Source organism: Megalops cyprinoides, chromosome 1 (assembly GCF_013368585.1).
Source record: "Megalops cyprinoides isolate fMegCyp1 chromosome 1, fMegCyp1.pri, whole genome shotgun sequence".
NCBI lineage: Eukaryota > Metazoa > Chordata > Actinopteri > Elopiformes > Megalopidae > Megalops > Megalops cyprinoides.
Window position 1 is genome coordinate 39362825 of NC_050583.1, and position 50532 is coordinate 39413356.

General features: G+C 43.2%; 1 protein-coding gene across 4 annotated transcripts; it reads left to right on the plus strand.

The window, feature by feature from the left end:
• The first annotated feature begins 13281 nt into the window (after positions 1 to 13281).
• Positions 13282 to 43438, plus strand: adam11 (ADAM metallopeptidase domain 11). Of its 4 annotated transcripts, XM_036536271.1 has the most exons (27): positions 13282 to 13679; positions 14135 to 14325; positions 18395 to 18471; positions 19503 to 19569; positions 24456 to 24538; positions 24710 to 24773; positions 27524 to 27584; positions 28079 to 28212; positions 28555 to 28629; positions 28957 to 29028; positions 29420 to 29586; positions 29788 to 29872; positions 30228 to 30318; positions 32205 to 32256; positions 32512 to 32611; positions 32866 to 32937; positions 33227 to 33319; positions 33830 to 33910; positions 34031 to 34081; positions 34289 to 34352; positions 34660 to 34765; positions 34895 to 35014; positions 35282 to 35450; positions 35848 to 35962; positions 37287 to 37377; positions 40467 to 40484; positions 42434 to 42525. In XM_036536271.1, the coding sequence occupies exons 1-27, from the start codon at positions 13622 to 13624 to the stop codon at positions 42447 to 42449; spliced, it is 2373 nt and encodes a 790-aa protein (XP_036392164.1). In that variant the 5' UTR covers positions 13282 to 13621; the 3' UTR covers positions 42450 to 42525. The 4 variants fall into 4 exon arrangements, with proteins under 4 accessions (XP_036392164.1, XP_036392138.1, XP_036392155.1 ...); XM_036536245.1 differs by lacking the exon at positions 37287 to 37377 and having other exon boundaries at positions 42434 to 43438; XM_036536262.1 differs by lacking the exon at positions 42434 to 42525 and having other exon boundaries at positions 40467 to 40709.
• Positions 43439 to 50532: the final 7094 nt, after the last annotated feature.

The following is a 50532-nucleotide window of genomic DNA, read 5'->3' on the forward strand; positions in this document are numbered from 1 at the left end:
TTGCATTGCATTGCAGAAGGTGGAAAGTTTCCTAAACAAGGATGTGAGCTTTGTGGTATCTGGCAGCCAGGCGGCATGGCATGAGGGGCAGGCAGGGGAGGTACAGCGAAGAGCAGGTAGAGCAAAGGTTGCCACTACCAGCTCCCCAATCTCTGCCCACCACAGAGGCTCCCAGGGGGGCGGCAGACAGCATACAGCCACCCCCAGACCAGGCGTAAGAATCTTTTTCATCCTAACAACTAGGGATGTAACAGTACCAAAAACTCAAGGTGTCATAATACCACTATTAAAAGTCCACGATACAATATTTGTCGCGATATTAAAAAATGAAGAAAAATGATGACTTGAAAAAATGTCCTTTATTAAATAAGTCAACTTTTTTAATTTGTATTAAATTTGTTTTTCCTTTTAACTTAGAGTGCATCTGCTTTTCTTCTTTAATAAAATAAAATAAAAGTAGCCAGCCATGACCTAAGCATGTGCAAAAATTGGCATGAATTGTCTTTTTCAATGAATGAACTATGTATGTACAATTCAGTGGCGGCTCCTGCCAAATCTCTCGGGGGGGCAACTATTGCAATGATGACTAAGGTGACCCGTTCAATGGGTAAATTAACAGCTAGCTAACTAGACATTGTCACATTGTATTGTGCAAATTAGTCAGCTAGCTAACTTGACATTGTCACATTGCAAACAAAGCGTTACCTACTTCGCAGCTGGCTAGCCACGTTTTCCACTCATACCAGTTCCGTGAAAGTCCCCGGTTATACGATTTTCCCCCCTTTGTAGATACTTGCTTGATGTTTAAATTTGGTTTGGGTGGTCCTAATTTGTTAGTTGCCAATTTACTCTGATTACTACGACGACTGAACGGTATTTGTCTTAATGGCATGATGATTGAGTTGCTCTATGTTGCGGTAACATTAGCCATGTTGACCTTGGATGTGACAAGATCGCTGGCTGCCCCAGCGATTCCTACACCAGGTTATATATGAAGAAAGCACATTAGTGCAAGCCCACCCAGAACCCATACAAATTGCATTGTAGTTCTGTATTGTAGTGCCTGTAGTTCGAAAAAATTTCCTCAACGTGAGAGTCTATCAGAGCAATCTGGGTGAAACCAGACTGAAATCACCTTAAAGGGGCGGTACTCCACTGAACACAACTTAACACTGATTGGACTATGATATTCAGAGTCGGGACAAACTGTCTAGAACACTCACAGCTAGTGTAACACTGTGGTAGAATGTGATAGAAAAATTCTTTCCCTTTCCCCCTTTGGTGGTGCATCACCCGACTGCCCTAAGGAACAAACCGCCCCTGGTACAAGTTCAAAACAAAAACAATACAATTTAATACAAGGAGAGATAGTAGAACGCAGCTATATTAGTGAAATAACCATGTAATATCCTGGTTGATTTCATCACGGTCCCACAACGGTATTGAGACATTTTTTATCGCGAAAATTGATATATCGTTACATCCCTACTAACTACTCAATCACAGTCTCTTTTTGTTATAGTTTTGTGCCATCTTTGTAAATTTGAATACACACTAAAATTAAAGTCATGTTCTGGTAATGAAGAGCATGTCTAGTATATAGTTTTGAGTTATTTATGTGACTGCTTTACCTCGATTGTAAAAAGGCACACATCCATATGAGCAATACCGTCTTCTGTTTGTATAGGTGTGTGGTAGCCGTGGAAAGGCCCTCCTGGAAAAAGCTATTCGCAACAATGTGAGTACACTTTTTCTGAGGTGGTCTGAAAGAATTATTTCATGTTTTTGGAGTACCTGGAGAATGTCCATATCTAAACTGCCAAAACAGAGCAAATAAAAGAATGAACCATGTCTCTAGCAAATAATTATTAGCATGTATGCTCATTCAGCTGTATTCTCTAACTGCCTTACTAATTCTCTAACCTCTTTGTACAGTACAGTACGCTACTGATGCCATACAGTTCGATAGGTGAAGTGGTGACTTGCCAGGGTTTGTGTCTAAACGTGCATTTATGTGTGTTGATGTGTATGTGTTGCATACAGGAGAGATGTCATGAGAGCAGTGTACTGGCCAATGCCCGCTCGTGGGGTGTGAAGATCGTGCATGTGGATGGTATCCTTTTTCAAAGCAAAGTGCTCTGGCAGATCAGAACAGTCAGATCACAGAGAGATGCTGTTAAGGGTTGGTACACTTCAATTCTGGGTAAAACAGGTATTTGTAGCCATTTCAGGTACATTAGCAGCATCATACTGATTTTTTTTATGTTTCTAGTTGATGGAGTTATGGGACATGCCCAAGGGTGTGACATCTTTCAGATAGTAATGTCAAATAATTCAGCATTATTTGTGCACAGTAATCTCCTGGTCATCTGTAGTACTATGGGGATTGTAATTGCATGGCCAATGAGAAACCACAAATAATATTGTTAAGCTGTGTTTGTCATGTACTTCTATTCAAATAAACAGTGGAACACAGTGAATTTATGCTTCTGTATAACTCGTCAGCTACCTGTAGCATATACAGATGTGTTGCTTTTGACCCACTACAGTGAAAAAAGAGCTCTGGCTAAATGCATGCTGTGCTATGGGTGTCATGTTATTTGAGAATAGTATCATTATTTGTCCAATATTTAATGCAATGATAGTGTTTATTTTTAAACAAGTTAAACCCATTTATTTTGAATCATCTAAGAGTTCATGTGCAGCGCTACAGTGTAGTGTTGCGCAGAAAGCGTATAGTTATGTTAAACTGTTTTTTAGCCAGTTTTTAGCTAGATTTTAGCCATGTGTGTCCTTTGGCTCAAATGCCTAGTTTCCTATGTTTCCTGATAGATTTTTCCCATCAACCCCTCCTCTCTTTGAAGTTGAATGTCATGATCTAGAATGTCAAACTCACTCTGCATCACTGTCATGAAGGAAATAAGTTTGCCTCTGTACACTAAAGCCACTTTCAGCTGAAAGTTATTTTACAGTAACAGTCCAGCTCCATGCCAATTTCTCCAATATCACAAATGTTTCGTTTTAAAACAAGTAAGACCATGCATTGCCCCACATCTGAGTGTACTATTCAACATTGTTGAATCAGTATCGGAGCAGGCGGTGCTCTCTACTTTGTGTGCTTAGTGCTGCAGTGCAACTGAAATGACAGCAGAGGGCAGCATACCACAGTCATTACCCCTGATAGCTATGAGAAAGCGCTTTAGCTTGTTGCAAGCAAAACCTAATGGTGGTACCTTTACCTTTTCTTTAACCTTCAACCTTCATATTCACAGATGGGTATTTTATTGGTTTTACTTTGTGGAGGGGATATTTGATTGCTCCGAATAAAACAAAATATCAGAGTGTTTAAACACAGTATCTCACGAATGACTTCAATATGCTCATGCACTTGCCTCAACACATTTGGCAACCTTTTGAACTAATCCATTGTCCTGGCAACTTATCCTCTGTCTTGCATGTGCCTTATGGTTCCCCTTAAATGGAAACACAATGTGCCTGTGATAGAGCTGGAAGGTTCAGGATTTACAGTCATGTGAGATCTCATGTCTTTGGTAGCGTCTGGGGGCATACCTAAACCTGCATGTTTATCACACCGGAGAAGAGGCACGCACACAATAAACTCACGCAGTTGTATTGCCTGTAAAATATCAGATGTCCTCAATGGATCACCTTCTTTAAAGTGGAAGCTTCAGTGAAGTCTGCAGTAAGCTACTCAGTGGAAAAAGCTGAGCTCAGCCATTGTAGGGCACAGGCTGATGTGAATGATGCCAAGGAGCCTTCTGTTTCTCTGTATTGGTCCTCGGCTGCTGACCTGTAGGATCGGATCTCCAATTTGCGCCTTAACACAAAACGCAGATTTCCTGTTGTGCATAGACAGACTGACGGTAGAGAGTGCCAAAGCCAAGGGCAGGAAGGTGGAGGTAATGTGAGCCCTGTCTACTCCAAGCTGATATCTGCTGCCTGTCCTGTGGAAAGATGGGAGCCCTGTATGCAATATGTGTTGTGCTGCAAGAGATATTCACTCTCTGGTATCTAAAGCAGAAGTATATGCTGCTCTGTATTTGTGTTTAAGTATGTTTATCATGGAATCTGAGTCTACAACAGAGGGTGCTTAGAGCAGTAAGTGGAATAAACATATCCTGGTAACAGTAACTTTATTTCTTTGTGTTACAGAAAAAGGCTGCAGAGTCCTCAGTGCTCCATGTTGTCAAAGGTCAGAATTACAGCCACTCATTAACATTTTAATTAAGTTTCTAATGAGAGCTGACCCTGTACTGTAAAAGCCTTGAAACCTTTGGCTGTGTTCATACTTCCAGTTTTGAATTGTTTTGTTCATATTCATAGACACATTCTAATGGATTCTGATAAGGCAATATACCATTTACATTCCCATCTCCCACTGGGTGTGATTCCCCAGAGAGGAGTCATGCTGCAGGTTTTGCTCTGTTTTCTCACTTTGAATTACCCTTCTTGGTTCGCAGCAGCAGCTCTGAAGTCACCCTACTTGAAGATTGAGGACTGCAGCAGGTGAGCCAGTCTCTTTCTCATCCTCTCTCCTTTCTGGAGGAACTCCTGTCCCTCAGCAGTGCACTGCATCTCTCTGCACCTCCTCGTGAACCAAAACTGGTGCTGAATCTGCATGCCACCCTCATGCTTCAGTTAACAGGAAGACGAATCGAGGATCTAGCGGGCAACCGCACCATCCTCCCCAGCACCCCAGAGGTCCTGAATTTCCTTCCTACAGCTCGTCCACCAAAAAAAAAAATCTCTCTCAACTCCCCCTGACCCCCGTGGTGTAAAGGGATCCTCCCTGCCTCTCTGCTTGTGTAATGAGACTCGTGCATTCTGCGGAGGGGTTGGCTAACGTGGGCCGTTAAAGTTTAATCAGAACCAGGGAGAAGCTGAGTCTGTGGGCGTGCTCCCCACGTACTGCAGCTGGGGTTTCAGCTCCGCCCACCGCAGCGGCCAGACGAAGGGGCCGAGGTCATGAGGTGCTTTTCGGTTTGGGGCAGAGCGGAAAGTCATGAGGGGGGAGGGTTTGGTATGACACCCTATCTCTCAGGTGGGCCACCACTCGGTCAGTAGAGAACGATGGGTCATGGGGGTGAGGTGTTTAACAGATGTCATTCGCACTTCTAGACTCTCACTGTCCACAGCAGCAGCGGTTGAGAAGGCCTCTCCTCTACACCCCACACTGCTGTGGCAGGGTTGTGTTTCAGCTAACTTTGTTAATTGAACTTAACCAGACTCCATCTGGTAATGTGACAAGGGCAATCAGCAGGCCTGTATACCGCAAGTCTAATGGAAAAGCAGGAGATATCCGTCTCAGCTGCGGCATAGGAACGTGAAGGGGTATTAACTTGTAGAAAGCACTTCTCAACAACTCCCCCACTACTGAACCCCCACTTGGAGGTTGGCAGCTGAGATATATCACGTCCGCATTTTCTGAAATGGACTCCCAGATACTTGACCCGTAGTGTAGCCTGACCTGGGATTCAGTGAGTGTGTGTATGTGACAGAGCCCTGTCCTTTTTGTCTGCTAGTTTGTGTGTACGTGTATTTTTACATTCTTTACCATTTCTTGATTTACCTATGCAAGTTTGTACAATCCAAGTATGATATATTTCTATGAATATTCTATGAATGTATGTGCCACTTAACTCATCTTGAGGCCACAAAAGACACAAAATGGCAGCAGTTTAGCATAAGCATTTTTTTTTTTTTTTACAAAACTGAAGGCAGACTGCTGTTTACTGACAGGGGATGTCCAGCAATTAATCCAGTTGAACAAAAGGTTCTGTTACTTGCCTTAAGTGTATGTTGGATTGCAGGAGTCTGTAGTCCAAAGAATACATCAGAATGCCCAAATATGTAACAAAAGTTTCAACTGGTCCCAATTCATAGTTACTTGTAAGCCTGCTGTCTTTAATCTTCTACCTTTGACCAATTTTGGAAGCTATTGACCAGTTTTACATGTTCCACATAAGTGTTATAAAAACCTTGGTGCTGCATGAGTTCATTGCTTAGAGCCTTGTCCATTGTACTTTCTTGGTATGCCAGCCAGATGACTGATGCATGTTTGCTGGCAAATGGTGGTCATTTTAAAGAATTTGTATTTTACAATGGCGCTGGTGCTTTGTAAAATTGGATCAGAAGGGAGATACATTTGTTATAGTAACAATGGTTCGAATCATGGAATATTTGTTTTCCTTAAACTGTATCATTATTCCAAAGCTACAGAGAACATATCATGCAACATATTTGTCTAGCGTGTCATTTGTACAATTGCTGTTGTGATGCATACGGTGTTGCTTGATGTGAATAGGAAGTACAGGCCCCTCCACCTGCAGTCCATGAGCCTCCCCACACTGGACTACAATGGCAGGTTCAGCCCCTTTGAGCTGCCTGCCCCTCCACCCCCTAAAAGGGAAAAGGACCAGGGGAACGGCATAGCCAAGTAAGTGACTACGCCCACTTTCTGATGCTACTTTTTCAATGGAGCATTACCAAGTACCACTTTATGCTATATTTACCACTATATGCATGTGTGCGCAGGGCAGGCTGAAAGGGGTCACTTCATATAGTTCTGTGCTGCCATGGTATTATAGTCAATGTCAGGTGTCAGTCTCACTTGTATGTAAAAAGTTTCATTTGACGAATGAGGATGAGTGATTTTCTTCACTATTTATCCTCAGTTTCTTCCACACCATGCTAAGCAGTTCAGAGTGCCTCTGTTCTTAGTGTGTCTCTGTGCACTCTCTCCTAGGGTGAGGAGGCAGGAACCCAGCACCAGCCAGGAGAAACCCACACCCCTCCCACTGATTCCCTCCCCCTGCCGGCGCCGCAAGAAGACCGTGGGCTACTGCGAGTGCTGCCAGCTAGCTTTCAAGGACCAGGATGAGGTGAGGAGCAGTGGTGCTAGAGCATGCAGCACCACGGTGCACTCAGACCACTGGCTATATGGGTCACGCTCTGTGAGAGCTGGCATATGCCCTGTAGGTATGTGTGTGTACCTTTTGGAGGAGAGATGAGACATTCGTTGTGTGTGTGTGTGTGTGTGTGTATTGCATTGTTTTGTGTGTTCTGTCTGGATTGTGTTTCCTGCTACTTACCCTGGTCGCCCATGCCCTTCCCCACAGCACCTGAAGTCGGATCAGCACCGTGGGTTTGTGCAGGTGTCTTCTCACTACAGTGTGCTGGACCAGCTGGTGGCTCTGATGGAGCCAGGCTTTGTGGAAAGTCCAATCAAGGACCCGGCAACAATGAGGTGTGCACCTCCAACATGGATCTGCCATTCTCCATCTCCTACAGTGACTGCCTGAGGGGGCACTTTCATTATTTACCAAGGACATGCCTTTATCCGGGGTGGCCTACTGAGCATAATAATAGTAGTGTTAGTGGTTATGACTGCTGTGCGCATCCTTCCAATGATCTGTATTCACTTGTTCTTCTGTCAGTCATTAACCCACACCTTGGTCCCTCATAATTCTCTGTTGTTCTGATCTGCAGTGACTGTTGAAGGCTTGTCTTATGCATGATTTTGTTGTCCTGCCAGGCCGTTGACTCCCCTGGCACTCCCCCTGGACCCCTCTCTGGAGCTGGATCCCCAGGTGCACGGTGATACCGACAAGGCCATCCAGGCGCTACTGACCCAAGGCAGCCCACCCCAGGTCCTGTCCCTTCTGGCTCAGGGCACCTCCATGGAGCAGGAGGTGGAAGAGCCTGGCATGAAACCTCTGGATACCAAAGTGCTCCCCGCCTCACTGGAGCTGGCAGAGGTGGACCCAGTTCCTGTGGCTGCCTTGACTGTCCCGACAGCAGCACCTGGCCCTTTGCCCCCTGGCCAGCAGCACTCTTGCCCAGAGGGGAAGATTGTGTCTGAGCCTGATGGAGGAGGCATAGTGTGGCCTCAAGAGCAGCTCCCAGTGGAAAGCAGCTGGCCCACACCTGTCTCCCCGCAGGGTCATGAGCTGGCGGAGGAGGGCAGATCAAAGTCGAGCACTTTCAAGCTCACTTACCCATCAGTTGCCCGAAACCCCAGGAAGCGCAGCAGGTCCTTCAGCTTCAGCCCAAGGTCCTGTAAGAGGCAGCGGACCGCCACCTGGCATCACATGTCAGACCCCATCTTGGGGTGCCCTTCCATCTCAGAAAATCACAAACTCCGTGATCTCACACCCACTAACTCTAAGCATGAAGCTCTGCCCAGCATCGTCCCATTGCTGAGGGAAGCTGTTTGTCTGAGCCAGCCTGATGTTTCCAGACCGGTAGAACTGAGAAGGGAAGTTGAGCTGGAGGCGGACAATGGGCTGCAAACTGCCACTCAAACGCAATGGAACCCTCCTCTCTGTCACCTCAGTCTCCCTGTGGACAGTCGCTCTGCACTGACTAGCTGTGATGACTCCACTGGTGTGATATCATCAATTTTACATGAGCACAGGGTGACAGACCCATCCCCAAGGGGGTTGCCTGGTGTAGAGTCTCTCTCCATAGAAACCCTGCACCCTCCTGAAGCAGGCTTGCCCCAGCCACCTTTCACGTATCTGCAGGATGCCACAGCATTCCGCAGTCATACCAGAGACAATGGTGTGTGTCCACAGTCCTTTCACATACCCCAAGACTTTAGCATTCCCCCTCCCATGCTGTGCCCCAAAGGTGACCCCTGTGTTCCCCAGGCCAGCCAAGACTCCAATACCACCCTCTCTCAGTCCTACTCCTCCGTCTGCATTGAAGCCTCCCTGCTCCCTGACCCCTCTGCCTACTCCCCTTCCTCCTCTGAGTCTGACTGGGACTGTGGGCTGTTGTCCCGGATTGTCCCCGCAGTTCCCCCTCCAGCCAGGGGAGAGCAGTGTTTGGTAGACCTGGAGCTGCTGCAGCGGCCTTGTGCAGGGATGCAGGACAGCAGCTACGAGTCACGCCTCTGTTCTGTGCTGCACCCCCCAACGCCTCCTCCATCTCTCTGTGGTGAGGACACAGACCCTCCTCTGTCCACCAGGAATCTGGATTCTTGTCTTGAGGCCTGTGTTAGTCTGGGACTTAAAGTGCATTACTGATGGAGGTTAAATGTATGAGAACTACACCCAGGGACAGAAAAATGTTCTCAATATCATGTGAATTTTTTTATTGTTAGTTTTTTTTTTTTTTGGGGGGGGGTATATTTTTAATTCATAATTTATTACAGTTATTACAGGCCAGTCCTGTCTCTGCAGTGGTGCTTTGCCAGTTTGCTTATCCAGTCGTCTCTGACTACTCTGGAGCAACTTAATTATTCATTATTATTTAGTTATTGTGAATATCTTTTTAAAAATCTGCTGTTTTATGGCCTTTCTGGAACTGTGTTTTACCCTCAGTTTAAGTGTTTGAAAGTATTTCAAACCAGTGTCCCAAAAAAGTATTTTGATCATCCCGGGGAACAGATTCTGCCTTCAGCTTCCGTTCTCCTTTTGTTTTATTGATTCTGTGTTTTATGTCCCACATTGGCTGTCTTTCAATGGGAAGGACCTGGAGCATGCATTCTGGATCGACACTGGTCCATTAGAGTAAAGTGCTGCTCAAGCATTTATACACTTAGGGATAAATGGTCAAAACAGGAATGTGTTTGCAAAGCATATGACCCTCTGAATTATGCATGAGTCAGCATTTTTCATTTCATATTGCTGGAAGTCAAAGACGTAAGCTATACTTGCAAGGACAGTAAAGCTGTGTGCTCCTCAGAGGTGCACGTCTGACCTTGCTAACAGGTACCAGACTCTTATTCAGTGTTTTGTTTTTTATCTATTTTTTTTTTTTGCCCGTCCACTTAACAGGGCTTTGTTTACTGGACTGGAATTGACTGAAAAATACACACTTTTCTCAGATACAGTTTCATTTTGGACTCCTCAGTGCTACAGAAGATTTACATGTTGACAGTTCAATCAGATGAAGCGACCAGTCATGTAACTGAGGAGTCTTGAGTGGAAATTAACACAGCACCTCTTGGGTTTGTAACCTTAGATTTAGTTTTCTGGGAAATTTGTTTTTTCCTATGGTATTAGATTTCTCTTAATGTTGCAGCCGTAAGATATTCATTCCATGCCAGCACTTAACCTGTTCATACTACTTATGATATCTTATTAGTCAGTGGCATTAGTATCTCCAGTACTTGTGATTTGCTGAAAGGTGGGAAACTGGATGGGACATGGCTTTCCAGAACCAGGGCTAGCATAATAACAAATTTGGCACAGCAGGGCGATGTGAACTCTGAACCCCTGTGACAGGTTTGTGATGCTGTCCAGGTGCCAGTCTCAGTGACCCTCCGTGTAGTCAGAAACCTGTGGTGCTTCATCACTGAAGCTGTTTACGTCAGCACTGATTCTGTATGTCACTGTCTTTCTACTGTTCTAAACCATTGAAGCCCTGCCTTTGGGGTCCTACATGTGAATGGGCTTAGTGCAGCTGTGAAGGCAGTTTTACACTGGAGATGTATCTTGTAGCTCAACTTTTTTTTAAGGTTTTGAACCATGTATGTCCATAGTGTTGAATTGTAGCAGTATTTTTAAAGACACACTGAAAGCACTTTTGTGCGTACTGTGTCTCTTTTAATCCTAGTTATTTTAGTTATTTTAACAAATAAACATTGTATGTGTTTATACTGTACTTTACATGGTACTTAAGAAGCTGTGATTTTATGTTTGTCTGACTTTCATCATTTTCAATTGTGCTACCTTCATCCTACCATTTCCTCTCAACAATATGTAAGACAGGATTTATTCATCAGAAGCATGAAGTATTTATTTCTTCCTTCTCCAAATTCTTTTACACCATATTCTCCAACCAGAAGTAGACAATTTATGGGTCTTGTTGTCTTGCCATCCCAGACAATGGATTAATCAACCAACTGCTTGGTGCAATTAATTTTTTGTGCTTGGTATTTATAAAACTGTGATAATTAACAGAGTGGTGCTGTGTGGCTTAGCCTGTGGGGAAACAGGCTGTAAATGTGGGGTATTTCCACTGTCATACCTCCCCACTCACTGAATTTGACAATGTTCCCCTCTCCTCTGTCCCCACTGTCTAACTCAGGTCTTAGTCCTCAATCGTGGACCCTTCTGTGCTGTCAGAATAGGATTCCACTTGGTAAGGCAGGATTCCTGGTCACACTGATGTGCCATTGACTACTGAGGACAGTCATGTCAGAGTGTTCACCTTGAGATTGCAAATTTAGTTTGCCAACAATCATGTACACACGTGGCTGAGATGTTGGAATGATGTCTGTGGTTCAGACACAGGATGTACTGTACTTGCTGCAAATCTCCAGACGATTCATAATAGTTTTATTTATGATTCCTGACTCCCTCTTCATCATTCTTGCACAAATTTTAAACAGTCATGCAAACTGAGCAGAGTCATTATTTTTGTCGTCAGGCGGGTAGCATTTTATTTATTTCAGTTTTGACATGTAAACGCACAGCAAAGAATACCAAAGAAAAACATAAATGACAACAATATCATCTCAGAAATGGTCAAATCAAAGTATAGTATATAAGTTCATCAGTATTGTGCAGAGTACATACTGTATTGCAAAGCAAATTGCTGTGGCAAGATGCTGTGCACCTGTAGTACAAGAAGGCAGGTTAGTTGTGGGTTTTTGTGTCAGTTGGGTGACATACAGTAGATGCATGCACTCCAAGAGCTCACCAGGTAATCTGAGTAATGACTGAAGAAACCAAAGACTTATGATTAAAGACTTAAGCAGGGAAGCAGGGAAAATGGGTCTATGCAATGTGAGTTCTGTTCTGACAGACTACTGTAACCTCATTTAAAGGGAAGTTGTGGACCAGTGTGCCTCTGGAGCATCAATAAATCTGACATGTAGCTGACATGCAATATTTGACATGTAGTGTAAGCTACTTTCTCCATTATCCTAACTGATCTAAATGGCTTCTCAAACAACAGCTCCCAGTTGCAATGTTTCAGTGGCAGTTACATGATTTTTTGTTGGCAAAAATATTTGTCCATTCCACTTGTTTTGAATAGGGAGATTTAATTCCCTCTACCACAAATGTTTGTCACATTCGTCAGGTAAAAAGAAATGCATGTAGTATATGTGGTCCTCGTACCATCTAGCATTTGTCGTGAACATTGAAAATAGACCAAAATGTGTCCCTTTTTAATTTTATTGTCCATCTCATTGTTGATGTTTTTTGATTTTCGAATGAAACCGTGCAGGTCAAAAGGCACTCAGTGCTTGGCACTACTTGTGATTACTTGTCACATAAGTTTGAGTGGAACATATCCTTTAGTCTTCAGTAGTAATGTTAGTTTATAATAAAATCAGGGTCCAATAGCACAATATGATGTACATTGCATTGTAAGAGTTCATGTTCGTAAGCATTTAGAAGGTTGCTTAATTCCGATTTGAATAACCTTGTATATGCACAGAATGTTTGGAACTAAGCCATTCTGAATTGTTCCATGTCAGTCTTTTACTCATATTCATCAGTAGAGAGAGTGATAAGTGATATCCAATGCGGTACGTATGTCGTAGCCTCTCGCGCAAAACAGAACAAGAGGTCTAACAGAATCAGACGTTTCAGTGTATTTAGTGTTACGCCTCTATGGAACGTAGGGCTGATAAACTACTGATCTAACCTATGTATGAGTATTATTGCACCAATTTCGGCATGTCCAAATTCTGACACAAAATTAGCTCGGCGCAAATAGTGTTATTTGTCTCTATGTCCGTGTAAGTGTGTATCCGACGGTTTCTTTCATGACTTTCATACGCTTATCCTAAAATGTATTTAAAACAGACAAGCGACGTGGTAGAGAATTTGTCAAGTATGTATTTTCCTGCCAAGGATATACAGTGAGATATACATCCTGTAAGTGCTGCACCTCAAATGGTTAATCTCACATCACCGGTACAGAATCGTACACCGACATTCAGTAAGTAAAGGGAACGAGAGTCGAAGGGGGTTTCCCTGATGGAATAACGAATTTCTTGGGCTTTAGACACTGTCGAAAAGCCCGTCGATTTAGGTCAATCGGAAAGGTTTGATGAATGACTTACTTAAAAACAATTTCCCTAAAAATGTTGATTGTAGCCAGTTTGCGGTCTAGTTTTAGGAAAGAAACAGGAAAATGACCGGTGGCATTCCTCCGAGATGATCCTGCGGCAGGTGTTTTTACGGAGAGGACGCAACAGGGAGAGGAAAGAGGAGGGCGCACGCGGTCCCACGTGTTCTAGTCAACGCAGATTCGATGCTCTTCTCATTTTCAATGCACTGTAGCCAGCACCGCAGAGGCAGTGAGGACGGACCGCATAAACACGCACTGCCCTACACCCTGACTGCAAAACATGTCTGTGCACATAGTGTGTCCCCCTTTGCACACCTTTTAAATTTTTGCTTCCATTTTTCTATTTGTTGACGCTTTTCCTGTTTTCTGAATCACAATGATGCGCTACAAATTTGACTTCAATTTTTTATGACCAAAAGAGCGCTGGGGAAATGAGAGGGGACCATTAAATGTGTAATTGCTGCTCCGTTTTTCATCGTCATCTGCTGTTCATCCGTGTTTTTTCTCTCATTTTACACCATTATTCCTCGCACTTCATGCAAATCCGGGGGACTATGTGAACATCATGCTGGCGCTGCGATGCCTGGTGTTTGCTGCAGTGAGTGCACGGTTTGCCGTGACAGGTAAGGGAGAGAGGGAGGGAAGAGGGTAAAACCGCATTGCTTTTCATCTACAAGTTTCCCCCCTCCGCTGACAAATTCTGGCTTTTGCAACAATAATCACTTTTCCTACTTCAACGGTGAACTACCGGCAGGTCGCTACTGGGTTTTTGCCTCTGCCTCAAGTCATTTGGATCGTGTTTTGCCCCTCTCCCGTCAGCAGAACCGATGCGGTAGATTTGCTGCATCAACAGAATTTCCCCGCAACGTCTGGCGAGCTGAATTTCTGGCGCTTGTGTGCAGTAAATCGCGCTTTGAGAGGCAGAACACATTAAAATACCGAATCATCGCCAAAATGCACGTCGATGTTGTTGTGCGTGTGTTGTGTTACTGCCAGAGTTGCGACATTTTAGCCGTCACGTTAACAACAGCAGATTGATTAATCGCATTTTCCCCTGCCCTGTCTCCCGTGTTTGCAGGCTGGAGCGGCTCCGTGATACGGGATGGGAGCGTGTGGGAATGGGCAGCGCTGGAGACCCGGGAGGAACGCAGTGGAGCTGTAGAGGAAGTCACCAAGCCCAAACGTCTCCTGCAGCAGATCGACTCGGAGGGAGAGATTGTTCATGGCCATCTGGACACCCGGGTGAAGAATCACACCGAGGGAGCACAAGTAAGTGTGACTGTGACTGTATGTGAGAAAAAGATGCGTGACCATTTTGTGGATTAATATTCTAATGGACAGAATGTCATCATGAGAGATAAACATCAAAGAGCAGACAGATACTGTACATTAGCTTGATATTTTAACTGCTTTAAATCATTCCAAAATGTTGCCATGTTGGAGCTGCCTGGGTACACTGTTGAAACTTGTGGCTAATACGACAGTAAGGATTGTCCAGCATTGTCAGTGGCTTACTTTTCTGGGGTGCAGTTCTTTGAGACCTCTCTTGCTGTAGTGCCCATTCTGTAATAGAAAGGTGTCCCCATAGGCATCAATTACGCTGAGGACGCTGGGGATATGTCCCCACCACTTTTTGTTGTGGCCCATTTCGTCCCCGTTTCGAACCCGTCATTGTCCCCAGCACTTTTCAAAACAAACTGACGCCCATGGGTGTCCCTGTAGAGGCAGCTTATTCGCCTCATTGCCTTCCCCACCCCCTGTCTCCCCTGACACCTTTGTGAAATCTGTCAGCTCCTGTACCCAGGCCTTTCACCCACCCCCTTGATCCTCTGCTCACCACAACATGCTGCTTCCTTCCTGTTGAGCCACACAGGGCCAGTGTCCAGTATGCCATTCATCCCTCTATAGGCCCTGGCTAGGGGGGGTGGGGGGGCTAGGACAGACAGTAATTAGGTGAGTGGTAAACAGCTCAGTTGGGGGGCTTCACCTCCAGACAGTTCAGTCCTTCAGGACCAAACAGAGCGGACATTTGATACAATATGTTCCTTTGCACATTGCAGTAATGGTTCTTTTGCTGAGTGCTGACAAGTGGGTTGTTGCAGGACCTGCTGGATCCTGTACATGATTGTGATCTGGAAATGATTGACAGTGTGTATTGAAAAGTATGAAGAACCACCTTGTAGCCCTTGAGCACTGGGGTATATTGGCAACATTTCTATTGTGATAATGCAGTCTACTGTTGCACACCGAAATGTAGAGTGCTTATTATAAGTGGAGTGCCCTGTAGAGTAGTGCAGTTGGTGGAAAGCTGTGGGTGTTTGTCATCATTGGTATTCCATGCAGACCTCAGAATGAACACCATTGTCCAGGTGTACTGTGCTAAGTGGAGAAAATACAGCCGAAAAATGGTTCGTTTGCTTAGCAAGTATGTGTGGGTGCAGTCCTGAAAAAGAGAGTAAAGGAGGCAGAGCTGAAACAAAAGAGTGGGCGTCTCCTCAGCTCCTCGTCAGAAAATGGAACGAAACATTAACAAGACACCTCCAATTCTCCTGCTGCAGAAGTCTGCTCCTGGCTCCTTCATTATTCAAGTGCATGTTAAAGAATTTCCCTATCAATAATTAAAGGCAGCATGTGTGGAGAGTGCCGGGATGCCCACGATTCTGGGTGGAGAGTGGTTGTTTCCCAGAGAGGGTCCTCGTGGCTTCTTGTGAAGAAGAGGCAGGGGCTTCAAAAACAAATCTGTAGTGTCCTTTCTGAAGTAGATGGTCCTCCGATCAGAATGGCTGGGAAGAAATTAGACTGTCGTGTGACTTGTCTGCACTCTCATGCTTTAATTACGTAGCTGGATCTGCTGCTGGAGGTCATTTAAATAATTAAGGTTTTAAGTGGAGCAAAGATGTGCGTAGGACTGGTGGTAGCCCAGGAGTCTGAGCCTTCACCCCATGCTCCGAAGCCTGTCTGTTGCCATTTCAGGCCTGACCTTTCTGATGACCGCTGGTATGTACCTTTCAGATGGTGGTTTGCGGTCGTAATTGTGTCTGCTTCAGTGCTAGCGTCTGCCCAGCCGGCAGAGAGTCGACAGCAGCACCCTGACTTGGAGATAACAGGTGCTGCAAAGGCCCCATTGTTGTACTGACAGCCGGGACTCATCCAGCCCTTTGTCACACTATTTCAGTATTGCCGATTAATGGCCTGTCCCCAGGTGCCCACTTGATACCCAGTGGCGGGCCACCACAGGCCCAGCCTGACACACAAGTCTTTCCTGCCGCAGTGGCTGACATCCCCCGATCACGTTTCACACCTCCGCCTCTCCCATTACCAGCCCTATAAATACTGTCTGTCAATCAGCGGCCCTTTTTCATCAACTCCCCCAATCTCATAACCTTGAACTGCCCTCACCACGTGCGTTTGTAACACAGGCCATCTTCTCAAACTCCGGCTCTGACCTGAACCAGTGCTGAGTTTCATGCCGCAAAATATTGATTAGAGGCTCCTGCCTCCAACCACGTGTATATCCACAGTCCTGTTCCTGTAACCTGTTTGTGTGACAGTGATATTTAGAAGTGAGGTCTGGGAGAGATGCTTTGGTCGCAGATGCACACAAAGGTTGAGTTGGTTGAGTTGCCCTTAGGCACACTTGGCTCCTTCACTCTACTGATTGACTTAATTGTAACAATTACACCACACTTTCCCCTTTTGATGTGTCAGTGATTTTAAAGTGGCTTGAATGTTACCCATGTGCTGTTTGTTTGACAGTTACTAGAAGCAGTAAACCTTCACCTCTGTATTTGGAAGGAAACTATTCTGAGCCAAAGCGATTCAGACTCCATCAAGCAGTGAAGTCTTATTGAATCATTCAACTGCCTCCATTGCTTTGCAGTTTATTATTAATTGAATTACACATATAATCTTTTTGTTGTCATGGTCATTGGAATCCAATGGGTCACAAATAATAAATTAGGAATCACACCTTGGCATTTTGATTCATTCCCTCCCCAAGTCTAGCTAACTAAAGGCAGCTTTGGTGTATAGAATACTGTTTTGATGACACTCACACGATCAGTCTGTTCAATGACATCAGTTTTGATACATTTGCTTTTGTAACCAATTTACAGCATTACTGAAAACAATGAACTTATGGCAACTCCAACAAGAAATGATTATCTTGGTACTCAGAAGACTTGGGCCACTCACATGCTCACACAAGCTGTTATTTCTTTCTCCGAGGGTGCCTTAAGTATGCCTTATGGAGCCATGTACACAGTGAGCTCCAATGTTCATTTGCAGTTGAAACTGTTACGGAAAATCACGATACACAAGTTTACGTAATCCATGCTGGCATGGAAGAGAGCACATTGATCTCTTCTAAACTGTGGCAAAGCCATTCAGTTAAAATTCCATTTTCCACAAGTTTCACTTGTATAGAGTTTGTTCTTGAGCTGAGTTGTGTGAATGTATGTGGTAGTCTTTGCTCTTTGGATATATTTTTTTTTCCCACAGAATATCTGGGGATATTAGGAATATTAGGAAAGAATATTAGGAAACCAGTTATGTTAAGCACATTGTATAAAACAGGACAACTGACTTCATGAAGTTCCATAGAAATTTCTGGTAACAAAGGCAAACAAAGCATGCTGGTTTGAAGTGAGCTGTATTGAGTCATTCCGTAGAGTGATTTCCCAGTGGAGAGCACTGGACTGCCACCATAATTTAAAGCTCTGATTCTGTGCTCTGTGGTGTATCTGGAGTGAAATATTGCATACTTATTGAAAGATTTTGTACAAGTCGCTGACTATTTTACCTGTAAAAAATTTGTTCCAACTCAAATGTACTGCTATGCTCCTCTCATCACGGCGGCCTCCAGGAAGTAAGTTTGCCACCCATGCATTACTGTAGATGGATGGTGGTAGCCATTTTTCTCTACCCTTTGCACTTTTAACATCCTTCTCTATCAGGCTTGTCATGCCGCCTTCCTGCAGGACCACAGCACACACCAAATCAATACAGCCTTAATTTGTCAAATTATTGAAGTAGTCTGACAATCTCATTTCCATGTAGAGCCATAAATATTTTGCCAACAACAGATCTCTTACCGTAAGGGTACGTGTGAAAGGGTCCACAGCAATGTTCTGCATCAGAAATGTTAATCCTACACTGAGCCATTAACGAGATCAATAGAGGGGTGTGTCCTCAGGTTCACTTTGTTGTGATTGAAATTTCAGAATTAAAGAAGGTTGGTGGGTGGGGCTGTTTTGGAGGGAAGGAATGGTAAATGTCTATTTGCAGTGTATTCCTTTGGCTGATCAGTCTTCTCTTTGTCTCTCCTTCTTGTCCCCAGCCAGTCCATTTGGCCCAGAGCAGTTTCCTAGTGGAGGCCTTTGGCAGCTCCTTCATCCTGGACCTGGAGTTAAACCAGTGAGTATATCACTGGGGTTGAGACCTGTTGTCCCCTCTCAGGGCCTCTGCAGCCTTTGGGAATGCTGACCTCATCCTTTGTTCACTGCTATTATGCCAAATCACTCAGAGATGATGGAGCTCATGTATGAAGATGGGTCATTAAGGGAACATTTACAGTAAAGCGCCCAAAGTACACATGTGCACAACACACCCACACACACACACACACACCTCTGCCCCTCACCATCCACATGCCACCCGCCACCCAGCCATACTCACAATACCAGACTGCTCTGCTTTAATTGAGAGTGAGACAGTTGTATGGTGGATTACTGCATTATGTATGAGTTAAAACACAGAGCCCCTCCTCATGGTAAAAACAGTCCCTTAAGACACAGAGTAAAAGAGGGCAGGGAGAAATTATATCATTTAGCCTACACAGTTAATGATGAAGAAGATGATGAAAATGCAGCTGGTTATTTTGAGGATGTAATGTGGATAGTTGGGATTATGTTTTTGTCATTTGTGTTGGGTCATATCTGTGCTCTGTGGCAAAAGCCCACAAAAGTATACCTTCTATGTAGTGTATTTTATGTAATTGTTTTTGTTCCGTTATCTTCTGTTTTATTTTACTTGCATTGCACCTCCAAATTCCAATGTATGTGTTTGATATATACAAACGGTGTCAAAAGCTGAACTGAAATATGTACTCATTGACAAGCTGTACCAATCATCCTAAACAGTCCCAGACAGACAATGTGGTCAGGGCGGCATATTCTTGTAAGGATTTATCAGTAAATGGTATTTCTCACTTTAGAGTGTGACAGTGAGGTGAAACAAAGGGCATGTATAAGTGCTGCATCTGTTGCTCTGTCTGCTATGGCAGGACAAAGTGATGACAATCTTGAAACAGTGGTGGCTGGCATATCCTATCCAGAGACTTTCGAGAGCTTGGATGGCTAATGTCAGTCTGACATAACGGTCTTATTTCCTGTTCCTGTACTTCCCTTGGATGAAATCTGAAGTTGTGCTTTTGTGTTTCTGTGCAGCAATCTCCTTTCCTCAGACTATGTGGAGCGGCACTTTGACAAGGACGGGAAACCCTCACAGACTGTGGTAGGACAGCAGTTTGGATGCACACAGTTGGTTCAGTGTAGGATTCAGTACTGACATCTGCCTCAGGCTGTCAACTTTCTGTTTGAAAATATTAACCGGTACCATCCTTCCCTGCAGTCTTTGTTGCAGAGGTGAATGGGAGCTGTGTTTGATGTGCTTCAGGGCATTTTGTGAGTTTATGTTGGTGTGTAGGTGTGTGTTTATAAGTAGGGCAGGTAGTGTGGGGTGGTGTGGAGAACTTGAGGGGACATGTAACCCAGTGGGTCATGAGTACGTATCTGCTGTTTTACCCCTGAGCAAGGTTCTTTAACAGTGTTTTTCCAGTGGAAACTCAGCTTTATAAATGGGTGCCAGACCATGTGTAAAAACTCAAATACTGGATCAGGGTTTCTTGAAATGCACGTGTTTCTATCACCAAGAGTATTTAATTATACCTAGTTTATTTTTGCCTGCTTTTTTAATGATCATAAAATGGATACTTGGTCATGTAAGAGTAAATTAGTATTCTTGTTTTGTAGCGAGCATTAGGAAGTGCAAAGATCAAGGGTGGAAGTTCAGTGATTTTGTTTATAGTTGCTTTTGTAGCTCAAGCCGCTGAAGGGTGGACAGTTCAGCTGCTTGCCATGTGTTGATCAGTGTGTGGCTCTGTTTGAAGCGAGCCTGTTGGTCCGGGGCGTTGTGTGTCTGCTGTGAGGCTGGACGGAGTTGGCTCAGCTCCGCTGGCTCTCGAGAGCAACCAAATGGCCAGGTTGGTTTTGGCAGCGAGCTCTCAGCTCTCATGCCTCGCTCGAAGGTTGGCCCAGGGTTGCAGACATCCACGGGTGAGGGCCAGGCCAGACGTGTCAGTCACGGGGCCTGCTAAACGCCTGGGGGCAACAGTGAGTGTCAAGCCCAGGGCCGCCGCAGCGTTTCCGGACGGCAGGGGTGGCATCTCTGCCTCAGCGCTCTGCAGGGTTCTGCTGCAGTCCAACACTGTGAGTGCATGCTGCCCCCCCCCCCCCTTCTCCGCCCACACTCTCCAACTCTCATACCCATCCAGCCAATCAGGTAGTAGTTCCCATGGCAACCGGCAGCCAGCAGTCCTAGCCCATTTTGGCCCAGTCCTGTCACTCAGCCGTTGGTGGAGGAGAGGAAAAGAAAAGAGAAAAAAGAATAAAGTGGCATAATATCAAAGGCAGGAGTGGAATGCTAAAAGGGAGTAATTGCCCATTTCGGTTCAGTTCTCTGTTGCGGCAGCTGTGGGGATTCTCCAGCTGAGATAAAATGTAGCCAATCCCCACTTCCCAACACCGTCGTGATTCATTTTCTTTTATTGACCTATCCATATATTTTCTCCTGTCTCCTTTTATTGGTCTCCGTCTATCAATCACTTTATGCCACACCCACAGCCTGCCATTCTGCTGGCATCTCAATGAAGCTGCACAATGAAGGAGAATAAGGGCGTAAAGGATCATTTGATCACCCTTCAGAGGCAGAAGAGAGGTCAGGGAAAATGGTGTGTTAAATATGGCTACAGAGGGAGCGAGACACACAGACTGAGAGGTAACGGGCAGGGTGTCCTGTTGCTTTGGACAGGAGCAGCCAGGTTGCAGAAGTTAAACGAAAGTGGCGGGATGCGATTACGGCCGTTCGTCAGGTGCAGCCCCAAGGTGTCTTGTTTGAGCTGCAGGGCACTCAGCATCACTTACCGTTCGTCCGTCCGTGTTCGCTGGCCCATTCCAGGCCAGGTTTTTCACTGGGCCCACCTCTGTCTCGTTTACGCAGACATCCTGGGAGTCAAATGCGTGTCTTTATTTATTTAAACAAATCCCAAACAGTAGCTGTCAGAGTGGAGCAGAGAACGCAAATGGGTCACATGCAGAAACTGAGGGATGTGATGGGGACACAGTTGCATTCATGCTGTCCTGATTACAGTCATTGTAGATAACTGTATTGATCAAATATTTTGATACATATTTCTTGTTGTTTCTTGCCCTGAGCGTTCCTCCAGTAAATAGCCAACTATATGAGTATAAAGTGAATGCAGTATAAAAATGCAATGTGAGATGTAGCAAATTGTGTGCAGCTTTGGATAAAGGCAAGTGGATGTTGGCAGGGAATAACATATTTATTTCAAAAACCTGTTTCTTCATCATCATAACTCAAGTATCTTATTTTTTAGTGCCGTTTCTTAGCTCTTCCATCGAAAGGCCAAATGGTCCTATTTGTAGATGGGCCCTAGCAGACTGAAGGGAAGGCGTGTGTGTTTGTAGATGCTCCCTGGGTCCTTGATGCTATTTGGAGAGCTGAACTGGCTTGGAATGCAGACATTATGTAATATCTGCAGTCTCCTGGGAGCCCACACACACCACGACACACACCCATAATCACGCAATTATTTACACACACTCAAGCACACATATCTCCCTACACACACACTCTCACATGTAGTTCACGCTTCATCCAAGGTGAAGAGGTCTACATTGCCATCATCTAATCTGCTGGTTAGCTGTGTCGGTGCCATCTACTGTAACGCTTTATCTGATCCTGACCTCTCATCCCCTGGGAGTGTAAAGTAAACCAGCTTACAAAGCCTCAGGCGCACTGCAAGGTGACAGATCAAATCAGCAGTGCTGACTCTGTGCAAGTCCACAAGTCATTTTGCCTTCAGAAGCGCTTTGTCCTCATGTCCTTCAATAGCCTATGGCAACTGAAAGAGATTGTGCTGTATTTCACTGCATTTTTGTCTGAGATATGTATCTGTGTGTGTGCGCATTATGTGTGAGTCCATGTATGTGATTCTGCGTGTGTGTGTGTGTGTGTGTGTGTGTGTGTGTGTGTGTGTGTGTGTGTGCGCGTGCGCGTGCGCGTGCGCGTGCGCGTGCGCGTGCGCGTGCGCGTGCGTGTGTTTGTGTGCATGTTTTGGAAGGGGCTGTTAAGTGCCCATTACACAAAGCGCAATCCCAGTAACACTGCGGAAAGGACACCTGATACTCATCTACTAACAGCCTGGTGTGATGCAATATGATTTCTTCCACTTACCCTTGTAATCTCTGCCTTTATTTATTTATTTCAGCACAGATAAGTGCTCTGCGTTTCCCCCTGTAAAAGCCTGTGAGCAGCCTAAGTGGCTCCGCCACATAAAGAAAAGGAATAAAGGTGTATTTACTGCCAGCTCATGCAGAAACAGCCCCAGTGCTTTATGGAAGTATGGGAGCTCCAATCCTGTCTATACCATTGATAAACTGTAAAAAAAAAAATAATTTTATGCAAATATTTAGTTGTCTTTGGACAAATAAAGTATGAATGTAGGAAACATTAATATTACTTACACTGTACAAAGGGAGTATGCTGTAGAATGCTTGTATGTTTTTTTTTATCAGAATCAGAATCAGACTTTATTGGCCAAGTATGCTTTTACACATACAAGGAATTTGACTTTGGTTCCAATGTCTCTGGTAGTGCTTTTATACAATGTCAAGGTGACAACAACATGTTTAAAAACACAATTCATACCTTGTAATTATCAATAAAATTACCATGAAATTCTATGAATGCAATCAGACCAACTTATAAAACCTGCGTTAAGACTAGTTATAAAAGGAGGTTACACACAGGAAAATCCATTGATAGTATTCACCACCATGGCTGAAGTTAGAGAGCTGTGTGAAAATTTAAAAATCGCTGTGAAGGTTCATGAGCAAAACTTGTGTTTTGGTAACATTTTAAAATGCCTTTATTATGGTCTGGCAGGTGTGGATCAGATAATGCAGACTATGTCTGGGCAGGTACTTGTAGCTCCATCTCCAGTGTACATAGCTCGGTCCTTCCATTGTGTTGTACAGTTAATGGCGAAACAGTGGATTGAATGCATCATTTTAAGACTTCCTATGAAGTCTTCTTCCTACGAATCCTACGAACAGCTTCAGGTCTGCTCGGCCATGTATATACATACATAGTACACTCCTTGAAAAAGGCAGGCTGGCTCAGGTGTGTGCTGTAAAATTGGGTTGTTTAATACATGTACTGCCTGTCAATGTCAACATTACGAATATTGATGAATGGAGGTCAGCGCATTTCATCATTTGTAATACCAAAACCTTTGATTCAGATCAGAGGTGCCATTCAACTTGCAGATTGGATTGGGTCAGAATGGACCAGAACCACTGAGACATCAGGGTCCACTGGGGCTGAGAGAAGGCAGTAATTCGACGCTCGCGTCTGCTGTTTCTTGGATTTGTTTGGTTTGGTTTGTCTGTCTTGGGTAACATACCTGACTTATCAGGTACATATTCATTACTGCCCATGTGACACTTACACCTAGCTTAGGCCTCATGACTCACACAACCCTCTGCTGAGGAGAAACTTGAGTCAGTGCTTAGATGGTCTCTTACACACCAGTGAATAAGTAGGGTTGCTTATTGCATTGCTGTGTTGCAGGTTACCGTATTTACTCGATCTGGATCGTAACAGCCCTAGTGTCTGCAGGCTGTCCCTCCATTTAGGCCCTTAACAATCCCATTCTACTAATCATGGTCTTGGTGGAATTAATTTGGCTTCCCTCCCTAGTACTGAGCATGCTAGTGATTTATAGAGAGCTGTAAAGCCTGCTGGATTCTCACCCTACAGAACCAGATTTCAGTCACACTGTCATAGTTGATACGAATGATAACTGGTGCCTAGGGTACGTAACAGGCAGAACATTTTCTCTGGATGTCAGGTTGTGATTATATAATTTATAGACCAGTGGGTTTTCTGAATTTGCTGTGGAAAATGTACACTGTTTCTCTGTGTGTGTGTGTGTGTGTGTGTGTGTGTCTGTGTCTGTGTGTGTGTGTGGATGACGTACAGTATTGTATGCTCAGCAGAAGAGGGACTGGTAAGGCCCCAGCTCTTTGTTTCTGCAGGGAGGGGAGCACTGCTATTACCACGGGCAGGTGCGGGATGTGCCGGGCTCCTGGGTGGCTCTCTCCACCTGTCACGGCCTACGGTAAGTGTTTCCTGCCTTACTTGCCCCACCGCAGTTACTCTGCATATCCAGAGTGGTGCTCTTGACAGCTACGGCATATGACAAAACACCGCTTTGAGCTCTGCTGTCAAATTTAACCAAAGGTTTGTTTGTTCTCTCTTTGTCTGTTCCCCCACCCCTCTCGGCCCACAGTGGCATGTTCTCTGATGGGAACTTCTCCTATGGGATCGAGCCAGTTGTTGAAGGCAGCGATCAGGTAAGTAGTGGTGTAATGGCGAGGGGGTGGGGGGGGTGTTGTCGGTGCTGTCACTGTACACCTGTACCTGAGACAGATATTGTGACACAGCTGCGCTTCACGTTGGCAGTGACCAGGTGAGAGAGGAGGTATTACACTTCTGCCCTGATGAGGGGTGAAGGTATCACTGTACCACCCTATGTCTGCAATCAGGGAACAGGGAGTAGTAGTGGTATACTCCTGCACAGGTGAGCTCTGATGTTAGTATTGGACACCTGTGTGGGTAAAAGTGGCAGACTACTGGCGGTGTTTCGCATCTGGGCAATGCTGACGGCTGTTCCGTGATGGGGGCTGTGTGTTGGTGTCTGTAGTGTTGTGGAGCATTGGCAGGGTGGGTGTCATAGTCTTTGGGCCGGTGGCCAGTGACCTGTGATTCTGCTGAATTAATCATCAGCAGGACACCTTGGATACACGCACTCACATTAACAAACAAATAAATAAGTGTCCAGCCGTGGTTGCATGCTGATACTGTGAGGAGTGCTACTGCTCACATAGAAAGCTAACTTGCACTGAATAGAGCCCTCTGGTCTTATGCCCTTCCTCCATAGAAAATGGATGATGTTTTGATTCTTCAGTGTCCCCTTTGGTGTGACCCCCAGGGTGACCTGCAGGTGCTCCTTTCAATTAGCCACGGTTTCAGCTAGCAGGTCTGGCTTCATGGCCTCTGTGTCTCAGTTCCGCAACTTTTCTGCACAATTTCTACAGTGTGAGTTTGGGGCTTAGGAGCAGCTCAGTAGTCTACAGTTGGAGGATTGATGGTCGCAGGAAGTCATCTCTGGGGAAAAATGTTCATTGTATAAAAGCTCCTATTAGTATCTAAAGGGGATTGATCCGGTCCCCTTCCCCCATCCCCCATCCCCCACCCCCCATAATTTTTCCAGCTATTTGGGCATCCTCTTCTCTGTAGTGTTGCTTTCTTCTCTGAAGCACATCTGATAGAAAGTTTAACCCCCCCTCCCACTCTCTCTCTCTGGTGTTGCACTGCAGTGTGACACTCTATCTCCCTGTTGCAGTATGGAAAATAATGAGTTGATACACAATCCAATGGAATCCTGATGATGAAGTGTCTCGGGCAGGTTTCAGTTCGGCACGGGGTCAGTGGCTGGGGGGTCGTTGAATGTTTCCACAGGGCGCTGTACTAACTAAGCTTTTATAAATGGGTTCAAAACCCTGTCAATGCAGAAGATTGGGGACTGTTACCACAGGACAAACACAGTTTTTGGCACTCTCTGCACTTGAAGTGCTCAATGGAGCCCTGAGCTAGGCACGATCCCAGAGGTAGTGTATGAGACTCGGGTACTGTATGCTTTACAATGAAAGGTTTTTCCCTGCATTGTTAAACCTAAAGAGGTCCAAAGGAGGCAGCTGCTCATAAATATTCATTAACAGTAAGACTGCTACTTGTTTGCTTCTGATTGTAATCTGTGTGGTTATGAACAAAATGGTTGTAATAACTAATGATTCAGTGCTTAAATTCATTCCAAGCCCACTGGCTCATGAATATTCATAAAAACGGACACCACTTTAACTCTTTAAGCAATGCCTGGAAGTCTTCAGTGGTGACAAGAAGGAATGCAAAGTCTGAATTTGACTGGTGATTCTCGTGTCTGATGATAGCTTGAACAATGCGTCCTTTAACATAGAAATGGATTGAATGAATTGGTTGTCATTTATATAAAAGTATTCAGCCACGGTGGTGTCATGACTAGGTTTACTCGCATAGCATGGACACTCAAAGTCACAGCTGTTTAAAACCTATCTGCAAAGATTCTATGCAATATATAGTCAACACGCTCTGGCATTATCCATGATCACGTGGAATCTTTTGTTGTTTTTGTTTTACTTTCCAACTTACCTCATTAAATTAGGTAAGAAAATATATCGCACAAAACTTTGGACACTGCTTGTCGCATAAGAACTTCTTTGTAAAAGAGATACTTAGTTGGAGGTGTTTGTCAAAACAAAACTGTAAGAGTTTGTTGTTTGCTCTAAAGTTAACCAGTTTACTCAGATGGGCATCATGGCCCAAATTGAACAACACTACATATAGTTGTATTTTTTTGAAAGTAGAACCATTTTATTTGTTCTATGACTGTGTCCCCAGTCATGCATCCATTCTAGAGAGCAGCTGGGACCTAGATGGTGGGGTGGAAGAGTGAATGGGTTTCCATTAAGGCACAGGGTAATATAACCGAAGCTCCATTACACTGGCACGAGAGGTGGATCGATGAAACCTCTTTCCATCTCACTCCTCTCTCAAAGGCCCAGATGGCTCATTTTCATAAAGTATTCAACTTGCATGCAAGTTGCCTCTCAATGTACATGGTAAACCCTATCCTAACAAAGAGAAGAAAAATGCTTTGTAGGGTTTTTGCATGCAAACAATCTCTCATTGTCTGTGTTGTACTGTGACACAATGTTAGGTGAATGAATCAATTAAATGGTATTTTGTTGACGTGTACTACACCAATTAGCCACACTCCATATAAGACTGATTGCAATACCATGTCAGAATAAGACAAAGTAAGACAGTAAATGGTTATTATGAAAGTAATTAGCACGGTGAAAACGACAACCATACACAAAACTTGCAGTTGCAAGTTTGGCCAGTTGTACTTAAATTATAAACATAGTTCCAGCATGCCATTGTGTGTCTGGTGGTGCTGTTGCTGAGTGATTGCAGTCCTATGTACTATGTGTCTGCCATGTAGGAAGAGAACGCTCACGTGGTGTGCAGGATGCCCAACCTGGAGCTGCCCCCACTGTGTCCAGGTGTGAACTTGTCCTCTAATGCCCCCCCCTTCCTTTCCTTTTCCTGTCAGTGCTTTCATCTACTGGCCTCTGCTGCTCCGCCATGCTCAGTCTTTAATCTCCCCTTCTCTTTTCTCCTCCGCCCTCGCGTTCACTTCTCCTCTCTCTGCTCCTATCTTTAAATAGCCTCTCCTCTCCTCTTCTGTCCTCTCCTCTCCTCCTCTGTCCTCTCCTCTCAGTTTTCTCTTCCTTTAGCTCGACTTATCTGCCTTCTGTTTTCTCTCCTCTCCCCGTCTCTTGTTCCCTGTTTTTTCCCCTTGTCCGTGTCCTTTTCCTCTCGTCACTAGTTTTCCCTCTGCTCTGTCTATCCTCTCCCTCTCTCCTGTCTTTGTCCTCTCCCTGAAGGGTATTGATTTCCTTTAGAGATCATTGTACAAAAATACACACATGTATTGATTGGAGAAACTGATGCAAATACATTTTTTTCTCCTCACCCCCATCCTCTCATCTCTCAGACTGCGCACACAACAGCAGTGACAGTAACGCTGACACTAATGGTGTCGGTGATGATGACGGTAATGGTGACGTCTCCATGGAGCTGGAGGAAGAGCCCACTGTCAGAGAGCATCTGAGGCGCTTCAGGAGACAGGTGGGAAACCTTCACTCAGCTGACGCTGGGAAGCAATTCATTCTAAGCGATTCATTGTAAACCGGCCTGCTGTGAAACGTTGAGGTGCTACAATTGATTAAATGCAGTGGTATCCATTTCCAGGACAGCTTCTAGAGGTAGACTGCCGACCTGAACCTAAATATTAAGTATTTGTAGGTTGTGTAGTGCTCCTCAAGAATCCAGAATGGTAGCTTTTTATTTCTAGACTGCTCCCGGAGAGTAGCAGAGGCTTCAGCTGCCATCGTCTTGAATCACTGACACCCAAAACTGGACCTTCCCTCTCTGTCCTCCCTCCCCCCACCTCCCCCCACCCCCCCACAGGTGCGCCGAGCACAGCACACAGTCCAGAGTGAGACTAAGTACATTGAGTTGATGGTGGTCAACGACAATGAGCTGGTGAGTGAGGGCTGCCGTTCCTGTTATCCTCCAGCCGCGGTTCCTTTGTTAGGTTTTAAGGTCTGTTCAGCAGGGCCAAAGAGGGTGTTTGCTTGCATTAGAGGCAGCAGCAGGGCCTTGTGATTTGTGTCAAAGCATTGCAAGGAGTTTATTCATTAAATATTTTTGCCATCTCAAAGCGACCTTAAAAACTAAGAAGAAAAACTTGAGGAGAAAATGTTCATGTTAGATCTTCAGGATGTAGCTGTCATTTACTAAAATGATAGAAGTTCGAATTTGGTTCTGTCTTAAGTAATTCTATGTGTTTTGTCTGTCTCCTATCTATAGTATGTGCAGATGCGAAGATCAGCCTCCCAGACAAGAAACTTTGCAAAAGCTGTGGTCAATATGGCAGATGCGGTGAGGACACAATATCCATCTGCCTTACTGCTTTTGTTTCATTGAAAATGAATGTTTTCATTTGTTGCAAGTTATCTCTGAATTAACACAACTGCTCACCAGAACTCAAATGTCAGTTTTTGAATTGAAGCTAAAGATGTGTATGTTTGAACCTGGACTTTGATTTCTGCCCTCATACACCTCAAAATGAATGTCTATAAGTGTGAACCATGCTAAATGTAGAGGAATTCTAATAGGAATTGAACTCGGCCCTGAACACTATTGGTATGAGTTTTATCAGTGATGTGGCTGGTATTGTACACATAGTAGCAGCAGTACAAGAACTGATCATGAGGCTGTCAGTGTTGCTGTCGTTTTCTTGATTGCTTTTATCGTGGCTGTTTGATTCCAGATCTACAAGGAACAGCTGAACACCAGGATCGTTCTGGTTGCCATGGAAACGTGGTCATCACAGGATATGGTTTCCGTGGGCGATGACCCCCTGCTGACCCTGCGTGACTTCATGAAATACAGGAAAGAAAACATCAAGGAACACAGCGATGCAGTACACCTCTTCTCGTGGGTATTCCTGTCCCTGCAGAGTGGGAAGGAGGGAGAGGAATGAGAGGATTGGAAAGAGGGAGGATTGCAAGAGTGGGAGGCTGACAGAGCGCGGTGTGGGGGCGTGTGTGTGCGTTTATGAGAGTCTCTGTGGAAGAAAACTGTTTCTGTCAATAATGTCACGCTGATGTTTCCAAAACTCCCCCTGCTCTCCTCCAGGGGACGCACTTTCAAGAGCAGCCGCAGCGGGACAGCCTATATCGGGGGCATCTGCTCCCTCACTCGGGGAGGCGGTGTCAATGAGGTGGGGCATCCTTATACTTATCACCCAAGCTCCGTCCGCACACATTTTTCTCACAAGACACTAGCTTTATTTTCATGCATTTGTAAAGCATTCCTGTGGTTTGGCCCCTGCTGATGCAAAGATCTACCCCTGTGTTTGGCTGAGCTTATGAAGTTACGTTAGCCATTCGTCCTGAAACACATACTACACACCTCCCACAGAGCTCAGCGTACATCGTCTTACCATTCACGTTCATGGGAGTGGCAGCTTATTTCTGAAATTGTTAAAATGATGGTTCTCGGTTAGATTAAGCTACCCTCAGTCACGTTATGTGTGAGTTTTCCTTTGTTGAGAGGACTCCATGTGTGTGTTGCAGTATGGGAATGTGGGCCCCATGGCCATCACGCTCTCCCAGAGCCTGGGCCAGAACATCGGCATGATGTGGAACAAGGAACACTCAGCAGCAGGTACAACCCCCCAGCTGTCACCCCTTTCCTGTCCTCCTGTCTTCCTCCCTCTTCTTCATTGTCCTTCTCCCCTTCACTGCCCTGATCCTGAGCTCCAGCGCTGCCTGATGGACAGCAGGGGTAAATGGGGGAAGGGTTTACACTTGGGTGCTCTTCCATGCTAACTAGCTGTAATTAGGGTTCTCTAAGAGATGATTAGTCATCTGAGCTGAGTGCTCTGTGAAGGAATGCCCGTGGCTGCTTTGTCTATTAAGAGCAGTTCCCCCTTCATGCTAATATGTGTTGTATAAACCCTTCACACACTTTGAAGGTCAGTGGGGGGAAAGCTATGTAGTGTTTCATTGATCAAACTGCTCACAGGGACGCATGTAATTAGTTAACATTGCCAATCCATGGTAGCAGTGCAAGACTGAATTGTTGAACCCACTCCATTAATTCAGGCCTTCTGAATGTGACAAATTCGAATTGTTACCACAATTTTAGCTGTGTGCTTTGCCCCACTGTAGTAGCCTCCTCATACAGAGCTCTGCAGTTGGAAATCTATCCCTCCCACCTGGCCACAACAGCCACCAAACCCTTCCTTGCGACACGCCCTTGGCGCGGACACCAGACACAGACGCAGACTCTGTTTTAATTACTCAGTGCTGAGCCGTTCTGCCTGCTCCGGAGATAGGAGAAAGCGAGGTGTCTGTGGCCATCAATAATTGAGGGGCAGCCATGTGTCACTGGTTGCGTGGCTGGTCTTTCTGAGCAGTAATACAAAAGATCATGTGATCAAGCAGGCCATCAGGGAGTTTTGGCCACAGTCTGGTCAGGTCAGGATGGGCTGGGGGGTCTCTAGTTCTTATTCGTCCAGAACCTTGATTACATCATGGAAGTGGCTAATAGTGTTAACAGGATTTCCATGTGCTGAAGAGATAAAACTTACCATAGCACATTTCCTACAATGAGGTTGCAGCCCAGAGTGCTTATTAGTACAAATCAGACCAGCTTAACATTAAACAGGATAAGTAAGTATATTAATTATAGAGGATTCCACCATTTAGAATGAAAGAGGCAAATTCAATCCCTAAAAATAAATGACAACGTTATAGGATCACATTTCAAAAACAAGAAACAAAGGGGTATAGTGTCATTCAAAACCAGATTATCACAGGCTGCTTTACAATGCAGTATTCAAACAGGGAAAAATGATTGATTGTTTATTGATTGTTTATTGGTTCTCATTATTGGGAACCAATAGGATCATTTTGTTTTCAATGGTTCGTTTTAATGAAGTTTACTTCACTAATCTCAGAAAACACATCTGATGTTGATTTTGCATTATTTTGGATGGTTACAGAGACATATGACTAAATGTCAACAGGATGATGAATGTATAATTGCAAGTATATCACAGGTATTAACATATCAAAACTGTCATGACATTTTACCTTCCATAATTTCAGTAATTATTATAAACCATACTCTTCACAGCTGGTAGTAACTGAAATGTGCAAAACACTCCAAGTTTTTTTCTCAACACAAGTATTAGAATCTGAATGCACTATTTGAAACATTAAATAGTTTTCTTATCAAGTGCCATACATTATTTCTTTGCATTAACCAATACATTCCATATTCAAATCAGAGTGCTGCCTGGACTCTTTCTGTCTTGACCTATGTTTAGCCCCACAATTTGGGAACCGCTGTTGTGGGTCATCTGAAATCACTTTTTATAGACACAGGATACATTTACAGCTGATACACTCTAGTCTTAAGGTAACTTAGATTTTGGTCAAATTGTTTAGTACATGTAGTGCAATGATTACCTTGGGTGCACTGATTTGAGAACTGTGGTACAAGAGCTTTGGCTGTCATGTAACCTGTCTGTCTTTGCCCCACAGGCGACTGTAAGTGTCCAGACACTTGGCTGGGCTGCATCATGGAGGACACTGGGTAAGTTAATGCATGGCACACAGTTCACACTCTAGCACAGTGTGAATATTCTGGTCTGTTTTATTCTGGTACATTTTGGTCTGGTCTTGTGTTGAAAGTAGCAGAAGCAACTCTGTGGTGGGGGACCGCACAGAGGAAAATCACAGTCCTGCACAAATGAAGGAGCTGTTTTGGCAGACAGTCTGTGGGGGAAGGAAGAATATGTGTCCAAAATCCCAATGCTTTCTGCTGTCTCTTGTGCATTTTGTCTGCCAGGTTCTATCTGCCCCGCAAATTTTCTCGATGCAGTGTGGACGAGTACATCCGCTTCCTCCAGCAGGGTGGCGGCAGTTGTCTCTTCAACAAGCCCAACAAGGTGAGTGCTTGGGGGAGATACAGAGGTCTGTGCAGGGCACGAAATAAGCACATGTTGCGGGTTACAGGAGCAACATGATGGCGTTTTGAACAGAGGTGCATTATATGTGATGTTATATCACATAATATTAGGATGATGTTGTTATACTGTGATTCAAACACATATCAAGGGAGCTTTATTTTTAAACAGATGGTTACTTTGTCCCCTTTTCTCTCTGTGCTGCACTTCATTCTCGCTCCCTTCCTCTTCCTCAGCTGTTGGACCCCCCTGAGTGTGGGAATGGTTTTGTGGAGACTGGTGAGGAGTGCGACTGTGGATCCCCAGTGGTAAGTATCCCTGGCAGTACAACACTGCCCCCTAGAGGAACATAAAGATAGGTGCTCAAGCAACAACATTCAGAAGCAAATCAGACAATGCAGCAGCTGTAAGGCTGGTCACATTCTACTGATATTTTTTTTGGTCTCCTTATGTCCCTTTAACGCCAAACAGAGCAAGTCTTTGTTGTGGGTAACAACTTATTTCATAGTGGAGTTCCAAGCCAGTGTTCATGAATTCTGTTGAGAAAAGAGAAAAGAAAGGGCATGAAAAATTCATTGTCCCTGTGTGTCCCTGCAGGAGTGTTCTCGCAGCGGGGGAGGCTGCTGTAAGAAATGCACTCTGACCCATGATGCCATGTGCAGCAATGGACTCTGCTGCCGAAACTGCAAGGTGAGGGCTCCTCGTCTCTCTGCTCCAACACTGTGCCTCTCTTGGCAGGAGCTCAGTTGAGAATTCTGTCTAATGAACTGATTAGCTTTGCGCTGTGGCTCAGTGCCCATAACGTGCCTTGCCGTAATGATGATTGCTGTAATCATGCTTTCAATGTAGAGTATAGATTGTTGGGTGTGTGCTGTACATGTGTAAAATAATACATATCATCACTCAATCTTATGTGGTCTGGAAACTGACATGTATGGTTAGAGTTTGATGGTCACCAGCACCAGCATCAAAATGGTAGATTGGTGAGCTTCATAGTTTCAGACTGCTCCACTCCCATGAGTGGTTTGAAAAAGGTAAACACTATGATTCTTGTTGGAGCTTTGCAGACCTCTGGAGCTACACCTTAAGTTAGCATTAATGAGTGTTATTACAGTATATTAGTGGTTTAGTTTGAGTAAGTGATCTTATGGTCACAGGTTAGATGTGTACTGTGCTGACCTGGTGCTTCGTTTGTCTCAGTACGAGCTGAGAGGAGTGGTGTGCCGGGAAGCAGTGAACGACTGTGACATCTCTGAGACTTGCGCCGGAGACTCTAGCCAGGTATAGACCTGTCCAGGGGAATTGTGTGAAGCGAGGTGTTGGTACAATATTGGGGAAGCATGGCTATGGCCGTATGTAAAGCCTGACTCTTAGCTTCATGTTCTCCTTTCTTCTGTGTAGTGCCCTCACAATGTCCACAAGCTGGATGGGTACATGTGTGACAACAACCAGGTAACTCAGTCTGCTTATATTGGCTGCCAGTTCATCTTTTAGGCAAATGTATGTTCTGTATGTGTGTACATATGTTGTGTGTGTGTGTGTGTGTGTGTGTCTGTGCATTTGTGCAAGAATGTGTTAGTGCCATGGCTGTTAAATACATTGCTCACTCAAAACACTTTCCAAGTCAGATTCTTACCTCTGGCCTCTTGTCTGTCCCAGGGTCGGTGTTATGGGGGCCGCTGCAAAACTCGAGATGGACAGTGCAGGGTGCTGTGGGGCCACAGTGAGTAATGCGGCTCAAATTATTTTGCGGTGCTCCGGGGCCACTTTGAGTACTGTGGTCCAAATTGCCAAATTGTTCCTTTTATATGGCCCTTGTCTGCTTATAAATAGTTTTAGGTAAAACACTGTAAACAGCAAAAATGCTGAACTTGCTGTGAACACAACATAAGGTCAGTAAGGAGAAAAAACCCTCCATGCTTTTCTGGTTCAATGTCAGTCCCATGCTGCTTGTCTGCCATGGCCGGGGAAGGAACTGCTCTGTGTATATCCCATCAAAACATATTATTTGAGTTCTTGGTGTCCTGCAGATTCAGCGGACCGCTTCTGTTATGAGAAGCTGAATATCGAGGGCACAGAGAAGGGTAACTGCGGGCGAGATCCCAGTGGGCAAGGCTGGGTGCAATGCAACAAGCAGTAAGTGACATGTTTAATCAACCTCTCAGCCACTGATTTCGTGCTCCTGGCACAAAATGCTAACCTCATTTGAGTATCTTTTGTCAATCATCACTCATATCACTCCACTCTTTCTCCTCCCTCTTTCAGGGATGTATTGTGTGGTTTCCTGCTCTGTTCTAACATGACGGCGAAACCAAAGTTTGGGGAGCTGCAGGGCGAGGTGACCAGCCTCACCATCTACCACCAGAACAAGTACCTAGACTGCCGGTGAGCTACTTCATTGCTCCAATACTGCAAGGTTGGGGAGAGGTTGGGGGGGTGGGATTGCGTGGCAGAAAGGTCACTCAATCAGGTGACTTGCATGCTGGAACAAAGACTGACCGAAGGGACGAATTGTGAAACAATAAACAACATCACTCCAAAAGGTCTACGGGTGTAGGTTACATATCCTAAGATCTTACTAACAGACCACTTACGTTTTGCTTGTGTTTGAAAAACCGCTCTGATGCCCCCTGTCTCTCTGATGCTGCTCAGTGGTGGCCACGCCTTGTTGCAGGACGGCTCAGACCTGGGCTACGTGGAGGATGGCACTCCCTGTGGGCCCAACATGATGTGCCTGGACCACCGCTGCCTCCCTCTGGCCACCTTCAACCTCAGCACCTGCCCCGGCTCCTCCCCTATCCACACCTGCTCCCACCATGGGGTGAGAAGGCGTGTCATATGTTCTCTTTTGTTGTTTTGTTTTTGGTGTACATATATATATATATATATATATATATATATATATATAATCTTGTTTTACTTTTTGTTATGTCTAGGTTTTGTTGTGATTTTTTTTCTCGATTTGTCTTCTTTTGAAGAAACTTCTTATGTTTTAATAGTATTTATGTACTGCTTTTGATCATTTCTTTTGAAGTTTTCAGACTGAGGGTGATAAAATGCTTTACTTAGTTTTTTCAGACAGAATCTAGGTTGAAGACAGTGAAAATAAAAAACAAACAAAGAGTTGTGATGCCATTCAAGTGTGATGGGGGGCTATATTTGAGCCTTCTCTATCCTCTCTCTCTTTGCCTCTCTCCTTCTCTCTCTTTCTCTGTTAGACGTGCAGTAATGAGGTAAAGTGTATCTGTGACCGGGACTACACAGGGAAAGACTGCAGTGTCAATGACCCCATTCGTGATCCCAAACCCTCAGAGGGCCCAGAGAAATATAAGGGTTTGTACCCCTAAGCACTTGCACATCAGCGTTGAACACTTTTCACTTACACAAACACAAACATACAGTGTTATTATTCCATTCAAGCAACAGAAATTCATACTTGATATGCCAGCTGATAAACAATAATGCAAGTTCACAGTAGTTCTGTTGTTATCTCATTTACATTTGCCTCATATGGAATATTTTATAGGCACTTTTTTATAAACACTGCTCTAGTTGAGATGGCATCTATGCCATCTGCCAAGGTGCCGGTTGACTGAGCATGTCCCATACCTGCACCCATAAAGAGTTGACCATTTTTAGTAGAAAAATGTATAGGTAGTCTTTCACAACATGTAAAAGCAGTTATTAAGGGCAAAGACAGTCCAAAACACTATTAATATCTTGGAATACAGACATGTTTTGTTCATAACAACCCTTGTCTCATGACTTTTGGTAGGATAGTGTAAAGTCAGAGAAAATTGACTAAAATCTGGCCTGTTATCTTGCTAGCCCATAATCTTGAAAAAGTTTGCTTTTCAGCTAGCCAGCAAGCTAGAAAGTAAGGTTGACAATGGTTTACTCTTGCTTACTGGCTGGTTTTAGTTTAGTGAGTTAGCTGGCTCATTTGTTAGGAAACATTTTAGTAAGTTTTCTTTGGAATATTGCTTATTCAGTTTGTGTGAGACAAATTGAGAGTAAGTACTGCATATATCTAAGTAACTTTCCTTTGTTGTGTTCTGACATCCTTTTGTATCTGTGTGTATGTGTGTGTGTGTGTGTGTGTGTGTGTGTGTGTGTGTGTGTGTGTGTGCGCGTGCGTGCATCCACGTCTACAGTGTAGAGGATCATTTGGTGTGTGGCTGAAGTGTGCCTGTCTGCACAGCGAGGGTGACTTCAGGGTCCGTGTGCCCTCCGATTAGCCTCTTACAGCTAAGGTTGTGGATGCGGTCTGTCTGTGCTTTTATTTCTGTGTGAAGAGGGAACTGTGCTTCCACCTCAATGTGTCTCACTTATTTTTTTGCAGTCTGCCAATGAAACAGGGCATTTTGGCAGTCTGCTTGCGCAGAACAAATGCCCACCCCAAGGAGGAGGGTGTCCAGCAGAGAGAGAGAAAGGGGGAGAGACAGGCAGAAGTAATGAAAACACACTCCTTCCTACCTTGTTGTCTCCTTGTCCCCTCTCCCTCCCTTGCCCCTCTTTTACCTCTCTCTTTCTTTCTAGCCAGTTGGTGTTGATGACATGTACAGTGTTTCTGCTGTTTTCTGATGTGTGTCTGGTGGTTGTTGTTTCCGTCTCCCCTCCCACCCTTGACCCCCCTCCCCCCCTCTTCCTTACGCAGGTCCCAGTGGCACCAATATCATAATAGGGTCCATCGCAGGTGCAATTCTCCTGGCAGCTATAGTCCTAGGGGGAACAGGATGGGGATTTAAGTAAGAGCTCTGGCATGCCTCTGTGTACCTGTCTGCTTCTACCTAATACCTGACAAATGTCCAACAAGAGCCCAAGACTACCACTCACTGCTGTCCATGAGAAACTCAGGGGCGGGAAGGGGTCATAGTGCCATTTCTTTGGCTCATTCAGTCTCATAGTGCTCAATGCCAAAGATATGAGCACAGTAGATGCTAATTTGTCACTGTTGGCACCCATAGACTGTCTCTCCACCAGTCAAATGGCAGGATGGACCAAATAGCATGACCGTTTAAAAAAAAAACACTTAAGCTATTTTGCAAGTTGCAGCGGAAGATGTTTGGGTTTCAACAGTGCTGACATGTTCAGTTATTTGTACTTTTAACTTTTTTTCTCTTAGAATGAATTCAGATTTTCCTAATAGTAAGAACCTTAGTTCAGAGATAAGATGGACTCTATCTGCCTCTAGAGTTTCAGACCTGTAGAAACAAGTGTGAATTAATCTGACACCTGCTAGGCAGGCCACTACCAAAACCGCTGTTGTCCCAACTACAGCATCTCCCAACAAGACTGTTGTAATCCACACATTGAGAATCATGGTGGGACGCTGAGCCTGCATTATTGGTTCCCCATCCCCTTCATTTTCCCCTGCCCTCCCATTCTAGACTGAGCCCCCAGGACAGCCTGCCAGGGACCCCACAGTTTCCCCTCTGTAGTGCCGCGTCCTGCTCTGCATGGTTGCCTTGGATGTTTCATTTAGGTTTTTTTGGTGGGTGTGGGAGCTTAATGTGCATGCCTGCATGGGTTATGCCTAGGGGCAGGACCTGAGGCAGAGAGATAGCTGGAAATCAGATGGGGCAGGGATCCCTGCAACCTGTGGATATCCACCAATGTGCAGGCTGCTGAAGGGGAGCGATGAGTGAGACTCATATAGGCAATTTACTGATTTTCTTTATTTTAATCAGATAACCTACCTTTAGTTTTTGGTGGAAGTAATTGCAGACAGGAATCATAGGATTAGCTCACAGCTCATGTGCATGTGATGCAGTGGAGATGGCTGAGGCACCACCCTCCTCAAATGTCCAGCATATCTCTCTGTCTCTGTCCAAGCCCCATCCTCACTATTAGTATCCTGGAGCCCTCACAGAGACTGCATGGGAATGTGTGTGAACTGAAAAAGGAAGTTCTAAATATGAAAGATTGCTTTGGCTCCCAAAATCAGTTCTAGAAACCGACTGCCTTGAAAGTGAAGTTCAGTACTGCATAGATGTGTCATAGGCATCATAGGTGTGCCAGTTAGCTTGGTCTTAATTTAGGGTAAAAAGGAAGGATGTAGACACTGCTGGTTCTCTGAAATGTTTACACACAGAAGAGTCCAGCTATACATTCTTACCCGCTTCTAGTGTCATCTGCACTGACAGTTTTGTGTATACGGAGATCCACATTTATATTGAAATGTAGACACATCTCACCACCTTTTAGCACTTTGCAGAGGCTGCTGCGCACAGGTCAAATCATCAGTCTCCTATTAGATGATTTCCAGGGTTGGAGTTTGACAGAGTCGTATCACAGGTTGTGCAAGTCCTTTCACTCATATGGAGAACAGAGACATGATTGGCATTATGCACTTGTCTATATTTGCTGTCATTTAGGTATCCGTGAACATGCTTGTAAAGAACTGCAGAAAATGCAGATTTCATAGCTACTATAGGCTTTTGGGAAGGTGGGTTTATAAACCACCTGAAAGCATCTTCAGTATTTCTGAATGGTGATTGTAAGCAATGTGTGGAAATGATGGAACATGTTTAACTTCTGAATTTGTCTTGCACAACTGCTGAGTGCACTCATGCATGAGTTGGCTGGCAGCACTACTGAATGGGTTTCTTAGCTCACAAGTTAGCGTCTATGCATAGTTAAGAAGGAATTATTGCTGATCACATGTTAAAGGCATCTCTGACTGCTGACATCATCTTCTTTTGCCCATCAAGCATATATTTTTGACTTTATTGTTATGTGTTATTGATGATTAGCAGCTGCACCACCCTGTAGTCTTCTTCTGTTTTACTGCTGGACTTAAATAGAATTAGACTTGGTTAGTAGTTGAGTGGTAGACCTGAACAAGGTAGACCTAGACAAGATTGTTTCTGGAGGTGGTGTTGGCAGTAGTCGAAGACAGCCTTCCCTCAGAACCAAGTGAAAATAACAGTGCACTGGTGCACTTGAAATGGATGCAGGGAACTACATGAAGGCAGTACATTTTTTGTTGTTGTTTTTTCAGTCATACACACCTGATCTGCACACTTTTATTTTAAAGAAAAGGACCACTGCACCCATTACATATTAGATTGAGCCGTTATGGTCAGGACTTTTTTTTAATTTGTTTTCAAATTTGTTACTTGTTTTCAGATTTATTCACATTGTTGGATTACCCTTTTTGCCTCCCAACTATGAAACATAGCTCCAAAGACATTATGCAAAATTTTGAAGCCCTTTGGAGTCAATGTTAAGTCCAACCAGTGTTGTTATTTACTGGAGAAAATCTCCATAAGGCTCTTCCCGGGACATGATTCTGTGTATATGGGAGAAAGAAAGAGTCTAGATGTTCTATGCTTCAGTGATATCACAGAAGATAGCGTGGGAGTTAGACTGGATTTGGTGTGTGCATGCTACTCTGTGTGCCGCAATGCCAGTGTGAGCACAGGAAATGGACTCTCAGTCATCAACTCTCAAGCCCCCAACCCTGGTCCTGGAGGGCAGCAGTGCAGCAGTTCAGAGAAGAACCACCTGATCACATGTATTGGAAGACTTGTCTTATCCTAATTAGGCAAGGAAGTGATGTCTTGAGCTCAGCCATTTAGATATCGTTGGTGGCTGTAAAACAAACTCCCCTGTGCTCTGCTTTGTACTCAGAATTGGGTGTTTTATCCTGGTGCCTGTCTTTGAAGCAACATAGTGGGACCTACATGTGTTGGCATATCAGAGACAGGAATATCCATGTGTATGCGTACAAGGATAATGGCTGAGCTTATCCTCCTGAAATCACTGTCACTAACAAGCATCCTTTCTGTGTCTGTCTACCCCTTCTTGTTGCTGCTTTACCTTTGGGATGAAGAAACATTCGAAGAGGAAGGTATGATCCTGCCCGGCAGGCAATGATGTAAATCCTGTCAGCCCCATCACCTGTTATCAGTTCAACCCAACAAGCCATCATCTGATCATGATCCATACAGAGACATTTTTCCATCATCTGCACCTCATGGCTGCCCAACTTCAACCTCCATAGTAACACATTCATTTTTGACCACTGATGTGCATACCGTGATGTGACAGTGTATATATCAGTGGTCATTGTGGTTCCTTTACCCACAATGCACTGCAGCCTCCAGCTCAGGGCATGGCTTACCTGCCTTATGTCATCTCATTCACCTGATAATAACTGGAATGAGGCAACTGATTTCCTCCCATCTCCTCATGGATGCTTCATGTTTTTTTCTTCAATATCCATCTTATGTTTTGAATATGTTGCTCCTGGGGTCATTGGAATTGGGGCTTGTGTCCCATCACCACATCTCACAGTTGGCACAACCATGTATTGGATTCTCCACTAATTATATTCTTGATGTATCTTAGTGAATGTCTTGGTTTAATGTCTTGGTCTTGGTGTCCTGGTTAGTGAGTCAGAAGAATTATTTAGAAATGCACTTTGGTTCCATTTTAGTATACAGAGTAACAGTCTGCACTTTAGTTTCGCCGAGTCACCTTAATTCTTAGAGTCCTCTTCTCCTGGGTCATGTGGTAATCTGCATAAAGTTAAACTGACTGTTTTAATAATGCTATGCACTTAAACATAGCAGAAAACTTTGAAATTACTCATAAGATTATTTCAATACATTTACAATACTACAATAACTAATAAAACATTTTTACTGCATCAAAGCTCTGTCAGTAGCACCATCAAACAACAAGTTTTGGAAATGTTTTATCCTTGGAAATATCGATGAAATTTCTGTAGATGCTTTATCTGATTTATTTATATAGGTAATTATATATTAGAAGATATTAATGTATTATATTAGTATAAAGATGTTCCACCAAATGCCCTGGAAGAAATCAGATGAATATGAATGACACTTCTCCCTTTATACCAGGGGTGCTTTCCAAGAATTAACTAACAGAGGTGTCTCTCACTAAGTATAATTAGTGGAAAGTCATGGTAGCATATCTATGTATACTATCATTTATGGAAAAACAAACATTTTAGGAAATTCCTTGTGTTCTAAAGTTATGTATTTGTTTTTGCTTGTTTACTTTGTTTGAATATTTTTAAAGGTGGAAAATAATATATATGTATAATAACATTTATAAATCTGTTACTATTGTGCATTTATACTGATAAACTGTACAAGTATTTTTTGCATATTAAATCATAAATTTACTGGAATCTTACTCAAATTGAAAAAGCCTTTATTCACTAATATAAAATAAATTAATAAACAAAATCAACTCATTAACACATAACCACCACCTGAAGTTCATATGAGACTTCTGTTTTCTATTATACCTGTAGTCTCTGTTGTTCTAAAATCTTCATCAAAATCCATTGTGAGCTATGCACTAATCTTAATTAGTAGAAAAGGACAACTCTTCCACTCAAAGGCTTTTAGACCAGACAGAGATGATTTAATCTACTGTTAGTAAACTAGAAAGCATAAAGTATGATCATTAATGGGTACAACACATCACCCTAATTAGCTGTGTTTAAAATCAATCCCAAATCATAATGCTTAATCCTTCATTGGTATTCTAATATCCAGCACATCTAAAAATCTTATCATTTCTATGTTATCTTGTTATAGCATTATGTGGTTCATTTTATTATATTACAGTTGCATAGGAGAAGCTCTTATTCAGGGCAGTTTACATAGTTTACAGTTCTTGCATCATGTTTCCTTAGCCTTGCAAGACTTACATTACATTTTAGTTGCTTAGCAGATGCTCCTATGCCTTGAGTCTTGATCTGTCCTTTTTTCTTTCTTCCACTCAAGTTTTGCTTCCTGTTTCTCCTCTTTTTCTCTCCAGATCTGGCGGGGGATAGCATGTCTGTCTGCTGTTCTGTCTTCCGTGCAATGTGTCCTTTTCACTTAGAAGAAGAAGAAAAGTCTTCCACTCATTCCAGAACTACAGCTCCAACAATTCTGTCCTATCATTGCCCCGCCTCCTTCCTGACTGTCAGTCTTTTCCTACAATTCTTGTCTCTGGCCTTAAGTGGAATCTCTGACATGCATTCCAGCCAGATCCAACTGCCAGCTGTTCCTCACAGGTGGTGGCTGCCGCTCTGATGTCCAGAACAAAACTTTTATTAAGCCGCCAGCGGCCTTCAAATGGTGACAGGGTTTGCTCAGAGAGCTACAATGTCCCAAGGCTTTTTTTTTTTGTTTTTGTTATTTTTGGTGGGGGGCTGGTGGGGAGGGGGGATGCTCACTGATGAATGTGTAGTGGACATATGAGATCACTGCCCCAACTGCAATCTCTAAGAAACTAAGGTCTCACCTTCCTTTTGGTGTCCTTGGAGTGACTGCCTGAATTACATTAACAACATACTCCGTGGTACGTTGTAAAGCTGCCAGTTTAGGTATATTAGAATTTCAAAAGGGTCATCATGGTTTTCATCAATGGAAAGTGAGAAGAAGGCTGGTCCAGTGGGCCAGTGGAGGGATGACCAGAGTAGAAGCTCTTGCCTTATTTCAGTCTAATCCCTGTCTGAGGTCTTCACTGATGCACTGAGCCACTGTTTGCAAAGGATAAGACTTTCTCTTTTGCACTCATAGTGTTAAAAGTATTTAGGTTTTTTCTTTTGAAAAAGGAAGGTAATGGACTTCTGGATGGGAATACGTAGGAAATGTGTTGATGCTTAGAATCTCGTTGAGACCATGCACAATGTTGGTCAGATACAAAGTACAGGAAATCAGCTTAATTCTCCTTTTGCTTGTCAATTTTAGATGCCGATTGCTGATTGAATGACCTTCAGAGAGCTTTCAATTCCACTGAACTATGATGGAACACAAGGTTTTCAGAGCAAACAATTCCCTGATTCTTTAAGAAGCAGACTATGTCACTTTCTATGTCACCTCATTAATGTCTTCTAAACTATCTACATATTACCTTTACTTACTACTATCTGACTTCCAGTTAAAGACCATAGAACAGTCCCTGAATGATCTTAGTTTCTTTATCATTATTTCAAAAAGTGACATGGGTTATTTTATTAGGTAATTTCATTGTGGATGACATGAGCACTGTCCCTATCATCTCCTAGGCAAAACTGTGTTGGACATGATATGTGTAAACTGTTTCCAAAGAGAAATTCGGTACAATGCCTCTTGGGAAATTTTATGCCAGTGATGAGAAGGGCCTGATATGTTCAGTCCTCCAGTTTTTTGATGACATGGCTCCAGTGGTGGTCTATTGTGGCTATATGAGTGACAGGTGAAAATATGACCATCTTCTGTGTTTGTTGAACAATAAGCATATCTACTAACATTCCACAATTAGCATAACAGATTTTTTCTATATGCATATTGTAGACATATGCTGCTTTTAAAAATGTATCCTTCAGTAACCTGTCATCTACAGCATCATAGTTTTAATCCTGTCTGACATATGCATAAATGTGCGAATGTATGTTTGCGCTTATGAGTGTGTATGTATGCATGTGTGTCTGTGTGTATATACACTGACATATATACACACATAGATAGATAGCTAGATAGATAGGCAATTACACATATAAATAAGAAATGTGTACTATATTGCATAATCCATAAAAGTAGGAGTATGCACACATGTATGTTAAATGTATGTGCAATTGTATATACTGTATATAGCAGGGGTCCTACTGTTTTTCTAGGGCTGTGCAGCTGAGTAGAGGTCAGTCTTGTAAGCACAAGTGTGAGTGGAAATTGGCCTTCATACGACCTCTGACCCATAGCACTGAGGTGGTGTATTCAGTGTTTCCAAGACCAGCTTTTCCATTTTGCCAGATTTAGTGACATTGGCCTATACTTGATGTCATTGATTCATTAACTAACTCAACAGAATATTTACAGGGAGTTTAAGTGCACATTATGACAGAAATACAGCACAGTTACAGAATGTGCTGTGTGTCCTGTTTCACTCAATGAAGCTAAATTTAATGTGACAGCCCATAAATGTGTTCACTAAAAAAGTTGCTAAACCTGGCAAAATTCACCTTTGGAGAGTTGGCAACACTAGACATTTGTGGATTTTACACTTCCTGTAGAACATCACACACATATGTGCAGGCGATGTTGGATTCTGTTACTGGGCAGCTATGACTGTGAACTACCCAAAGCAGAGTTTAAGTAAACTGGGTCAAAGAATATGCCTGGGAAACACTGCCAGGCAGAAGTAGCATTGAGAGAAAATTTCAGCTTGCTATTGAGCATTCTCCCTTGTCTAGTGATTATTAACAGCAACAATAGAACAGGGTAGAAGGAAAGGATTGTTTTGCACTCATTACTGCTATCCCAGGTTACCCACCACTCTGTCATGCTCCCGTGGCACTCCATTCTATAGCCTATCTGCTTGGATTCAGTTCCTTATAGTATTACTCCATCAGGTTATATTGTTATGCAGTTTGCTGGAAACATACTGGACCCCTGATCACAATGAGAACCTTTTCTAACCTAAAACCTCTGTATATGTAAATATTGCATTGTAAATGACATTTATCACTTATGTGCTTGAGGATCAGGCCCTGTTTTCCTGAAAAGCGCCTCTCAGTTACAAGCTCTGACAAAGACTCGTTTTCTGTAAGTCCATGACATCGTGGGCCAGCCAGAGTCGGACTGCTTGTCATGGAAGTCTGAATGTCAAGTAAACCATATCATATTCTATATTAGATTCTATGTGGTGTCTGCCATTGGCCCAGCATCTCTCTCAGTCCCCAGTCACCCCTCATCTAGTCGCCTGATAGTTTGCACAGTGTGCACAAATAGTTTATATTGGATGCCAGACCAAGGGAATTATATCCTCTCCTCAGACCATATCACATGATAAATGTTTTTAAGGACCCAGAAGCTTTAAGGGAAGTGTTAAAAACTGCTGCCAACCAGAATATGAGCCTTTTTACTTATGTCTGTGTGACTGCTACATCTGGGCCAGTATAACAATTACAAAATACTGGTAGGATATGCAGTTTTACTGGATTAGCAGTCTTTGACAATGCAACTGAATATAGAAAAGTCATCTATCAAAATTATTTGTCAACAGATCTTCAATACATATGATCTAAGCATAATAGAATGCATATTGACAGGATATAACTGCAAATTTGTCACAAAGTCATGTCAGCCTATGTACCACAACATGGCTGGGCTGACATGTTAGTACAGCTCTGATTTCTGAAATCTGTCTGCTTTATCTGTGTGCCTTCTGTTTCCCTGTTATGGTCTGGTCACACTCTCAGAACATTACTGTATTATTGCATGCAGTGGACCTTCATTTTAACAATTTTTAGACCTATCTGAGTCCTGCAGGGTGGAATTCACAGAAGATTGGAGGCCTGCATTTGTTTTGGGGGCATATTGCTCCTGTGTGTACACAAATATTCTAACTGATATTGAAGTGCTCTGGATAAAGGTGAATAAAAAGTAAGTCAAGCAGTGATTCTGAATAATCATGAGATTCCATCTGCATGCTGTTAGACTGTGGACTCCTAATATTGGATTTATAGTGGGAAATGGCTGATGACCATGTATTGATACCATTTATTGATGCCGTTTATTGAAAACTTGGCAATTGATGGGTTATTGGTGATTCTGTTTCTTCGGTTGTTCTTACACTGCCGCCGTTATTCTCAGGACATTGCCTGCCCTCATGTTTGGCAGATGACTCCAATGGAGACCAGCTGGGAGTTGCACCAGTTACGTCACAGTATATCATCTTACTGTTTCATTCTTTTATTTACACAAGAAATTTGTGTGTGTGGGGGGGGGGGCTCAATGTGTTTTAGAAGTTGTTCTTTTGGGATACATGTGAACATTATCTTTGCTAGTGTGTTTAATTGGATAAGATAACTTGACCAAAAACTGTCTTTTTGTGCAGTCTGTATATACATAGACTGGATCCCTAACCCAATGGCAGACAAGACACTATTTTCTGTACTAAATTTATTGTTTCACTTTATGTTAGTTACACATTAACTCCAAATCAAGGTCACATTGTGACCCAAAGCAGGTATGTTGTGTAAATGGTTTCTCTTCTGTCTGTTTATATTTGCTTTTAAAAGTTGTTATACTACTTGGTGTTGTGAAACCACAACACTTTAAAAGGAGCACAAAGAACAGGCTTTTGTATGAGTGTGTGATTACTGTATATATGCACACATATGCCTTTGAATATATATATAAAATATTCATGTATAATGTACAGTAGGAGTAAATACAAGCATACTGTATACATTTATTACATATATTAAGCCGAGTATGATCTATCAATATATAAATCTCTCTGAAGCATCTTTCCATATCCATCATACTCAACTCACATACTGCTGAATATTGTATATTTGTTGATAGCTCTCAGCCCCCTAGTCATCTTATCCCAGGTAGCTCTCTGTATATATGGCAGGATGCGTTTAAATTGTGTTTACAGTTGACTCTTTGGGTGAGAAGAGTCCTGTGTCTAGTGAATAAGGAATGTCTGGTTTTCCTTGGATTTCATGTCTTTTCCCCCTTTGCTTCAGTCCAACCATATATCAGAATGAGATGATAAAATGAAGGCACATTTGTTCTGATTCATGGTTGTATTCAAGTACCTGTTTTCACCCAGGGATTGTGACTAAATAGAACACATGGGGAGAGATCTTTCCTAAGCAGTCCATCTCATGTTTTTTTTAAATAAAGGACAGTCAGCACCACTGGAATTCAACCCTGTGAACTGATACATAAAAAAGAAGAAATAAAATCAAAAAGTAAAAATGAAATTTTGTCATTTTCTTTTAATATTGTGGCATGTATGCATGTAGAGAAGCTGGCCAATACTCTCATAAACAAGTCAAAAGAACAAAAGGGTAAAACAAACAAAATTTATTTTAAAATACAACCCCAAACAAAGAAACCAGCCTATGCAAACCAAAAGCAGGGACAAAGTGAGCCTCTCTCCTGCTCTGCAGCCACACCTATATTTACTCAGGCCTCAATCAGTAAAGTGTGGCTGGTTATCCAATAGGCTGGTACCCCACACAAACCAACACAAGTGCACACCATTAAGTGATTGCCATCAATTAACAGTGATTGACATCAACTAACAATTGACATTTAGGCTAAGGAAGAGGTGGTAAACGCTCTTCTTCACAATGCAGTTCATATGTAATGCATAGAAATAATGAAACACGTTAATCAACATGTCCATTTGATTTTACTTTTTGACTTTTTGTCTGATGTGGTCTGTTGCTGTTGCATCCTGGTCGTTGTGAGATGGATCGTAGGACTGCATTCAAGACAACCATATTATGTACAGGTAAGGCCTCAAAATGTTTTTTTTTTTGTCCACACAAAGGTAACTGATTCCAAAGTAAAATTAATTGCAGAAAAAACCACTGCACCCCTACAAAACAAAATACAATTATGTAATTATGTACAAATTATACCTTATTGTAAAAAAAAAAAAAAAAAAAAAAATGGTCATTGGTCTGCAGTAACATTGCAGCTGACTTCAGAGGGGCCTGGATTCTCCTCTCTCACTAAATGAAACGAGAGAAATTTTCTTTAGGCTTTTTTTCCATTCAAAATTTCAAAGGGTCCAGAAGTTGAAGACTTTTGATATTTCCCTGTAACAATTTTTATGTATCAGTTACATTTGCAATGCAATGATCGTGGAGTACATTTACATTTACATTTATTTATTTAGCAGACGCTTTTATCCAAAGCGACTTACAAAAGTGCATACAGCAAGTATAGCAACAGTACGGGGACAGGATGTGTACAGTTCCACAATGAGACAGTTCTCAGCTGAAAGCAAGGTCTGTTTGAGGACACAGTACTATTAGATTTGTACAATTACAGCCTGTAGGGCAACTAATACGATACACTTTCAAACGGCAAACTTCAACAACTTCAAATGGCGCAATGAGCGTCAGGGTAAAGGCGGCAACAAGAAACAATTTAAAAAGCACAGCAAAACAGTAATCCTACAAAAACATTGTTTATTCACAAATGTGATTTTGATAACATGCACAGCATGCATTGCACTGTGACGTAAAATCAAGAATGACAAAAAAAACCCATCTTAAAACACATATTCCATTAAAAGGTAAATAATTGTTATATCTCAGAAGGTAACTGCTGTCTACTGTCTGTGCCTGTCAACACTCACATTTGGGAGGGATGAAGTCCTTGCTGTTCAGTTTGCGGAGGGGTATCAGGGGCCTCTCTCTGCTCTTCTTTTGCAGCCTTAAACTCCCCTCAGTCAGGTCTTCGTGTTTCTCATTTTCTTTTACTCTGTCCTCATTGGACTGTACTTGGTGTGTTTGTCCTGGCAGAGAGAGTCTTACAAGTTACTGACAAGTAACCATTCTTTCCCTGTTCTGCTGGTCAGTAAAAAAAAAACCAAATGCTCACCACACGTGAAGGTAGACTCTTTCACCATCTCTCTTTCATCGACTCTTTTCAGGTGGTTGTTAATTTCGGCCTCTCAGTTTAAATCAGTGATCCTCCTCTCTCTGATGGCAAATAGAGAGTCTTATGAAGCATAATGAAACACGAGCTTCTAATCTTAGTTTATCAAAAAGGTGTGTCATAGTCTTCCAAGTATGACATGTCTAACAAACCAAAGTTCAGCTGCAACAGTTCATTTCCTGGTATGCGAATTACAGTGTCTCCATAACAGAATCATTTAATGCAAAAAACAGGAGGAAACAGGCATATTTCTTCTGTCTGCTACAGCTCCTAACTGTAGGCCCATACATTGTTTCTAATGTATGATAAAGACTCAGATGGCTGTCACAAAGCCACAAAACGCTGTGCAGAAAGACCCTAAGACTATTCAACATGAATGCTTTGTGGCAAAACCAAAGAGAGAGTAATAGAAGGAAAGTATTACCCTGCTAAATAGCTTCATCTGGTGGAGGTCTGCGGGTACCACATGTCTGCTTTTTAGAGTAATTTCCATCAGTTCTGCTCATTTATTACAGCCCACCTGCAGTTGGTTGAAAGCAGCTATCCAACACACAGATAGAGTATATAAAGCACCATTTAGAAATAATCAGCGAAGGGTTGTTTGTAAGTGCTCAATCAGGATAGTAGCATGCCAGGTGTCCTAAAGGAGGAATTCTGTCTTTTTTACCTGTTTCACAGGACACCTACCAGATCAACTCCAAATCACACAAACTTACCAAAAAATGTGTTTTGGTGGACTCTTTCCTGAACAGAAATAGTCATATTTCTGTTTCCTTAGTGATTAGTTTGTAAGAAGCCTGTTTTTAAATGCCATTTTTAAATTAATTAATGTATTTATTTCTTTCCCAAGGTGAGAGTTTAGCGGTGTAAAGGTTTAGACTTTGTGCCTTTTTTGACTGACTTTTATGTCTGCAGTGGAATATGCTTTGAATTTGTACTTGTAGGATCCACCATTCCTTGTCTTAGTCTAGTCCTAGCGACTAACCTCCCATGCTTGAGGAGAGTGACATTATGAATGTTATAAAAATAGAACATTTCAGACTTGAAAAACTACTTTTCTGGGTCATTTCCCACTGTGTACATTTTTAGATATGTGTATGATTTATATTTTTATTGTTTATACTTCTATTCAAAACCAGCTGACAGGCAAGAAACCTATGGCCATTGTGGTCATCCATCTGTTGTCCATCATCCATTGAAATGACTGTACTGGATTGTTCCATGGATCACCAGACACGTTTGAAGTTGGTTTTTTAATGTTTTTGTAATTTTTTGTAAAACAATATATGCTCCATTTTATTGAAAATGACTAAAACAGCTCAGGATGAATTTTCATTATGTTTCAACCAAGAGAGTATCTAATTTTCTTAATATCCCTAGCATACTGTTAGACTCTACAGTATTGTTATGTAGGCATATTTTGTTGATGGAACATATTTCTTTTTAAAATACACTGTATATCATTGCCAAAAATGAATT

Coding starts and splice junctions, on each gene's coding strand:
- adam11 (XM_036536245.1), top strand. CDS start 13,622: ATGCTGGCGCTGCGATGCCTGGTGTTTGCTGCAGTGAGTGCACGGTTT. Junction 27,585..28,078: donor GCTGCCCCCACTGTGTCCAG/GTGTGAACTTGT, acceptor CTCATCTCTCAG/ACTGCGCACACAACAGCAGT. Junction 28,213..28,554: donor TGAGGCGCTTCAGGAGACAG/GTGGGAAACCTT, acceptor ACCCCCCCACAG/GTGCGCCGAGCACAGCACAC.